At 42.5% G+C, this 60048-nt stretch overlaps 2 protein-coding genes across 4 annotated transcripts; both read right to left on the bottom strand.

Annotated features, from left to right (window-relative positions):
• Positions 1 to 1045: 1045 nt before the first annotated feature.
• Positions 1046 to 45634, bottom strand: LOC114879002 (serine/arginine repetitive matrix protein 2). 3 transcript variants are annotated; one of them, XM_029193451.2, is made up of 13 exons: positions 45279 to 45634; positions 13427 to 13634; positions 10027 to 10533; positions 9060 to 9951; positions 7836 to 8795; positions 7157 to 7417; positions 4422 to 4606; positions 3771 to 4019; positions 3252 to 3413; positions 2506 to 2791; positions 2032 to 2272; positions 1804 to 1954; positions 1046 to 1668 (listed from the first exon to the last, which is right to left on the bottom strand). In XM_029193451.2, the coding sequence occupies exons 2-13, from the start codon at positions 13586 to 13588 to the stop codon at positions 1408 to 1410; spliced, it is 4317 nt and encodes a 1438-aa protein (XP_029049284.2). In that variant the 5' UTR covers positions 13589 to 13634; positions 45279 to 45634; the 3' UTR covers positions 1046 to 1407. The 3 variants fall into 3 exon arrangements, with proteins under 3 accessions (XP_029049284.2, XP_029049286.2, XP_029049287.2); XM_029193453.2 differs by having other exon boundaries at positions 4422 to 4588; XM_029193454.2 differs by lacking the exons at positions 13427 to 13634; positions 45279 to 45634 and adding an exon at positions 10917 to 11545.
• Positions 45635 to 47318: 1684 nt separating this feature from the next.
• On the bottom strand, positions 47319 to 49772 carry LOC114879001. The gene is made up of 6 exons (XM_029193450.2): positions 49568 to 49772; positions 49174 to 49495; positions 48430 to 49097; positions 47932 to 48152; positions 47710 to 47864; positions 47319 to 47640 (listed from the first exon to the last, which is right to left on the bottom strand). The coding sequence occupies exons 1-6, from the start codon at positions 49606 to 49608 to the stop codon at positions 47464 to 47466; spliced, it is 1584 nt and encodes a 527-aa protein (XP_029049283.2). The 5' UTR covers positions 49609 to 49772; the 3' UTR covers positions 47319 to 47463.
• Positions 49773 to 60048: the final 10276 nt, after the last annotated feature.

The raw sequence follows: 60048 nt of genomic DNA, 5'->3' as shown, positions 1-60048 counted from the left end.
CTGGAAGGAGAATTTCAAACTTTATAATGAATATTCCGCTCTAACCCGGTCTATTTTTTATCCCACCGTATCCTCGCAGCTTATTCGATGAAAGAGTTGATGAATATCTAGCAATTTTTTCGCAACAAAGAGATTGTAAATTCGATGCATAGAATATTCTTAATTCCATCGTCGTCGAAGGGTTTTAAAAGGGATGGTATCGGAGAATCCGCGACCGACTCGAAAGCGGTGTCCTTCTCCGTAGAGGCGGTTGATGGTCGCTTTTGTGCGCCATTAAATTCATAAGGTTTAATTAAAAACTCGTTTCGTTCTGTGTGTGCCGAGGTAGATCGCGGTATGCGAAGCCTGTGCACGATGAGAGTTCCTGTAGAGGGGGAATAAAAAAGGGGGTTGAAACGGGACGATGCGGTGTTGGTAGCTGATAGGGGTAAAAGAGGCGCGCGGTGAGGAATTACTTAAACCGTTTCGTCGTCGAGGTAGCCGGGAACGAAGCCAGATTTTTAATTTGCCGATCGAAAGGCATCGGGGAGACGCGTCGCATATTTCAAGCAGCTCGCGGTTGTTCCGCCAAAAACTACTCGGCCTGGTGGTCGCCGCTGCCGCCGCGACGATTATTGATTTATCGGGGCCGAGGGGGTGCGCGTCGTTATTGCATTAACGATAATACGCGTTCGATCACGTGCGTGGCTATTACACGGAATTTGTTGTATCGGCTACCTGGCGCGGATTCCAGTTCGCGACGTTGATAAATCGAGCCAACTATGTTTCGCGGTACGGGTATGCCTGATCCGCGTGTACTGCGAATCATTCCATCGATGTTGCTCACGCTGGATAGCGGAGAAATAGTAATAATTAACCTTCCTTTTTAATCCTCACGCAACGGGGGTAAGGTAATATTTCTCGAACAGCAGCCATTTGTCTCTCAACTTATTGAATAACTCTGGTAGTTTAATACTCAGGAGGGTGCTATTGTGAATTTACGCATGCCTAATCGGATATCAGCGCATTAACCGTGTGATTCATCGAGGAAATAATACACCGACCATACGTATTATCTCGAGCATTTATTTATACAAATAATCAATAAGATTATACATAAAACAGTGATGGGAAATAATTATTTATAAAAGACACGCGTTGAAAAGTGGATCGATAGAGAGCGTAATTCCACGCGATCGGATTTAGCACTTTGAGCATTGGCACGCACTCGAATACCTACGATTCGTCCTAAATTTTTATCAGATCTGTACAATTACGATTATCCTGCGCTTTCTGCTCGCTTTCGCGTATTGCTTGAAGATCTTACACGTTCCTGTCAGGTTGGTCGAACATCGAATAAGTGTATTTTGTCCACGAAACGTTCGCCGGTTCGTTTGGCATCGGTTGGTTCACGGAAAAAAGGGTCGATTAGCGAGTTTTGGCCAGCCTGGTTCGTTGCTCGTCCAACAGCAATGACGCTTGGCCCATAATTTTCGCGCTGGTTCGAACCAAGAATAGCAATTGGTATTCGTCCGTGACGGTCAGGGGTGTTCTCGTCCTCACTAGAGCATGAAGAACGTTCGCTCTCTCCAGATCGAGCCATCTTTGTAGGGTGACCTCCCTCTCTCGTGGTCCACCTAGGGTCACGTCCGCTGGTCCCCACAGAGAAAATTCCAGGACTGATTTCACCTACAACCACAGCGTATACTTTATCCTTTACTTTATTTGATTTCTCCTCTCTATTTATCGATGGACGTCGATTCCTTTTTACATTCGATCGAAGATGTAATTTCTTGGAGTAACTGAAAAGCATTTCACTGTTACCTGAGACAACGTGACCGCCTTTTCCCTCATGAGCAGCTCCTGAATCAAGGGTAACCTGTTCGTCAAGTTCAATTGTCGAAGCGCGACGAGGGCGCACTGGCACAATGAGACCCTATCCTCTTCTCGTTCCTCGTTCGTCTCCACGTTCAATCTGTCAAAGGTTATCGAGCAGTAAGCAAACCAATTCCGAGCTTGGCGTCGAGAGAGCGACGTCGCGCGTATACCGACCCCTGAAGAAGGTAGAGCCTGTAATAGGCATCCTTGTCCTCCCTGCAGAGTACCACGTTGTTCAGACTGCTCGCGGACTCCTCGATTCCTCTCGCTTGAAGGCTCTTCAACGCGGTGACGAATTGGAGAAGCACAAACGAGGCTTCTCTGATCGTTCCCTCCTCGTGCATGTCCTTGGTCGTCGCGACGCCGAACGATTGTATCGTGCTTACTTGCAGACGGGGTAGAACAGAAATGGTCACTGAAATAATTAGAAAATAGTGTACAAAGTGTAGGATGATGTGGGACAGGGATTGGCATCAGGAATGTCTTTCAACGAAAATATCTTAATAAATTCTGTAACGAAAAATTAAGAAACCTGAAGACAGACGTTTTAATTGGTTAATAAATCTACCGTTAAGTAGCCATCAAAAGGTGATGAAAAATTCCAATATCCAATCTAAGATATTAGAGAAATAAAACGATGGTAGGTACCTTCGGGCTGCTTGTTCCCAGCCAGTCCCGCTTTCTCGGTAATTTCCTTCGGCACGCTGTCTATAAACTCGATTATAGGTGCCAAATAAAATTCTTTCCGTGACACGTGTGTGGCCAGATCGAAGGCGACGCAGAGAGTGACGTTCATCTCGTTCCACGTCGCCGAGTAAAATATTCTTCTGCCGACGGTAATCGACGTATTGGCGTCGATGTTGAAGTGGCTTATACGGGGATTCGTATTTTTCAGTGCTCGCAGCCCGGTTGGCACTTGAGGCGTTTGGTTCAGCTGCAACAGATCGCGAACGATGGCTGTATTTTTCATGCATACACTATCGTCGCGATATTTTTAACGAACAACCTTGAATCCTGAATAGAACTGTGAGATATTTGCAATAACCCTACGTGTTTTATGCAAAATTCTTGAAGGCTTTTCGGTTGAATCGTTCGGCAAGAACGTCTCTTGAATATGTATAACTTTGAGAAATTTACGGTAGGTAATTCTACGGGTTCTACTGTAAAATTCTTCGAGACCTCTGTTTGAGTCGTCGGCTAAGAAATTAACGTCCAAAGAAATTTTCCTATCTGGTGGATAATCAAAACGACCGAAGCCAACTCTGTTGAATGGAACTTTAAGAAATTATGCGATAATTCAACGCGCGTTTCATGCGAAATTCACCCGGGAGATTTTCACTGAAATTAACCTGTAAAAAGGAAATGTCAGTATGCGAGGAAAATCTGAATGATACCTGCTCGAGAAATTGCGCGAGAGCCTCGTGATTCGCGACGACCACGGCGCCGTAATTATCCTCGAGGCTCCGATGAACTATACTGCGACCTCTGCGTTGCCTCAATCGGCTTATCCTTAATTCGTCGTCCTTATTCTTCCAGTCCTGATCCTCCTCGGGGCCCTGCATTTTAAGGATTCTATTAGAAATTCCGCGGGTTCGCGCGACCGATAAAACTATCTCGAAGTAAAATTGTTTCCGAGGTTCTTTATTATATACGAAGAGTCTAGCCGAGCCATGAATTTTCCAGTGGGTAATAAAGTTCCGTAAATACCACTGGAAAAGTCTCGCTGCGATAATAAAATTGTCGTTTTCCTTCGTGTCTGTGGAAACGAGTCGCGCTTTTTAAGAAATTTTCAGGCATCTCCATTCGGAGATCGATAAAGTTGAACAAACTTTGAGAATTGTTTCTACGAAATGAATCGTACGTATTCATCTAATGTATCCTGTTTTTGCGATAAAAGAGCAAAGAGATAATACCTCGTCGCCAGTGTAAAAACCGTACGGTGCATACAACTCGCTCTCGGTCTCGCTACCGCAATACGGAAGCGAAGTCGACCTGACGAACGTCTGATGATGGAATTTGAATTCCGCAGTGGGTTCCATCGCGTTGCTGTCGGATTTCCTCTTGCAGGTGAGATGAGATCCGCCCCCGTGTCGGAGCTCGAGATTCGAATCGCACTCTGGCGAACTAGAAAGGCACTCGTAAACATGACTGTCGTTAGACGTCTGGAAAAAATCCGGGGAAAATCAGATGTTAAATTAGTGATTTTCGTTAAGTAGGTTCAACGAAAGATGTTCAAGAATTTGATTTTCTGTAAACGCATATGTAGGTTTATAGACTTTCTTCATGGTCCGCGCTCCTAAGGTTGAACAGTTTTTCTTTAATTTTCCGTACCATCGATTTCTCCATCGACCATTTAATTAACCGATGCTAGGGTGAGATAAAGGAGAAATTTATTCCGAATAATCTTCAAACTCGGGGAACTTCTTCTCCCATAAAAGGGTAGTCGTTTTTGATCAAGTCTGTCTGTAGCGAAGGAGGTTAAACTCTTGAACACCTTCCAATTCGTTCCGATTGGCCATACGGTCGTAAAGATCGCGTTAAAGGGCCATCGATAGTAGCATTACCAGAGAATCGGAGGTGGGTGGTGCAGAAACCGCGACTGGCTCGTAATCTTGATTAAGGGCCGGACTGGATGAGCCGTGTTTCTTGAGGATCGGCTGCGAGGTAGCTTGGTCCCTCATACTGGCGGTTCTTTGCGGTTTCGAGGGTGCCAACGAGCTGCGCACCTCACCTGTAACATCCTCCGCTGCTGCAGGCACGTCCGCCATCGTCAAGCGCCACGGGTTAGTACCACAAGACACAAGGCATGTCACAAAACAGGCTAGCTACCGTACTAGCGTGCTAGGAGGACGTCACTCGTTGCGATAATACTCTAGAGACGCGTTAACACGCGTATACGTACACGTGGGTACGCGGAGCGGCCAGGGAAAAAGCAAAAAAGAAAAAAAAACACGTGGTCGCGTCGTCGTTTTCAGATCACTATTTTACCCCTTCGCGATTTCAATCGAACTCGAACCGCGGAAGCACGATTTCCCGCTGAATCGATGATTCATCGATCGTTCCTCTGAATTGGCTATTGTGGTTTCTAACCCGGATATGCTCATTGAATTACAGTTAATTTTTTTATATAAAATACTTATAAAATTCTTATAATATACGAGCATATCAGGGTTAAATTAAAGAACGAGAGGATACGGTTATAGTTTAAACGCACTCTATTCAACCCTTTAATTAATTTGTAATAGTCGAGGCGTTAATGAGTATTCAACATTCAGAACGATATAAACGATACGTTTACATCGTTATGCTTATCCTCGGGTTCTGATTTGTATGTTTGCAACGGAAGGATTATAGCTGGTATCTTAATTCTCCGGGAAAGTAATTGCACGGCTAAAGGGTTCGATAGAGTTCTATAAATTCTGTACGGAACACTGCGAATTAAGTGGTTGTTCAGAGTCTCGGAGTAATCGCGGGGAATCCTGGGATTGGCAGGCATTCGTTATCAAGGTTCGACTAAAAGGGAGCACGATGCTAATATGCAATCAATACATGCGGCGTTAGTTGCACCCAGGATGGTTAAAGGAGGAGGCCTTGCGCAACAATGGTACCGACGCGTATGCTATTTACAACGGAGCAGAAAATCAGAAGAGCACCTCTCTATCCTCTAGCTATCGATTCTCGAACAAAACCAGATTCGATTTGTCGAACAGAATTAGGGGAAAGCATCGAATCAGTTGGTTGATTTATAGATCGCGAATGGGATGAATTGATCGAATGTCTAAAAGCAGACGGAAGAGGAGAAAAGAAAGATTAGGTCATTCCAAAAATTTCTTTCTATAAAAATATAATCTAACAAAAATCTAATGAAAAACTAACAAGACTTCAACTAAATGCATCGATTTAAAAAACGGCACGAACTCTTGGAAAGACCTGATATAAAGGAATAAAAGAAACGATGGGTGATGAAAGAACTGTGCACGAGTTTCGAGTAGTCTTTGAAGGCAAAGTCTGATCGGTGCATGCGGTTAACGATGAAGCAGACCCAAATCGAACCGCGCAAACGTGAAACGGTCTCGATAACAATAAATCAAAGGAATCGATCGAGTTTCTTTTCTCGCTTCGTCGTTTCACATCGTCGAGGCCTCCGTTCGTTCGTCATGAAAGGAATAATAGAATGCGTTAGATCGTCTGGTAAAACGCGACGGGTGCAACGAACAAAGAAATGAAATGAAAAAAATAAAAAATAAAATTAAAAAAAATAGAAAGAAGCGTGTATACGTAATTCGTAATCGAGAGTGACCAAGAAAACAAGGCTTTCTGGTGTTTTTCAGGCAACAAACGTTTATTTCAGACACAGAAATTCCAGGTTACAGAGAATCTTTTGTAGTTCATTTTCTTTCGTTCCGTGTACACAACAGGGTGTATCGATTCATACAACAGTTGAGCGTCGCATTTGTTGTTTCTTTCGTTCAGTCAGCCATTCTCAAACTTTTGATCACGCTCTCGTTCGTTGGAGAAAAATTTCTGTATCGAAAATAGCGAATTGCGCGCGTGGAAACAATGGGTGCGAGCGTTTACGCCACGTCGAGACGCGTTTTCATTTGCGACGCGATTTCTTCATCGAGAATCCCGACTCTTTTTCGTTACGCGTCGCGTTTTCTCTCGTCGTTTCAACGCTGACGGATATTACAAAGTAACATGATAATAAGATACATATGTATATGTATATCACAGAGAATCGTGAATCTTCGAAACGTATAATATATATATAATATATCTCTGTATAAAGGCAGTTAGTCGACAGAGTACACGAGTAAAATATAGTCTTTCCAAATGGATTAGTCGTATAAAATATAAAAACGCGTATGGCATATAGCAAAAGTCGTAAGATCTTATCTCAAGAACATTCATAAATCCGATATTGTTTCGCGTGTTTGGCGAATGAATCTCTTCTGTACAGTACCATCTTCCTCTTCTTTATCGTTCGATAACAATGAGAGATAAAAATGAAAAAAAAAAAAAAAAAAGAAAATAACGCCAGTTTCACGACGACCGTACGTCGACCCGGCGAAACGAGTAAACGAAGAAAAAAAATTCGAGAAAACGGGGAAAGAAGGTTGGGGATGAGAGTTAACCACCGTTATCCAACGTTACAGGATCTACCGAACGGACGTGTTCTCGCGATAAGTAAATTCGTAAGGAAGCAGCTGGCGCGAGGATTCGTGTGAGTATGGCTGTTACAACATCGAGACTTGCCGTGGTTTCAATAATTAGTTACATTGTATGGGCCTGAACTTACCCAGATTCGCGTAAATCGAGTCTGAGGTGGTCGAGGCGGTAGGCTGCCAAGATGACGGGGACGAGGACGATGAGGATGACGATGACGATGACGACGATGAGGAGGACGATGATTTCGACGGTTTGTTGTCGCTTCTTGCCGGTAATTGTTTGCTCTCAACGCGTGGCGGTGGCGGTCTGACCGGTTTACTTGCTGCATCCAGTCTCGACCAATCCTCCAGGGACTGGTTCCTTGGCGGCGGTGGTGGTTTTCCGGGTCTCGCTGTAACCAAGTCGAATATCGTAGCCAGGTTACGACGCTTGTAATTTTAACGCTGTATTTAGAGAACCTCGCTGGTTCGTGCTCGGATATTAATCGTTGCTTTTAAAGGAACTGTGTGCGTGCTCCTGATACAGTGACCCAATGGTAGCTGCATTACCGTATGCATTGTTAAATCGATAAAAGGGATCGCGTTTAATTAGTCCGAGATAACGGGAAGGTTCGCGTTGAATAATTATTTGAACAAAGCGAATCGTGCCATTTGTCGTTTTATAATTCCGCGCGTAACTAACCCTGCGAAAAGTCTGATCCCGAACGGAAATACACGTTTATCAGAGAGAAGGGTTTTATCACCTTACGGCACAATCGCTGATAAATCTGTAGCAGTTTGAACGATCGAGTATCAAAGAGAGAAGCTCACCGGTAGCATGAGATCCGGTGGACATCGGTGGCGATCGAGTTGCTCTTGCCGCGTCGTTTCTAGGACCACAGGAATCCGGTTGATCCTCGCTTATCCTGCTGATCCTATCGTTCCCCACCACTTCGACGGCAGCGCCGTCCAGCTCGAGCGGATGAATGATCTCCAAGCGTGGTTTCGGCTGCGGGGTCGATGGTATCTCGTCGATCCTCGAATTGGACGCGTGTCCGTTGATCATGTCCACGTCCTTTCTCGAGCCCATCCTGAGGAACCGCTTCAAAGAGAAACGCGATCTGCCCCTCTTTTTCTCTTCCCTAGCTTCCTGTCCACTAGTCAGACTGTCCTGCGACAAGGATATCGTTCTCCTCGAGGCAGGATCGGACGTTTGCGAATTGGTAGGGTCTGGCAGATCCGAGACTGCTTTTCGGAACTTCGGACTGCAGGAGGACGCTCTTTCCCTCTTTTCTTTCTCCCTGACAACCGGCGAGTCCGACTTAAAGTTCGCCCCGGGATTCCTGGCGAACAACGTCGAGCTCGGGGTCAATTCCTCCGCCAAATCAGCCGCCGGTGGCTTGGGTGCCATTCTCCTTTTGTTCGGCGACCGTATCGACTCCGCTGCCAAACACTGCGCGTCCAGAACTTCTTCTTCTACATCTAGATTCTCGTTATCTCCGCCATCCGCGGCTTGTTTCCTGGCCACGCTCAAAGGCGCCATCTTAGTATTGACTCCCGGGGAGACTTTCGACACTGCGGTTTCCGTGGGCGCCGATTTCGTCGGGGGTTCGATCGCTTGACAGACGGTCTTTGAATTATCCTGAATCCGCGAGATTCGATTCGTCTCCGCGTCTTTCGTCGTCATCTCGGTGAAAGCTCCTGGACTCGAAGGTTGTTCCTGGAGCTTGTCTTTGGTGGTTATCGATCGACAGGAAGTAGGGTGCTCCTGAGACGGGACGCTGCTTGCACCTGGAAATCAGTAGGAAACGTTGGCAACTGGACGGTGTTACGCGGCGACGATTACTTGGCTCGTTTCGACTAATCACAGGCTCGATTTAATACGCCCTGCTGATCTCCTTATAAGTCTCTAATTGAGATACAGATAGCGCTGAATTGGCTTTGTTACTCGATTGCAGGGTTAATGACACCTACCGACGCTTCTATCGTAATTAACTTTGACACTGGTCGCAGCTACTAATCTGATATCCAGAGATTGAAATATAAACGCCTTACCTATACTTTGAGCGGGCCTGTTCACCGCGTTTTGAACGGAAGGTGGAGGCAGCACGTAGCTCTTCTTCGTCGGGCCATTTCCGTCAGGAATCGCGGCTGGACTCTTGGTTAAGAAATTGATAGGCTTTTGAGGAACTACGGGTTTCACTTTCGTTTCGACGTGAACCGCACCGTGAAGGAAAGATGGTCGCGGTTCCGTGGCGACGACTGGTTTGCTCGTGTCACCCTGAAGAGGAGGCCTAGATTCGATGGGTAACGGACTCCTCGGAAGCGCCGGCGGTTCCGTCACTTCTTCCTCGTCCGCCTTTCCATCCGGCTCGCCAGCCAATTCTCTACTTTCCTCGAAAGTGAATTTCTTCTCTGTCGGAGCCGCCTCGCTCTCCACTTTACGGCTCTCGGACGTTTCGACGATTTTTCCAGCGTCTTTTCTTTGAATCATGGATCTATCGCTCTCGGCGGATTCCTCGGTGTCGTTCTTTGACAAAGGAGTCAGGGTCAGTTCGATACCCTTCTCTAAAACGTCGCCTCTTTTCCCGAGTCTGCTGGAAAAATCGTACTCCATCGTGGTGCCATTTTGAACCGATTGCGGGGCAACTTTCGGCTTCTCGTTGTCCGTCTTCTTGATCGCTGGACTGCGAGCGATGTTCGCCGCCTTCTTCTCCGATTTACCCATCTCCAGAGTCTTTTCCGCGCTGGCCTCGTTAACCTCGAACGTTTTATCCTTCGCGTTCAACTCCATCGTCGACTCGTTTCGCTGCATGACGGAGATTAAGTTGTTGGACGCGATCAGAGGCATGTCCACGATCTTCTCCATTCCCGTGGGATACTTCTGCTCCTTCTTCTCATCCTTCTTCGCCTCCCCGTCAATCTTCTTCACGCCTTTCGACGTCGTCTGCGAGAAAATATTATCAGAGTTTAGATTCGCTGCAACGACTTACTTAACGTTTTAACGGTAAACCTGACTAACCTCCGATTTATCAGCATTCTCGCCGTTCTTGCACTTAGATGGGGACGGGACGAGCCCGTTGACGAATCCATTAACCTTTTTGTCACTGGGTCTTTTGGCAGTGGGCAAAGATTCGTCGCCACCGAACGGCGTGACCGAAACCAACAATGTGGTCTTCTTGCCCTCCGAATCCTTCTGTATCCTTCCGAGCATCAAGGACGCGAAGGATCTCGTGGCCGACGATTTGCTCGTCTCGTTCGTGGAGACGATCTCCGTCAGATTGGCAGTGATCGTGTTGAAGTTCGTGTTGGCACGCGTCAGGTTACCCAAAGCTCGTTCCTCCTCGCTATCTGGCAGAGGATCGTCGTCGCCGTTGAACGACTCGGCCAGGTCCTGCTCGTCCTCCTCCTCGGCGTCCGAGAAGAAGTCATCGCCTCCGTAGCCGATTATCTCTGTCAGATATTCCGTGAAAGCGACGTTCTTCTTCTTCTGACCCTTCTGACAGATCGTCCTGCCGCGCAGGATACTCTGAAGAAAAAAAAAAAACATGGAAACCACGGAAATTAAATGCTGGCTCGTCTCTGTCGCTTCTCTTTTTCGCGAGAGGGAAATTGAAAATAGTCCTTAATAACAGTGATTATCGTGTCGTCGTTTGAAAGATAGAACTTTCACGTTTACGATCGTAATTGAAGAGTAAGGAAATTATTTCTGGAATACGTTCGAAAGGTGACAAGCAGCACGATCGCGTTTCGCGTCGAAAAATGCCAACTTGCACGTTCGTGCTTCTCTTACACTACCAGTGATAAAGTTCGAGCTTACTGAGACGATAGACGACACTTTTCCAGACCTTTCGAGACAGGTACGTCGCGATCGAGCTGCGTGGCACTTTGAAACGATTAAGGGCGTATTACCGGGACGTTGGCGGTGGCGGGCATGAATTAAACTTTTAACACCACCCCGTACGGATATCTCGCAACTTCCACAGTTACTTTCGATCCTCTCCCGACACCTTGGCAGTAATTAAATATTATTGTTGGACAGCGTCGGGAACGGGATCAATGTAGCCAACGACGAGGACAGGATCACGTCGACTTAACCGAAGTTATAATCCTTTGGTAATCCGTTTGATAATTCGTCCAGGACCAAGAAGAAATTTTATTCAAGATCTGGCTAGAGGTTATTGCCGTTCAACCCCGTCCTGGCGAGCACCGTCTTATCAGCGTTCGCCAGGAAATGAAAGTTTGGCCCGCAAGTTAAATCGTCGTCGCAAGAAACACTTATTTTTTTCCCTCGCAGCGGGTATAACTTTCGGACGGTCAGCTGGCTGGTTAATGAAAGGCCGAATGAATAATTCAGCGAGTATCGATTCGTGATTTTCTATCGGAATCGTTTCGAGATGCCGTGGCTTCCGGCGCGAGCTACTCGATTATACGCACTCGAGCTCCGACGAGCAACTATCGAGCAACGAATATACTCGCCGCATATTCGTCGACGTCGTTCGAATTTCATAACAGGAATCAGCGAATGGACACGACAGCGGGAGGGGACAATTGAAACTACGCCGCGAATTCTTTCTGATGCGACGACTCGACGAAAGCGTAATAAGACCTTCCGCATAGCAGTCTCAACTTTTTAACCTGAAACTTCGAAATTAACTCTGACGTCCCCTCGGCTCGACAGTTTTATCCTTTTCACCCGTGTCACGTTTCTTACGGGGCTGTTATACGAAGGTCAAAGGAGTTTAGAGTTTACAGGGTCAAAGCAGAATGTATATTTCACTCTAGACGTCTCATTTCTCGATTTTCTTCTCGTTTTTCCTCGTCCAGTTTTCCGTACCAGTTTTTCCGAGGAAAGCATATAGCTTCCTTTCGCCGGATGCTACTGACATACCCGGGCATCCTCGCTTCGACGCAGTCTCGCGAGCAAGAAACACCTGAGTCTTCCAGTGTGCTCTTTGTTTTCCATTTGGCTGCTCTCGAGGCGAAAAAGTCGCGAGATTAGCGCGCGGGAGAAAGTGATTCGACTCGATCGCTCATCGAGCACATCTGCCGGAGCTTTCTCGCGCACGGTTCTTCTCGATTATTTTCTGTTTTCTCCGCGATATAAGGCGCGGGGTGGTTTTAAAAATATTTCACGCGTGGGCTAAACGTCGGTTGTTGTTCCCTTTCGAGTGGATGCGCCCACGTGCAACGTTGAACCCCTCGTGGAAGAACGCCTACCCTCTCGAGCCTCGGTTGTCGCCTGTGTAGCCGTGTTAGACGATTAACCGTTCACCCTTGTCAACTCGTGACGCGGACGCATGTATCATGTAAATTTAGAATTCTCCGGCAACCAGGACGTCTCGCTGCGATTCGAGCCGAGCCTCTTGAATGGGATATTAACTTTGACACGGCGAAGTCCGAGTTACGGGCTCCGAGAACGGATTCTTCTCTTAACAATGGATTTTCTCTCGGAGAAAGATGAGGGGACACCGACGTTCATTGTGAAAGATTTATCGTGATATAATGTAAAATTGTACGGGCCAACTTGCTACTCTTAAATTCATTTCCTTTCTACCTTCTGCAGGTTTATCGGTAAAAGTTCGTAAAAATCATTACGCTCGAATAGATTTTCATTGAAATTTGTACACCTCTTAATTCTGTTTATCCAGTTTTTATGGTTCATTTGAGAAGAGGTTTACACTGGCCTGTAAGAGGCAAGATTGTAACTTATTCGGACGTTTATTACAAGAAAGCGAGAAATTTCAAGGTGTAGAATGCGGTGTAACACGTGTATCACGATTCACGTGGTTCCACGTAAATTCTTTCTTCAGAGCATTCTGAACGAACCGGATCCCTGGCTTCGCTCGAACGACCCAGTTTTACAGTTTCGATGCAACGGTCATAATGCAGTTCGATGCAAAGGTAGAATTTTCTAATAATTTCCAGGAAATAGTTAACTCGTTCTCACTTTGCCTCTTCTTTGCATCGTTTGCGCGATAACGGACGCCGGGGTAGTTAAGATTATATTAATTTCGTCGTTGCCCCTGCTTCTTTCGACCGTAACTGGCTCCGAAATGCTAATTCGACGAGTTTCGTCTCTCGATCTTTTTCCTGAACTCGTCTAGAGCAACAACATTTCGTGTACCGCGATTACTGCCCGTTCGAATCTGGTTTTTCCACGTTTCTGAAGATCATTACCAATTAGCGGTACCATTGCACGAATTCAAATAACTTGATCCCAATTTGTTTCACTTACACCTCTACCGAGTTGAATGTAATATTTCTTAATCGGAAAATAAAATCTGTGAGCTTTAAGCCGACGAATTTAACAAACCGTTTAAATCTGTCTAAAAGGAAAGTTATTTGAGGACTTATCGATAGATTAGGTATCAGTGAACAAAGTTCGATTTGAGATTGCTTAAAAATGGTCATCACGGTACCTGTATCTTCAGATTATCGGTCTTGGCGTGGTTCAAGGCCCTACCAATGTTGAGCCTAAACGTGTCATCTGGCAGCGTGTGTTCCTCTCTCGGCTTGAAGCAGTTCGAACATAGTTCCTTCTTCCATGCGTTCTGAACGAAACGGTTGCATTGCGTGGACATCGTTGCTTCACTGCAGCGACAGCGAAAGTCCCGTTACATCATCACCCTGAAAGGAAAGAGGTGAAATAGTAATGGTCCAATTCTTGAACCGTTTTGTGAACGGAATTTCGTGCCGGCATCTCGAGAGAAACCGCTCCTCCTACACGTTCTTCCACTGTTCTCCTCTGGAGAGGCATTACTCCAGATAAACAGTCTGCATTCGACCAAAACTATCGAAACTACGAATTCTAAACTACGGTTTCTAACAGTCGAAGACACCTGCTGAACTTGCTCCATTCGGTTTAATTATCTAATCACAGGGAAGCAAAGTATTACAGTTTGCAATGGATTCATTAGAATTGTGGTTACGCCAGACGTGTCCCCGTGGTACGCGTTAGTTCGGTATTTTACTATTTAATCGCCGCTTTCTTGGCGAATTAAATTGAACGCAACGCTCGTACTTTGGCTCATTGAGTATCTAGAATGAAAGTTTACGATTCTATAGGATTCTACACCTAATTACATTGCGCGAAGTAGAATGTAATTGATTAATTTTAGACGGGGTGAAGAAATAATTAAGCATCTCTGAGGGCGAGTGGTGGATTCACGGCTTTCTTTGAAGTTTAATATAAAAAAATTGCCCTGAAGTCGTTTAATAAAAGGATGTTTCATTGTGGACGCCGTTCCGTGCAACAAAGTTTGATCACAACGAGTCGAATAAATTATCCATGAGCGGGAATGGGTTTAATCTTGAATATTCTACGAGCTTCTTATTACACGATCCACCGATGCTTCATTTTATAGAAGAAGCTTCGACTCGTTAATTGCTTCATCGCGAGTTTCATTTTTTTCATTCTTTCTTTCTTTAACAGATAAGATTGAAATCCGACGTTTCGATGTAGGATCGGTCGGTTCGTTTAAAATATCAGCAGGCGGTTTCAAATGTCAGCGATTCCGTAACGAACGGCGGGCAAACGATAGGGTCTGTAGAATCCGAGAAATAAATCTTAGGAAGTTCGTTAATTCTGGCTCTGCTTTATCGAACATTTGGAACGTTTTCATTAGTGGACAGTGGAACGCGAAGTTCCCGTGGAAGTTAGTTTACCGTTCTATCCGTTCCAGAAGAAAGATCATGCCCGGTTAGTTTTCGAAAATTTCCTTCGGCACGGTGGTGAAATTTCTTTTATCGAAACCTCGAAGGGAGTACGCTTGAAATTCACGAGATTCTCGCCTGCAACCGGCAACTTTTTCCATACTTTCGACTCGAAACTTTTCAGTTCGAGGAATTTCTTTCCGCGCGAGATACCACCGGGGAAATAAGAAGCCATCTCACAGGTGACCCCTATATAATGTCTTTATCCGAATGAATACCAACTATTTTCGTCGTTAGAAGATTCATCAATTTTCAAATTATAATTAGTAATATTTATGACTGTCGTCAAATGATATTGCATATGACAAGGTTAATCCGTGCAATAGTACTCTTTCCTGTCGACACCGACCACCGTGATCGCAATCAGGACAATTGACCAGAACTGGCCGCTCGACTGAATAATTGGCCTGCTTCCGGTCTCGCTTTTATCCCCGGTATCCTATCGGTTAACCTTCGACATTGGTCAGCGATACTTCTGACTTGCACTGGTCATCCACGAAGACCTTAGCTTCAGAGTCCCTTGAACTTTTGAAAATGAAAATGAAAATGAACGCCAACGGTGGCGGGACACGGAATATTACCCAGTCGTAGAAATTTATGTCGAATGACAGGATTTATTCGTTCGTTAAACGAAAGTCCAGGACCATGCGTTTTCTGGTTACGACGACAGCAGGTACTCTGTTGGCTGCTGGTGTGCGGTAAACATTGATTAAATTTCCTTCGTTTGCTCCTTTTTTCTCCTGCCTTGGAATGATTCACTCGACTGATTAATCGCTTCATTTCCTCGCTCGGTATCGCGCTAACGTTGCGTTGGAATAAAGAGATACGAGGTCCTATGTATTCCATTTTCAACGAAGAAATCTCCAGCACCCGTTTCACCTTTTTTACCATCGATAGTTCAAAGCGATGTACGATCAAACGAAACAGAATTATTTCTCCTTTGTACCTTTTTTCGTTTTCACAAATTTGCTTAATACGGTTATCGGTATTGCTACGAGTCGACCAATTTGTCTTAGCCACGGACGAGCGCGTAAACTAAACAGCGAAACGGTTTAATTCAGCGGCAAGAATCGAAACGTCAGCAACACGCTTGCTCTCGTTTCACTGCCAAATCACTGCAGCATCAATCAATCTGACCTCTTGCGAACAGTTCCGGCAGCAAGGCCAACTTGCCTTTTCCGATGCCTGTTCTAATAGGTCCGCCGCGGCAGGGACGACTTCAAAGTCGGAAAAAGAGAGAAATCAAGGTCGACTTCTATGACTCCGTCGGTTACGTCACAGGTTCCGTGGAAACACGCGTTAGATCGGACGTGTTCTCGGACGAGGAATTCATCGGACAGGCGAGAAACTGGTTCACCTGGTTACTCGGATCCCGAAGGATGAAGGATGTACACGCGATCCGGAGAACGCGTTCTCCTAGCCAGAAGATTCGTCAAGGACAAAGAACCGTAGTGACACCACGATGCCGCATTAGCATGCACGTGTGCTGCAAGCACGGTGACCAGGAATAAAGTACCGTTTCCAATCCCGATGATCCGTTACATCCCCTGCGTTCCATCCGCCTGCTGGAATCCCGTCCACCAAGATTTCGCGTCGAAGCGTCTTCATTAAAGGTAGATTTATATCCGTTCAACACCGACACGACGAGTATTTCATTGTCGATGTTGTGTGAAAAGAACATTTAACTTTGTTTAATTGCGACCCATCGCCGGTAACTAATCAAAGTACAAGAAACTAACACGCGTACGTTCGTTCGGTGAACGAAGTTTCGTAGTTGCGGTCACGTTTTTCTTCGAAAAGCCGTCAATCCCCGATTTCGACGCTTTTAATGGTGTAAGAAATATGGTGGCGGTAAACGGTGCTCGAACTGTTGGCGATAATTTATCCGTGGAGGCAAAAGCTCGGTTCACGTTCGGGAAGTCGTAACAGCCTCGCTTAATCAGTCTCAAAGAAATTTTTGCCCCATTTATCCCGACGTCGAGTGGGACCCCCGGGCTCGTCCCGAAACTCCGAAGAAAAATCGAACGTGACCAAGACAGGTTACCACGGAGTTCCTTTCTCGCCACCCGAGAATATTATTCCCGGCGAACGATCAGCTAGGACGGTTCTGTAACCACCGTCGACCTGTCAATTGCAAGGAATTAATGACGCGTGTACGAACGTGCGACCACCAAGCTCAAGATCACGTTCAAGATCCAGCAGTATCCTGGACGACGTGTTCGATCGTGGCCGATCGTCATCTTTTTCCTCGGTTCGCGAAACGACCCTTTCTTCGAATGATCTTTCAGCTACCGCGAGTCGTTTTTATCGGAAAGATTGCGCTTCAGAGAGGGGAGATTCGATAAGCCAGTGTTGGAGTTCATTAGCCTTGTTAAGACGTCAATGGTTGATTAAAGATCTAATTATACTCGATAGACTCTCTGAACTTTGGGAGTTTGCCAAATCGATGAAACAGAGACTTGAAAATTTTTCCTCTCTCTTCCATTACGCTCACCTGTAGATACACCAAGGATTCGTCCGGAGAGTCGGCGACGCACGGTACCGATACGATTCCCTAAAGGACTTTCTTCTAAATTTCTCGAAAATAGGAATTCATGGGAGAATGACGAGTGAGAGAAAGTGTAAAATAGCGATCGAGCCGAGTAGATACCGGAATTGAAAAGAAACTTTTTTGAGAAGGGGTAACGAGGCTCCTCCGACGTGGCTCGTAAACAGGTTCGTGAATCGATCTCTTGGGTCTCTATCCTCTCCGCTCGTATTGTCGGGTCGACGACCCGGTCGAGCCAAAATCATTTCAAATTCTTGGCGCGCTACTTGCGCCTCGATGAAACACGGTCTCGTTCATTGCCACGGAGCCAAGTATAGAACGAGAAAGAGAGAAGAGGTGGCTGAAATTTGCAAACAAAACCTGTATCGTCATCCTTTCGTTTATCTATTATGCATGAAGAAGAGGGAGGTTTTTTTTTCTCGTCGAGGAGAGCCGCGATAGTCTTTTTTTTCTTCTTAAACAGATTCTTCGGCGCGTCTGAAAGAAATCGGCTCTCGGTTACCAATCGAATCGATACGCTGGCTCGGATGAAAATTTTTCAAATCTCCGCCGTAGAAGAAGAAACAGGGAGCGTAAGGATTGAGATTTGCATACAAGACGTCGTTTATCATCGTCCCCAAAACATAGGTTTATTTATTATGCATGAAAAGAGGCCAGTTTTTTTCTGCTAAACACTCCTCTCTAGGGGTCCTATTTTCGTTTGGTTATAAATCAACGGATAAAACGCGGAGGCGCCACTGCGATTCAACTTTTTAAAGATTACAGGAAAAGAAATCGTCGACTAATCGGAGTTTTATTACCGTTTCACGCGTCTCTTTTACTCGTTAGGCAAATTACCTTATCCGCCCTCCTTCGAAATAACGAACGTCCACGTTTCCGCTTCGAAATCTTCCCTTTCCGAGCATTCAGATCCACCTAACTTACGATTACCTCTTCCTCGAATCTTCCGAATAGAACTCACGACCCGAACGAGGATTCTTTTCAAAGAAGCTGACTGAAAGTATACTTGAATACTAAAAGGTGGATTTACAAATTGTAAGGAGGCATAATTAACAGCGATCAAAAGGGATTGCAACGCAGCAAGTGACGATGAAAATAAATGGAAACGTAAATACCCGTCTCGATCGTCCATGCACGTGGACAGACAGATACAGCTATCTGTGTACTTTGTAAAAGTTGCGTTTCCGTACTTTGACCGAGTATGATTTACGGTGCAGCCTGTGTTTGATGTTGAGGGACGCGCGCACCCTCCGCTTCTCTTTTCTTCGTTGCAGGCACAAAGTCGGACAGGCAGACCTTGTCGAGGCATTCCACAAAGGTGACGCAGCCCAAAGCAGCCAAGGAAACGAACTCGATCGACGTGCCATATTGTCGGGAGTTCGCTTCACTCTCACTATGCTTTGCTTTTGAATCAAGTTCGAATTTCCCGCTGAAAATTTTACTAATCACTTGTTTTGCAATTGATTGCACAATCGCAACTGAAATGGAATCATTCCTAATTTAATAGACTGAGAAATTTTGAATCATTCTATCGATCGGTTCTCAAAACTTTTAGCATGAATCATAGTAATTGTAGCGCTTCTGAAATTCTGCCATTTTTTTCCCTTGATCGAGCGGAACGAATTAATACAAACTTCCACGGAACATGAATATTTATCGAGCATCGAGATAAACCTGATTTACGCGAAGCCTCGTGGAACGTTGGAAAAATTTCGCGCGTTCGATCGGTCGAATAACGAACGGCGTTTCAGGAATAATCGCTCGGAAGCTACCGAGAAGAATTTTTATTTATCCCGTATTTATCCCACAAATTCGAGAACTCTTTTTCACCCTGTTATTCGCTCGATCTGCACGACTCGGTCGTTAAAATTTGTCAAACGAACTAAGGGTTGAATATCAATGTTCGTGGGAGTTGAAGCTCTACCTCTTTCTCTTCTCACGACAATGAGGGAACCCATGGCGGCTGACGGAGACAAAACAAATTATTCGCGCTATGAACTTGACTCCCCATGTCAGCTCCCTACCTCTCTCGTAATAGCTGAACAAAACGAACGGAGGGGCGTTCTGTAGGGTGCGAAAACAGTGTGTGCCTGGTCGAGCCTCGTGCAAGTAGGTCGTTCTTAGAAATTCGCCTTGGAGAACACGATTAAGCGTTCATAGTGTTGCCGTCCAAGTGTTAATTGGAAGGTGTTAATACGTACTCGAGGCTTTGAGCCATTTTGCAAGCTTGACAAGGTTGGTCGAAATTGCTTACCTAGTTTCATCGAGCTACGTCCGCGAATCACTGTCTAATGTTCCACATAAAGAAACTCCATACAACGCTTTGGTTACCCGAAATGATGATTCATTAATTATCAAACGTGGCGAGAAAGAAAGGAAAATCGTCCAAGTCTCCTTGAACGAAAGTCAATTCGAGCGAGTCACCGAAATTCAACGAAGCATCGTGCGAATAGCTTCTTTTTGTCCACGGCAATTATCGTTAGTCTGCCGGTCAATTGCGAGCATTAAAGTTGCCGGCGGGCTAACGTCGCGTCGTCTGGGAATTTGGTGAGGAGAAGCAACAGGAAACGGTGTGGAAGAGGAAGAGCTCCTGCCGGAGAACCGAGGGAGGCTGGCTCCGATGCAGCAGACTGATTCGAGGAACGAGATAGCGCGATTCCGTCGCGAACGGAAACCCCTGCTTATTAGCCATTTTCGTTTCGCAGCTAGATCGGTCGGTGATCTTGCTCGGGGACAGATTTATCGCGCTACTCTGGCGACGCTCCCGCGGGAACGAGCTGCGACAAAGATTTATTCCCGTCCTGTAAAAGAATTACCCTCTCGAGCGTTTCGACTCGTTCGCTTCCATCGAACGGCTAGGTCAAGGATACTCGCTCGCGATACGCTTTTGTCATCCCGTGAATGAAACCGCGGAACAGCGAAACGGTCGATCGATCGTTGAATTACCCGCCCGACCGTTTCGTCGTTGCATTTCAATTCCACGGCGAATAGAAAGGAAATAATTGTATCGCGATAGAACAAAAGCTCGCAGCCGGTTTTTCGATATTTTTCTGCTGAAAATTAGCGAGTTTCTATGTTGGGGAACTCGCCGCGCCACTGGAGGGGGATTGTATGCAAATGGTGAAATTATATGGACGATTAATTGCTTTTCATCCGTTCGAATTTCCCTCGATGAAATTAAAATACATACCGCGGGAAGTTTCGCTATCGAACGGATTGATTGCGCGCTATTAATTACCGTTACGTGCCGCGGAAGATTCGATTGGAAAAATGTGAAAAAATGAATGGACGCGCGGTACAAAAATCGGGAATTATCTTTCATCGTAGCCAATTAATCAACGAGTATTTTTTTTTTTATCGAAAGGGTCGGATAGTGTTTGCCGTTCGACATTTTCAACAATTCTTCTCATTTTACGATTATTGTATTCGAAGCGGTACGAGTGGTGCGATTGGGAGAAAAATCAATGGCAGGGCGCTTGAACGGATCGAATGGAGATTCGATGAAACGACGGGATGTTGTTTCGCTCGGAAACGGAGGAACTGGGGACGGATTCGAGGATCGAAAGTGGCCTTCGTTGGTTTTCAGACATTCAAGGGGGATCATGGCGACAGAAACGAGCGTGTCCTGCGATCGTTCTGCAGCTGGCTTGTTTCAAGGAAAACGCTGTCCCGGTGCAGCATCGAGATACACGATTCTTGAGGCAGATAAGTAGTCGTTCGCGCGCGTAACAGGATTCACCGCTTGAAATTTACTGCTTCGTGTCCTGGCTCCTTCCATTTCGTTACTTACTTTCTGTTTGTTCGTCTTTATTCGTGTCCTTTCCATTTAATATGCCACGGATGCTATTTTGCGATATACTTTTAACCGATGAAGTCGCGAGAGAAAACACCCAGAAGTCACTTCTTTCTATCCACGTAATTGCCAGTGTGATGGATGCCTAACAGTAGTCCACGCATTAGAAACCGTTGTCAAACCGTTTACTGTTTTTCGTCGCCGCTAATTTCGGTCACGTACACGGTTCGAGTGAACCGTTCAACGTGAAATATCTCCAAGAACAAGATACACTTATCGTCGCGAGCTTCCATCTGTAGTCGTGTCACCTTTCTCTTCTGCATCGATTATCCCGATCGATTCCTTTCGAAACGAAATCGAGCACCTTGTTCCGTGCGACAAAGTACCGGTCGTTCAAGATTATTTCATTAAACGGAGCAGTTGGACGGAGGCAAGGTTAACTCGTTTCCCGTGCAGATCTTATTTCCAACTAATTCAAACTTCCTAAGAGCGGATACAAGCTCTCGCGGAATCGAGGCAGAATTTCCTGCTATGTAAATGAATTCTTGGAAATGTCAATCAATCGTGCATCGAAGGTCGCGTTCCATGCATACCATCGTCGATGAACCTGCGTCCTGTTCGAACCTACCGCGAAGGAACATCGGTCCTCGATTTAACTCGCGTTTCGTGGATCTTTCTTTCTCGTCGCGCGTTCTAGCTCCGGCATTATTAACGAGAGAAACGGTGTATAAAGCGTATTTCATAAGGTTGAAACAAACCGAGACAGCCATAGTCGATTTGTAGCCGTACGTGCGTCAGCGTCGCGAGCGGACACGCTCGTTTGTGTTCGTGTTATGCCTTTACCGGTCCTAAACGAGGTCGACCAGCTCCAACCGTAACCACACCTCCTTTTACTAGAGCCAAGACTCACCGAGACCGTGTGTTTTATCCCTGGATGTCGGACGCGAGATTCGATGGCGGATACTTACAAACTACCCAAGTGTTACACTCATTTATTAATGAAACTTTGCCAGCTTGTAGAGCTCGTCGAGCTGAACATGCCTATACCCCCTTTTGGGGGCAGACGGCTAATTGTTTAAAAGATATTAACAATTACAGTTAGTTACTCCTTACATTCTGAAGTATGACAAACTCGCACATACAACTCGCAATCTAGAGATCCACGGTTCAAATTCTTGGTTCCCAATATTTTTTTTTTTTTTTTTTTAAATGATAATTTGTCTCTTTTTGAATAACTATTATATAAAAATTGTCATAAAAAAAAAAAATTGTTAGGAACCAAGGATTTGAACCGAGGACCTTCAGATTGCGAGTCATGGATCCCCTCCGTGGTTAAACACATGACTTGCAATGTAAAGGTCCTCGGTTCAAATCCTTGGTTCCCATTTTTTTTTTTTTTTTTTTTTTTTTTAATGATAATTTGTCTCTTTTCGAATAATTAAAATTCTATATAATTCTAAACTAAAATTCTATATTCTATTTTGAATAACTTAAATTCTATAAAAATTGCAGCGTATATAATTAATTATTAATAAATGCAATGATTATAGCACAGCTGTAATAGTTATTCAAAAAGAAACAAATTATAATTTAAAAAAAAAAATTTGGGAACCATGGATTTCAACCGTGGACCTTTAAATTGCGAGTCGAGCGTTTTACCACAGAGTTAACCGTTCGTATGTGTGAGTCTTTCATACTTCTCAATGTAAGTAGTAACTAATTTTAATTATTAATATCTTTCAAACAATTAGCCGTCTGCCCACAAAACGGGGTATAGGCGTGTGCAGCTCGACGAGCTCTACAAGCTGGCAAAGTTTCATTAATAAGTGAGTGTAACACTTGGGTAGTTCTCCGTATTAGATCGTCCGACAAAAGCATCCCGGGAGCACTGGAATGTCAGCTGGAAGTTAAACGAAAAGGGTGCGATGGAGCGAACACGCTCGACACTGCCATCGTCTTCTGATTTTACATAACGCGTCCAAGTGTGGCTAAATTCCCGATGAAATACCGCGTTCGCCTTCTTATTTTAACACGTTCTCGTGGCTGGTCCTGAGAAAGGATGGATATTTAGCGAGCACAGCTCCGATCTTTGAAATATTATTCGCTTCGTCGAGTCTGAAGAGACAAAGCGTTAATACAGCGTTCTCGAAGAGGATGAACGTCCGCGAGGAGAATATAACAGAAGCTTTCGTTTCTTCGAAATTCAGCGAGATGAGGTCATCCCGGAGAAAGCGTTCAATTGTGAAGGAACGCGGGCTGAGTAATTCTATGGTGCCCCGTATCCTCGAAACGCTTTGTCTAGACGGTTGTATTAATATCTCCTGTTCGGGGCACGTTATTCGGTCGCTTTCTATCAACATTCTATAGCGGTTTGGTAATTGTTAGGAACGAATTAGGCCATCGTGAAACTCGTACGATTATTTTATAGTCATTTGATAATCGGGGCGAGGATGAATTGAATTATCGAGGGGAGAGGATAAATTCTTGTAACACGCTTCGTCCGGGGTCGAGATACTTTATTTAACAGGTTATAGTTACGATCGGGATAGCCAGTTCTCTGCTCGCTCCACGTAGCTCACAGGCACGTACCTGTTCTACGGGTAATTCATATCGGATGCCCATAAGTTATATCAAGCATGAAGAAACCTTTTGTACCTTGTGCTATGGATCAGATTACAAGCTGTTTAAATCTAATTTCTATTCTACCGTGCGCCTGCTTAAAGGATCGTTATTCTTTTCGTGACGTTTTAAGGATCGTACGCATAAACGACCGAACTCGGGTGTAAATTGTTGATTCAACATTGACTATTTATTAGGAGCGAAAAGTACAACGGTTAAAGTTTCAAGAATATCGAAATGCATCGTGAAAGGAACGCTTTATATTCAACCGCGCGATCGACGGTATCGAAACGAAAACGGTTCCGCGCGCTCCGTAGATCCGTGATACGACTACGCTCGATTGCCCGTGCCTGCCTCGCCGAGCCGAACAGGGAAGAGTTACATAATTTCACGGCGAGGTTGTGACCGTTCCCTCTGGCCGTGTCTCGTAATCGAACGACAATAAAAATCGCCTCGGTTGCTCAAGTTTTCACCGTAAGAGAGTCAGCGAGCGTTAAGCTTCGCCAGGAACGAGACTTGAAAACAATATATCGTATTGTTTCAACGCTTTATGTAACGGAAGAAACGATGGATTTTCACCTGGTCGATGCGCTTTCGCGGCTTGTTAATCGTCAAATTGCAACATTTTCGCGGGAATTTACGGTGACGATGACGATGTTCCGATCGTAAAACCGTACCCGCTTAGGGATGTTCCGGTGATAAAGCGTAAAACTTTAAGACGCGTTACACGCGTTCGCCACCCTCTACCGTACGTCATAAATACAGCTTCTTAGGGGGCGCACGCTTCTTTCCGTGAAACAGAGACCGAATGGATATACGGAGGATTACGAGAATACGGAATAGAAAGAGCCGAGGCGACTGAAGCATAGAGCTATAAATACTTGGCCAAGTCATGAGAGTACAGAAATGGGGGAGACTGTTAGACAACGAATTTGGAGTACAGGTACTAGGTATGGTAAAATCTTGGCCCGACAGGATATACGATTTTCAGGCAAACTGGTAGATAGTTTGCTTAAACTGTTCTCGTTAATTACGTGGATGTTTCAATTGTAATTTTAGCAATTATCTTTCAACTTCCACTGTGATTTCTGATGTATTTACACCGATTCTAAAGCGTGGTAATATTTTGATAGAAGCACGTCCTCTGTTTCGTTTGATCGTTTCTGTTGATTCAAATTCTTATCAGAAATTAATAATTAGATTTGCATAGAAATTTATTCGTCAGTCACACGCAAATGACGGTGGTAATGAAAGCGTGAAATCGATCGATCCTACCGAAACGCCAACGGCAACGAATGAAATATGCAAGATTTACGGGGAAACTTTTCGGGGAAGTCGTGTTTTCATGGAACTACGCGATGGTCCTGAAATTCCCCATTTCTTATTACGAATTTTTCTTGTTAGCTCGCCGAGCGTTTCTTCAACTGCGGCCAGAATTAATGCGATAACTTGGCTTAAGGAGGGGGGAAGTTTTTCAAGAATGAAAACTGCACTGGCCGGGAACTCGTTCCCTCGTTCAAATAAACTTGAAGGCAACAGTACATTATTTCTACCCGGGGCCGTTTGCATCGCGCGTATATTTCTTCGTGGCACACGACCAGTCTGTTGCTCGAGCGAAACTCGAAACGCGGACAACGGAGCAGGAAAAATAATCCGTGATCGAGCCTGTTCCGTACGGTTATAAATATCGATCTGCATCGATACCGCATCATTGTTCGACTTTGGTAAAGAAGGTTCTCTCAGAAAAAGAAACAGGTAGAGTATCTTGCTTTGATGTGAAATTATAGGGTTATCCAAATTGAGTGTCATATCTTCAAATTAAAATAAAATGCAAAGTATTTGATTTTTATATGGTTACTGTTGATGAAATTAAATTCCACTTGTGTGAAAATATAATGAAAAATTGGGTGAAACGCATCAGGCTCGTGAAAAAAGCCGAGGAGGACATTTAAATAATATTGTCTTTGATAATTAATCTCATACAGTAGACTTTGTGTTAAAATAAAGAAACCATAAAAAAAACACATACTTTGCGTTTTATTTCAATTTGAAGATGTGACATTCAATTTGGATAACCCTATAGAATTTAACTGAACACGTTGAACAAACGCGAAGAGGCCTTTTAGTTTTTCCTTCGGTTGGATTACAATTGGTTGTTACACAGCATTTTTAACGCGATGCGCATCTTTCACTTTGAAAGCTAGAATGCGCGAAGCCAACACACGTAGTAGGCGATATGCGTGCCACGGACTTTCCCTCGTAACCCTGCGATCTTACGTGTCTGTCTGGTCTCGTTCCACGCGTTGGCCATCATTATAAGGCAATCAACGCCAGAAAACTGAACGTATTAACGCTTTTACTTGGCAAAAACGCGACGGGAAGCGGCAACATTATGCGGAACGAAGCGAGATCCGAGCTACGATAAAAAGGGAAACGATACTCGGTCCGGTAGATCCGCGTGCAATTAACCAATGTCATCCGTTTCTCTGATTAATCCCAATTAGGTATCGTTTCTATCTAGATTATCTCGCCCGCGAATTCGTTGGATTTAGAAAGCGGATTTATTTTCACGGTGAAGCTTTTCAACCGTCAGCCGGAGTAACGCGAACCGTTTCGAATGAAAAGACTTTCGTGGCGGCGAGTGGTAAAAATGTGAAACGCCAGCACCGTTTCCAGCCGCCTTTTTATTCCCTGGCACGAGTCGCGTCTTGAAAAACGCAGCCTGCCACCTTTAAACGCGTTTACCCTCTGTGCGAAACTCTCCGACGAATCGCGACTCTGCAAAGAGAAATTCTTCGCGTTAATCGTTCCTGTTAACGCGTTGAATCTACCCGACACAGTTTTGTACACCTAACCCGCCGCAGCTTGTTACCTTTCTCAATTTTATGCGGATAAACTTTGCAATTTGACCAGCGACCTGCGTTGAAATTATCAACGGAATCACGGGAATTTGAAAAGATCGCGGTTAACTTGAATACAGGTGAGAATCACGCGACCGCGAAAGAAGAGGCTAACGCGCGCGGAGACAATAGGGTTTCGCGTCTCGCGGGTTCACAATAGATTTTTATTCCCTTTCCCATGACGAGGGTCTCGCGTCTAGGTTCACTCGCAGAAACATCAAGCGAAGGAAACGTTTCTGAAAGGTCGCGTGTATCCTGTCTACGTGTCGAGAGTTCTTTTAAACCGACCACGTTTAAAGTGGGACTCGAGCAATCTCTTCTCCCTTCGTTTCGTTTCATCTTTTTACTGCAATCAAAATATTCGGATTGTCGTATTCGGGCCGCACTCTTTTTCTCAGTTCCACACCAGACGAGTCGCATCTTTTCTTCTCTTGACGAGAAATAAAAGGACGTATGTTGGTTTCATCGGTTTTTTGACAAGTTCCACCTAAAGCAGCACAGTTAGCGAAATCTTGGCGGTCTGCAACTTTGTCCGCGTTTCGAAGGTTGGATCTGTTGCATACAATTAATTATTCCCTGACTCCGTTCGTGTAATCGCCCCTTTTCTTTATCTTTGGCGCCAGTAGCGACTCGAATCATCGTTTTCTACTCCACAGGCAGTGTAGGGTAATGTTTCTGGTCTCACGAGCCACCAGATATCTCACAGATGTCCCACAAATGTGGGATTTAAAAAAGAAAGGTTTTGTCTTGTATGTTGCAAGTGGGTACTCGTCTACCGTCGATGACGAAGGAACTATTTTAGCTACCAGTGAAAGAAATTCTTCTATCCTCCAGGCAAATAATCAACCTTGATCGTTCGATTTCCAATGATGACTCAAATGTAAATAATCTTGGGAATGAAATTTTGACGAAAATAAATAACTTGTCGATGACATTAGAAACCGCATCGCATGATATTTCCTCGTTATTGTTCAAGAAAGCTGAACGAAAGATTGTTTTCCATAAGAGAACTCGTCATCGTTTGCAGCCTGAGGCGCAGGAATAGCGAAAGCCTTCTTAAAATCTGCTTTCGCGGAAACATGGCCGATTTCTAATTGACCGAAGACGATCCATCGTTGCGTTGTCCTCGATATCCCGTCCGCCAGGCAAAAGAACGCCTCGTAGATCGCTGTCGCGCGGACCGGAAAGAGGTCTCGATTGCGGAAACGTTCGTTGAAAAAACTGGACCCTGTTACTGTGTCAGCCACTTTTGGAAACCTTCCTGTCAGCCCGCTTTCTGACGTTTTTATGCGAATTTCTATTCTGATCTTCTTCCATACACAAAAGACAAAAGTGTAACTCGAAAACTTACTCCGCGACTTGGATGAAACTCATTGAATTTATTGAATGAAAAACTTCATGTTTCATTAAAGGCGTGTGAAAACCTTTGAATTCTAAACGAAATCCATCTCGGTGGAAGGAAAAAGGAATCAAAGGCCGGTAGGTAGAAAAAAAAACTAGGTCCAAGCTGTGTGTCAGGGTTTCTAGGATCGTGGAAACTCTCTCTCGATGGGTCGGCGACCAGGCTACGCTCTTGTTCCGGTGTCGATCCCTCCCGTGGCAATGAGCACAAGGTCTCTGGACCCGGTTCCCTCTTTCTTTTTTTTCCCGCTTTTTCTCTGGAGTATCGGCGCGTCGTCGTCCCCAGGCTGAAACACCTCGACCCGTTCTGGGACGACCTAACGAGGCGCGATACAATTAATGCGAAGCCCTACTTCGCGACCGATGCACCCGTTGCCGCAGTTTTTCCTTTCCTTCGCACGTTTAATTACCCGCTAGAAGAAACGACCGCCTAATGAGGTCGTTCTCGATTCTACTCCGCGCCATGGCGGCCAAGTAATTCCGATATCCGCGAAATAACCCGCCAACTTTTTCCTTGCCAGACGGTTAATTAGCCCGCGGAACTTGGAGCGACCGGAGCTATCGTCGTCCCGGAAGATCGACGTTCGATCATTCCTGCCGGTCGATCGGTATTCCTTCCGCCTTCCCGGACGAACCGAACGGGACAAAGAATCCGTGGAATTTCTTCCAGTCACTTTCGTATTCCTGCGCGCGAATATTGGCGAGATTTATGCGATTCTAGAGGTCGAAGAGCGTGAGAAGGAATTCCCGGTCGGGAGAAAGTGTCTAATAAGCGGAAACTGGTTACGCGAAAAGGACCAATGCTCGGCTTTGTATGTTTTCAATGATTGATTTTAAGATGGCAAAAGATGTCATCCAGCCGTCGATGACGAAAGCGAACGAAAGGTTAGAGTATCCCTGACCAACGTTAACGGCGCGGCGCCCCGTCCCGATTCTTTCCACGCTCGAAACGTCCGTGTAACCTTTCCCGCGCGAACTTTCAAGGCGATTCCGATCGTGCATTGCACAAAGGCTGGATCGTTGGCGATATTCAAGAGGCAGCGAGCGGGGTAAAAACCGATCTGTGGCGAATAAATTATTCCGCGTCAGCTGCAAACGATTTCGTTCCGAGGCGATCGCTCTAAATTTAGAGATACGACTCTTGCGTTTCGCTCGGACGTAAACTTCGCGCTCCAAGGAATATCGTTTCTCGGATATTCGAGCGTATTTTTCAATACTGATGAAAAAACACGAAAAGATAGCCGCGATCCATAGATGGTACGCGGTGCGTTTCGCACGCGTGCCGTGTCACTGGCTCGCGCGTACACGCTCGTGCGAGTCGCCAAAGAGGTCAATGCCTCTCTCGTTCTTGTTCATTCGCGCACAACTGCGTCCTGCCTGTTTGCCTTTCCTCTCTGCACCGTCAAGCTTCCTCTGCATGGTACTCCGTTAGCCGACCGGAAACGGGACGAATTTCCTTCGATCGCATTTATGCTGTTATCCGAATCGAACGAGCCTCGCAATCGTTATTAGCGCTTGTGACGTTCGAGCGAACCGATATACCGTAAAAGTGAGCCTGTACTTGTGCGTGTATGTGCGTCGGTACGCGGATACGATATATAGGGTGATCGTTTCAAACCGCGACCTGGGTTAATGCGAATCGAGATCTTGAAAGTCGAGTGGTAACAGTTCCGTCTGCTCTATAGAATATTGTTCTACCGCGTAATCTGTGCTAGTAATTACACTCTGGATTCGATTAAACACTGCTCTCTATTCCACGGTACAGATTGGGAACGAGTTTTCAGTTGGACACGGGGCGGGGAGTCATCGATGATTGAATTCATCAAGTTTCTCAACGATAGGATAATATTTGTCATTATTTTATTGCATTGAGAGTTAAATGTACATTTTGCGAAAGAAACTCTTTTGTCAGTTTGATGATCATCGAACGCTTAGAAATTCAGCTGAAAAGCTCGATCGCGGTATTCGTGAGAATAAGAGAAACTTTGAACGATACATTTCGCAATAACCTTTGCCACGTTGTACTTTCTCGTTTTCCTTTGCACACGCCTGCGTTTCGTCGAGAAAATCCGATACCCCGTATCGAATCGATGAGACCACGAGATTTCCAGGAGATTCAAAATCGTTTGAGGAACCTTTGATGCTCGCGTCGTTTGATTTTCCTTCGATGCTCGTCGGTTTTCCTTTAATTTCACCGGGCTTTTCATACGATTGCTTTGTACACCGTGACGCACGGTTTGTCCGCCCGTGTGGACGCTCCGGACGAGAGGATTCCTCGCTCGGGGACCACGTACGGGGCAAAGTTCCGCTACGTGCCAGCACGTTTGCCATCGGTCGACGAAGAAACGCATAACTCCGGCAAGAGCGTACATAAACCACGCGAAACGCTCCATTCGTTTCGATAAAACGCTGCTGGCTGAAAGCTTGCCACTGTCCGCTTCAACGATCGGCGAATACTCTTCTCGTACGGTCGTCGTACGGGATTTTAACGCAAGGATCGCTAGATTGCTCCGCCGTTCGCTGTCGCGAAGCTGACGGATTCGAAGAGTGTGAAATTTTACGATCAATCTGATACGAAGAGGAAAGGACGATTGCATGAACCTTTTCGATGCATTGCGCGAAAATGGAATAGAAAATTGAAAATCTCAGAAATTTTCTTATCTGCATTGAACAAGTGTTATAAATTAGAATTTACGTCGAAATCATTCCAATCCATCACTTTGATGGATGTTACGCTACAAATCGTGAGTACATTTTTCTAACGATCCCGTTACTGCCTACGGATTGAATACTATTAATACCGCGAACTCTTGATCTTTGAATTCTTCTCTTTTCTTCTTCGACTCGTCGCGAACACTAATGCCATTGTATGTTTCTCCTATCTGGCCGATGAAATAGAGCAAAAGTGTAGCTAGATCGGGTGTCGAAAATATTCGAAATATACATTAATGAACTCCTTGATTATACAATCGGTTTGGTGTAAAGTGGTGTATCACCTAAAGGGATAGAACGCCGCGGCTCAAAGCCGCCTACCATCCTCCTACTTATCTACTCTCGCGGAATCCGGTAAAGTTTCATGCCCGACGAAATAAATATTAATGCCGCGACCGCTTCGTTGCTAGATTTGCCAATAGAAGTTAACGAACACGAAGCGGAGTACCGTTGCCGGCCGGTTGGCCGGCAATCTGTGCCGAAGACTGCACGCTCTCCTAACTTCCGTTTCGTCGTTGGCGAACTTTCCTCGGAAACCGACGTTTCTGTTTGTTCTCGCCTATCTCGATTGCTCCTTCCAATTACCCCCTCAATTAACCCTTTCGCGGCAAGTTTTTGCCAGAAAATTTTATTAACCCCTTTCGATCGTCCGTGTAATCAAACAGGTGATCTCTACCTGCTCGCGTTCCGAGTGTTCTCTAAAAAGAAGAGAGAAGAGGGAGAGCAGGTGAAAGCAGTTTTTCAAAGTAGACCTCGATAAGCCTTTTCACTCTATTCCACGAGAGATAAGGTGATCGGTACTCGAGCAAATAATCCATTTCGTGAGAGGATCCTCCATCGACCGTGTAAAAGCTAGACCTTGCCTCGATTACAAAAGAGAATCCGGGATTTTCACCTCACCCCGCGGACCTGCCTTTTTTCCCAGTAATTAACGCGTGGTCGAATTACTGCCAGTGATTAGCCTCGCTTCTTTACTATCGCGAAGCTAACGACAATATTGACGCCGGAACCTAGTTTCGATTCGCCTGGTTTCACCTTCCTTGCAAAACTTTGAAAGCGCACCTCGTAAATGCACCGCGTTGCATCCTAAAAAGACTATTGCATCGAATACACTGAAACGTTGATATTTCCCCGGTGAAAACGGTCGATCCAGGACAAGCTAGTCCCAGAACATCGATCGAGTCGAAGACTTTCGCATTCCTCTGTATTTTCTTTTGCCCCGATCCCCTCCTCCTCGTTTCCGCCCTCCGCTTCGCATAGTTTTTTCCCCCGCGCTTTCCACACCGCTCTACACTGTCGCTGCCACTTGCCAGCCCACGATGCGCACGCTAATTCGCACCGATGCACACCACCCACTTTCGTGGCATCGACTCGCGTGGAAAGTGCGTGCGACTCGCGGGAGAATCTCGCGGATTCCTGCTCGCGTTTGCACGCTCCTTTCACGCGATCGCTCGTTATCGAGCTCACCGATCGTCGACACTTTCTAAGCGGTACGTTTTGTTCAAGGTTAACGCGTGAACGTCGCACCCGTTTGCACGTAAAATCCGAGATAGAAACTCTTTTCATCATTTTCTTGAGAGCCGTGATGGATATCGCCGTCGGAAAGATCGAAAGTCGGTAGATCTTACGTGAACATGATTAATAACTGGAAATTTATCACGTTCCACTCCTGGTTACAAAACAACTATAAATATTTTAATTTATCACAGTCTTAAGTTTCATTTAAACCATTTCGAGATTTAATTTCGTATGCTCTGTTTCCACGATCTTCGTTAAAGATCCAGGAGCCAGTTACTGTCTCGCATTCTCGGTAGAAAAGCGAAATTCCAAGCTGGAAACAGAAGCAACAAAAGAGAGGAGAGATGCGAATTCATCTACAAGTTTGCTTGGAATTTTTCCGCGTGACAGAGGAAAAGGGTTAACGACGTGGCGCAATAGGGGTCGTAAATGCCAGGGTGGCTTTCTCTGGCGCGTCAAAGCGTTGCAGCTACGAACTCCTGTAACGAGAGGTCCCCGTCGACATTGGATCCGGCGACCACGAGAGATCTTCCTTTGGAACGACGCATCCGTGACGAGGAACTTGAAACGAATTAACATTTAACTCCTCGCCGATCCTAAGAAATACCACGCCGCTCGTGCTTTTCCTCCCTGTGAACGCGCCTAACTTGGTTAACCCTTTGTTACGCTCGGCGAGACAACGTTGCGTTCGAGGATGGAAACTCGGATTCGATTGTCTGCGTCAAAGTTCCGACGTAAACCGCGACAAAGTTCCTGCGGGTCTCGCGTTTGTTGTCGAATCTTCGGAGCAAGGATCGCAATTAACTCTTCCCCGAGAAAACGTCTTCGTACGTTTCAGTGTACATCCTCGTGAAACGTGGATCACCGAAGATTGCCGTGCAATCTCGACGTTGATAATGCTCGATACGTCGAAGAAGAAGAGGAACGAGCTCGAACTCGATCAATGGACATCCATCGTTCGAACTTTGCACGATGGAAAGCCGCGTCACGATGTTTGCTTCCGTCACGTCGGCCACTCTGATTAGCGACGCGAGACAATGGCCGGAGCAGCAGAATGTCGACCGATCGACGTGACCTTTGAACCGGTGACATTTTGAACCCTAAGAACCAGAAGAGCAGTACCGCGACAGACCGTCGTGACGTACAATCGGAGAAATTGAATCGAAGTACAGGTCCAACAACGATCGATCTACCTTCCTCTATCGATCATATGGTACAATCTTTCCATGGTACTAAATCAACAATTATCGAGTTGTATATTAGGTACACGGTATCGTCCAGATGATAAAGGTTAAATATGCTATGAATTAGGATACAGAAACAGCGTGTACGTGAAAATGGAGCGAGAGATAAGGGCACGTGGGAGTAAACGTCTTCGGAGAATAATCTAGTGAATATGAATGGACTCGAGTGGGCGATTGTAATGGAGTTCGATAAGTTTAGACGTGAACGAGGAGTATCTAGGCCTGAATAAAAGACATCGAACGACAGTGTTTCTTAAAAAAAAAAAAATCGTAATTTCACTCTTATTTTCACGACAATGATTAAAGTTCCTCAAAGAATGGGAAGAAGAGGCGCGAGAGCCTCTGGATCTCACGATTTCCCCGAGCGAGCTGATACAAAGTTATCGCAGTCAGCGAAGCTTGTTCGTTGATTCACGTCCGGGAGTTATTTCGAGCGGAAGTGCATCGAGCTTAGTGCGTTAAGCCTCTTCGTCTCTCGTGTCGGCGGCAGACTTCCGAAAGAAGATGCACCTCTAAATTTAGATTTATTTCACGCGTGCTAGCAGCCGTCTGGAATCGGCTGGCACAAACTCGCGCTGCGGTTTAAACAAAACAACGGTAGGAAGCTTTCGAAGCTTAATGGAGGAGACGCGTACGCGTCGAAGGACGCGATCGGCACGCGACGCCATCGTAAATTTAGCCGAGCGGATTTTCGTCCCGTGGAAATGATGTGGCACGCGTTATCGTCTCGTCGGGGCTATTTACGCTCCTCTCTTTCCAACGCGTAAATATAGAGGGTGTAAGATTGAAAGGGCCGAAGGAACGCTATTCTAAAATAGCGTTCGACGGAGAAGTCTTCCAGGTTTTGAAAAGAAAACAAGAAATCTTTGAACGATAGCGGAGTTAAAAGTAGAAAATAGAAAGCTTCGCTTAATCGTGTCGTAAATTGTGAACGAAGGAAGAGAACGTTGCTCAATATATGAAAATGCAGAGACGGTTTTCAATAGACAAACATTGTAATAGGTTCTCAGCGATGTTCCAGTTCCGTTCAATTGATTCTCGTTGCAACACTTAACGATACACTGAACGGGCTTTAATTACACGGGTGAAAATCATTTTCTCAGCGTACCGACATCGCACGCCCTCGATGTTCCTTCGACTATTAAATTCCGAAGGAAATAAAAGCCGGCCACGCAGCGTATAACGCGTTCGAAATCATCGACAGGTCGCGCGATGAGTAACTCGATTTTTTTTCTTCGAACCGCGTGATTATGCAACGAATTAATATGTCACGCACGTAAGAATCATCGCTTACACACCGATTCGTCTTTGTCTTCGCGTAATGCCGATGACAAATTTGTCCGTCGACGTGTTTTTCGATACTTTGCACGATTATTAGAATAAACGACTTCCCGTCTCCTTGAAACGGATCGAGTCATACATTCCCGTTTCGAAGCAGGAGAGATGCGTTGACCGGTTTACGAAAGATCCGATGTTTCACGGTCCGTTGGGTCTCGCAGACCCAAAGAAGATCGACGATCTTCGTAGATTTCGTCACGCGAAAAATCGATACGATCTCCTGTCGAGGGTCGTCGGGCTAGGCTGACCCGGCAAACGTGATGAGCCAATCCGGCTGGGAAGCTCGCGAAATACCAGGAAGAGTCCTCGATTCGATATGGCGCCAATTACGCCCGGCTTTCACAATTGATCCGGGAAACCGTGAAAGCCGGACTCCGCGATGCTTTCCATTCTCTGATGAATTCATTTAATAAACGACTAATTGAGACGAACGAGGCCAAAGGCACCCGTTCTTACGCGGTTCCGTAATATCACTTTAATGCATCGTCCGTAGAGAAGGAATGATTAATATTCGTGTGAATGGCATAAATAAATAAGAATATAATACTAATGATATTAATCGAGTATGACGCGAATCCTCGTCGCACGCATGTTGCTAAAACCAGAGTCGACGCAGGTACGCAATGTGCTAATAAATCCGTCGCTGTACCGGGATACCAATCGACGTGTTCCGACTGTTTATGCTCCGTTTCGCCTAATTGCGCCTGCGAAACCGGAATACCGTTACCGTTCGCCGTGTACAAGTGCTACAACGTATAGGGAAAGAAAGAACGAAGGATACGGTTTTGTTGCACGCGAAGGACATCCAGTACAGCCGAGCGATTTTCCGCTCTTTGTTCGCGTCGTCAACGTTTTATGCGATTCTTTTGTTGAACCACGTCGAGGAAATAATATTGGAACGCTTACGGAGATCTTAGCGGTTCACGAACGTATTAACCCTCTGACAGGGTATTGCGTTTGAAATTTTACCGATCATCCCTCGATCAATCGGTGTTTCAGTAATTTGAAAAGATCCGAATTCGAATGACAATCTATTTTTCCTATAAATTTGATCAGGAGTGTTTAAACGCTTCAACGACAGGATTGGTAAAGTTTAGCTAAACGATTCGTAAGTTCGATTGCTTTAGAACGCGTCTAGCCTTCGATTCACCGTTAACCCTCGCAAATCAAGTGCATCGTGACGACGATTGCCGCGAAACACCGTATCACGGTGCCGTTATCGCGAGAGTTAGAGGAACGATTCACGAAGAAAAACGGTACGGCGAAGCGTCTTCGGGATAGTCGTAAAGTTTTACGATGCTTCGACGTCGACGGTCCGCGAGATCGCTCGAAATAGCTCGCGCCCAGATCGCATCGTCGGGAATGAACGTACACCAGACGGATGCTTCCTTCCCTGTGATCCGTTCTTCCGACCGGATGTCGCGTCGTACCGGCCCATTCATTCGCATTGTACGAATGAACCGTTCCCTCGCGAGCCTGCGTGCGCCAGCCTGTGACTCCGTGATGCATTCTGCATGCGTATGCACTTGCGATCCGCTCGCAAACGCATCACCATCGCTGGCGATGTTCGCGACCCCAATTGACCTTTCGTTGCATAACGACACATGATATAGCTTTCCTTCGTTATTGTATCGAAATTTCACCAATTTAAAATTAAGAGGGTGTTTGAGTTTAATTTCTCTTTCAAATGGAGAACCGCGTGAGAGTGCGTGGAAGAAAAAATAAACCCCACCACGTACGATGTGTTGATCTTCCCGGTGTTAAATATAATTTAACACGATCGTTCTCCTTTTTTATGGCTCACTTACATTTTCTCTTTTATCTTACTCCTCCGAGCGTTTTATCGCCCTTTCTCGCTGACATTCCGAACTTTATTTCTTAATCATTCGACTGAATTAAATTTGTTTTTTCTAGTATAATTTTTATTTAATTACACGGTGTATGTTGAACAGTTTCGCGTGGTCTAACATGTTGGCTCGCTTCTATAAATATTAAGGATCATTGGACTACGAGGTGCAATTGGAGGAATAAGAAAAGCAAAAGAGGAAGGGGCAAACACGCGACATCAAGGAAACACGAGGGAGAAATTCAAAGACGGCTTCGTGCTACTTCCGGCCGGGGGTTAGTGCTCACAAGGGAGTTTCAAGTGGTGTTGCAGCACGGCTGAGTTTTTACGGTTCGCGGAGAGCAATGATGGCTTAATAATACGTTGACAAAATAAGAGAGAAAAAAGCGGAGGGTCGCTTCGCGTCGTTGCAAAGTGTGAAATTTATCCATTGAAGGGATAAAAATGCCGTTGTAGGTTTAACGCGTCGTTCGATCGAGTTTTATCGTTGGCAGAATTTTATTTTCCTTGAACAATCAGAGGAAAATTCTTTTCCAACTTTCATTTCAGTTATGCGGTCTATCAAGATTTTCATTCTCAGATAAGTGATAAATTATTTATCAACCGAAGGGTGAAGTAAAATATTCAAAAATCGTGGAATTCCTGATAAAGGGAACACCTTATTGCTCTTGTAGATCAACATTTAAATATTTCGATGAATCACGACCTGGTGTTGCTACTTTCTCGAAGATAGATACATCAGACGGCGGAAGAGATTTACGGTCACAGATCAGAACAATCGGTCGAAGAAGTTTGCCCGGAAAACGGAAGATCCTGTGCAGCTCGACGGAGAAACGTTCCTCGGTTGTCGTCGCTAACAAAGCGTTCACACCTTTTCCCTTGAAAACGGATTGTCACGTTCCTCTAATTCTCTGCCCGACCCCGGAATATTATTTAATCTGCAGAATCTATTACAGCAAAATTAAGAGGCGAGAAGTGCCGAGAGGTAGCAGGAAACGTGGCTCGGTTCAGCGACGAGTCGCGACCGGAAGTCGACAACGACTCTTCCGATGCACCTCTTGTTATTCTTGTCTCTTAATTATTCATCATCGTGAGGCGAATCGGCAAATGTTTGACGATCTACTACATATATCAACACTTTGACGACCTTTCGTCTTTCGTTGTCATTTTTTGGTGCATTTTTGAAGTATGATATCATCGGTGTTTATAGCTGTTATTATACTGTTGGAATCGGTAAAATTTCCGTTATTTCGCTTTCATATTAGGACCAAGTAATCCGTTATCGAATATTTTCTTTGTATACTCGTCGAACCGTAAATGGCTATCGCCTACACTCTCCGTTTCTCTATGGAAAGGAAGAGTAGGCGAGGAATCGTCGACAAATCGGACTCGAGCTGCCGTGATACAACCTGGAACGAGTTGTTGAATTTTCGAGCGATCATAGGAGTAGTAGGAGGAACGCATTCGGAGAAAGTTCAGAACACTCGTCTAGCCTTTTACACGTTCGCTTCGACCGAGGTGAGATCGCGTTACGAGGACATTACTTACTCTTAAAACCGCCAAGTTACGCGTTGGACTAGTCGTTTTGCGACGTTACCTACTTAAGCAGATGATAAAGAGGATGGTGATGCGAGTTTACGATCGCTCCTCGATGGATCACCGATACAATGCCGTCTATCGGTGCTCGATTTTCTGATCAAATTTCCACGATATTAAGCTCCACTTCGTCGATGATACTTGTACGATCGTTGATTCGATTACTCGAATGTGTCGTTCATTCGAAATTAACGTAAAATATTTTATTATAAATACCAATTGAAGATTAAACTTTTCATTCGACCGATGTCGAATCGTGATTAACGATTAAAGTAGGCATTTAATCATCAATTCTCCTAATCGTGAAATTAATATTTAAGTACGCAACAACGTATCTAATTCCTGTAGCGATAATACGATGACTAACTTCATAAAAATATCGTGGTCAGAGGTACGAGTCGTTTCCGGTGATTACATCTATACATCTATACATATAAATAAAATTGAAGTGTCTATCTATGATTTCGAAATAATGGTTTTTTTTAGTTCATATAATAGGTTTTCGCACTTTTCGTTTTTGCAAAATTTTTCTGTCTGTTTAAACGAGCTAATCTTCGAAACGACTGAATCGATTTTTATGAGATTTTCATTGGCAGATTCAGAATTTATAGAGTAATAATTTAGACTTCTTTTTATTCTGGAAACATTCAGAGTAAATTTAGAAAAACTGTAAAAATCGCTAGTATCAGAATAAAAGTAGCCGGTGCCCCGGTGTCGGTTTAGAAATTCTTTTTCCTGTTTCTAGCGAGATTAATCGAAAGGATATCCTTCTAAAGGCTAACGCGAATGCACATGTAGCTTATCTACAGTCGCGGTGTTAACTTCGTCATTATGCCAGCTTTCGTCGCGGTTTTGATGCATTCCCCTCGTTAAGAACAAATTCACCGAACTTCGTCGCGCCATTCAATTCGTTGAACTTTCCACCATCGACTTTCTCACCTGGTTAGAAACCGCTGAAACGCGTGCCACGCTAGAATTTAGTTTCTCGCACGGATGCTGTTTCGAGAAATTATCGGTTCGCTTTAACGCGACTCATGCATAAGGAACAGGAGTTTGCATCTCATTGCTGCGTGAATCTGCTCCTCCGTCGAATTGAAATATAAATTCTAATTTCACCTTCCGAAACGTTTGATTTTCATATTTTCCCTCGAGAAAAATAAAAAAATGCATGCACTTTCCTGTATGGAAAAATCTGCACAAGAAAGGTGCACAAGTCGAAACGCAACGTTGATGTATGTAAAGTTCTTGGAAAGCTTATAAAAGGACAACCGCGCGGAAACGACAGGGTATGTTTTCCCGGAAGTTGACGCGGAACCGCGGAAGGCAACTGAAAGGAAAGCGTGGCTATACCGAGCCGATCGAACGAGCGAAATTAAAGGAGCGTTTGTGAAGCACGCGCGTAACGAATCCCACATATTTCCGCGCCTTAATTTAATTGTATCGCGCTGCGCTTTTCCGTGTTTTACCCGAGCTATAATTACGACGACCGTTCTCAGGGTCCTGCAACTGGAACAGGAAATGCATTTAATGCTGAACCGGCACGAATTTAAGCGAATAAACTGCGCTGACATTTCAGGAAAGATTCGTCGACAACTCGGTTAACCAAATGTTTATATCTTCCTTGTGCAATTTCGAGGAAAGAATTTATATTTCAACCGTCTGTCTAATATTTGATCATAACTGTCGTTTACTCTTAGCAAGATTGAAAAACCTTGACTCGCTCGATGGGATAGCTAGACAAGGATCAAAAGTGAAGTCTTTCATCAGATTGATTCGACCGATTCAGCTATCCGTACCACCGATACACTAGCTAAGCTTTAATATTCGAAAATGGTCGCCGCGAACTGACCTAGCCGTCGTTCGTATCGAGCTCTGATGAAATTTTCCTCGGTTTCTCCTCTTCCGATTCTTCTCTTCGGCGAAACGCGCGTCCCTTATGAAAAAATTAAGCAATGTACATTTACACTCGAATAATTCAATTTTAATCATTTTATAATTACACTGTAATATCCTCTTTTCCTCAGAATCTCGTGAAAAACACGACTCAATCAAAACGATTTACTCTTTTTCAGATGGAGGCGCCACGGTGACCCTGATTTTTTCCACAGGAGATTTGGAGCAACCAGGGAATGTATTTCTTTGATTAAACTGGTTTTTGCGTTAAGAAAAGGTCGCCTGGCAAAAAGTGTCGAAGGTAAAAAGGGAAGTTTCGATGTTCTTTGCTCCTCTTCGAGCAAGGTGGTAAGAAATAGCCGTTTTATTCGCATAAGATTTTTCATGGTTGTTTCAACCGAATGACTGGGTTCCTTAAAGTTGACGGGTTCGTTTCAGAAAACGTTAGCGAAGGTTGATCCGTAATTGGATTCATCCCTCGAATCGATTAATTAAGTTTCGCCGACTCCACGCGCCGATATCGGACGAGACTTCTAACCTTTGATAATTGAACAGGGGGAAAGTTGCCATCCCCGACTGCATGAACTATGCACGGAGCGTTTGCCGGATCGTTGCACTCTGAACGGTGAGTAAGTACGTAAATAATACACTTTGCTTCGTACTACACGTGTTATGTTCGCTTCCATTTACGAGCCATCTACGGAATCGTGACTCTTCACGGTACCATTCGTTCCATTTCGTTTTATTTCATTTTTTCTTTCGTTAGAAATATTGAAAGCAATATTAATTATAACACGGATCGTTAAAATGAAAATAATTTTCCGCTAAACGTTACCGTAGCGTCCTCTACGCGCCGATAACTGTATATCCTCGATGAGAAAATAAGAAAATTTATTCATGCAAATTCCGAATGAAATTGCCCGATTAAACGAAGCTCGCAATATCAGTCATCGGTGATTCTCGTTGCAAACAACGGCTTAAAGATTGCGAAAGTTAAGCCTCGTTCATACAGACGGCAGTGATAGCAGCAACTGCTCGCTATCTGGATTATTATGGCTCGTTTGCAGCCGTGCAAACATTGTTACTACCAATAATGTTCGTATTACGTCGGGTTGTTCATACCGAATTGCCGGTCTCTGCCAGTCCGGCTTTGCTCTGTTATCGATTACGTCGAATCCACAGTTACGCAAACAGTGTTCGCTAATTATTCGATAACATTATGTCGGGTCCTCGTAGACGGATACACAGCTCTCGTCCAGTGTTCGCGACGGTAAACGTTGTCGATATTACGTCCGGTTCACAGCTACGTAAACATTGTTCACCGTCGACGACGAGTACGCTTCTTCGTTTGCAAATCAGACGTCAAACGCGTGTTATTTACACCGTGGTTGAAAAGAAAAATGACTCGGCGTTTCGAAAGAAGGAGGATGCTTTCTGCGCCGCGATTTTCCAGGTGCGCTCGTTCCTCGTGGTCGTTCAAGGTGAGCCTTTTATTAATCACCAGCATCGAGGATCGTACAAAGGAGACCTCTGGTTCGACGTTGGTCGAGGCATCGTATTTCGTGCACAGAAATTCAAGATTTTCTTGACACTGTGCGGCCACGTAACAGGAGATTTCACATCCTGCTTTCGTCGACTCCTCGTCCACGTTCCGCGACTCGATATTCTAGATCGGAGCGGAGAGAATAAAAATACGTAGAATTCCTTTCAGTTGAGTCCGTTAATTCCTTCGGAATCTTAATTAACCGTGTCACAGTGAACGGTTCGTTTCCGTGTAAAATCATCGACAACCGATCGTTTGCTAATCGTTTCCGGTGCAGTCATTTCAACTAGCTCCTCCCATTTTCTTCAGTTACCATCGAGTCACTCTACAAACGATCCTACATGATTTTTGTGGAAATTTTCCAAAAGTATTAAAGTGCAATTTTCCTCGCGCAAATTGATTGCGCTTGGTGCAACGAATGATAATACAATAAAATAAAACAAAAGGATGGGGAAGTTTAGAGATAAACCGTGTACGATGAAAAATACACGGTATCATGGTGTTATTGTTAAAAAAAAAGTGTAGATAGCGTGAACGATTGACGATGAAAAAAGCGATCGTCGCGTGAAAAGGATTGTACGAAAATTTATCGAACTTCTCGTTACGACAGCTCCCTAATTGGAGATGTAACATGGATATCGAACCGGAAACTGGAACTAAACCGTGTGTCGTGATTGTCGAGCGAAAGAATAACCGATCGTTGAACTTTTTCACGGATTCGTGCTCGCTCGTTGTCGCGCGACACGCGTACGAATAGGCGTTAGCAAGCCGCGTGTAAAGTACAGATTAAGCAAAGCCTGTTGCGCTGCAATTTAGGCCCCCCCTCTGGCAATTGGTCACGCGCGAATTATTGCGTTATCGTCTCGCAATGTCCTCGGAGTTGCACCAACCTCGTTCCTCCCGGTGTTTTTATTTAAACAAGCCGCGACAAAATTTGATTTCATGGACAAATAAATTAGAAACGTTCCGCGGTGTATCAGACGCATTATTCGGTTGCTTGAACAGAACAATTCGTCGCTCGAATGCGTTTGATGTCAAACGAAACGGCAATAGAAATTGGACGTTAACAAATTCATCAAACAACAATTGAAAGCAATTAACGAACAGTTCGATTTTGTTTTGACAACTGACGAAACGGGCAAAACGGTATTCCGTTACCGTTAGAATTCGATTATATCCTCTGCTCGATTTCGCAAGCGTACTTTCGCGCGGTGCATTTTTCTCCTTCGAATCGTGCCTGTTCCCCCGCATCGCGAACACCTGGCGTGCATTACCTGCATCTTGATCAACGCCTCGCGAAATCGATACCTCGGACGAATATCAAAGACAGAATCAAATTGTATGTTTTACACGCACGAATCGTGATTCGATGTTATCAGGGATTGTTTGATTATGATAGAAAATGCTTCCTGCTTTCGAAGACAGTTAATTATCTGGGGTCTCGTGCAAATAAGCCTAATTAAGACGACTCTTCGATGAGAGAATTGAAATTGAACAAAGATTTCCGTAAAGACACTTCCTGTGTTTTCATGTCTTTCTTCCTATACAGGATGAATTGTTTCAAATGAATTAACAATTCGTGAGATATTTCTAACGAATAAATCAATCCGTTGGGAAAAAAGAATCAAAGTGACATAACCCAGACCTTCGTATCTCCCAAACGACTCCACCCACAAGAGTCGTTATCATTACGTAATAGTCTCCTCCATACAGTGTACTGTTCATTTCAAAAATATTCTACTAATTGCCACAGTTCTTGAAATAATTAAGATAATAATGAATATTGAGTCACTTCGTATTTTCTACGATTCTCCAAATCAATTTAGAGCAAGCTTAGTCATCAACAGTGTAGTAATATCCTCGCTGACTAATTTTACGTAACGTGTCGATTACTTCATTAAATAACGACGACTGTATTCAGAAAATTAAAAGAACTACAGACCGCTTCTGTGCCAGCTTAGAGCTCGAAAACACATGTGTGCTCATGTAAATCTCCACTTCTCGTGCTTCTTCTATAAAGAAAAAGGTATGAAATAGAAAATTAAATTGAAATTAGGGCTCTCTCCGTGGTCCGCCGTCCGAGGGCGGACAAGATACAGATCTTGATTTCCGCCTTTCGATATCTCCTCGACGCCACGTAACGCGCCTGCTTTCAATGATTCGATCAAATTAAATTCGTGGTACCGGTCACCGATGACCCCCGCGTTCACCGTGTTAACGAGGATCGATGGATCGAACATGCGTCGCGTCACGACGCGGCTCGTTCAGCTAAATATAGCATCGATCCATCGAGTCACACCGACGATCACGAGTTTTCTCGCGAGTTGCAGCGACACGCCTCGACATCCCGCGTTTATCTCGTTGCTGCAACGTGGCCGTACGAGCGGAGAAGAATGTCCCGGGCTCTTTTAACCGATAACGCGAGTCTCGAACGGTGTTTCCTTTGTCCCGTTAATTGCATCGATTCCGTCGTAACAGCCGCGGAAAGCGATGCTATCTGAATGTACACAAAGGAGCGTACTCTGACAGCCACTTTGGTGCTGCGTGTCGCGATTATCGTCGACGCGGATCCTCCACGAGCGTGGAGAGTCGTCGAAACGTTATCTCGTGTTTGCGCTGGATCGCGAACGACATTTCTATGGACTCGTTAGCGAAAAACGGAAGAGGAAATGACACGTGACGAGAGGTTGGAGACGATGTAACCAGCGCGCCGGAGGTATCCTTGGGATTAATCGCCGCGAACTCTGGTTCTTTGCTCGAGTGAAAACTTCGAAGCGTAATCGAGGAAAACAAACAAATCGTTGCGCTCGAATCGACCACGCGGTTCTTCCCTATCACAGGGAAATTCGTCGTTGTTTTTATCCAGTAGTTCGGCTTGCGGTTTCCCGCGTCAAACCGCGTTCACTCGCGAGCCTATCGAAACGGAAAAAGTCAACTCTCCCGTTTCGGACTGATGTCACGTTGCTGTTAGTCCACCGGCTTACCGAGAGCGGATTCGCTTATGTCGGTCGACTGCGGAATTTTACGAGCCTCCACTATCGATTCGTCGATCGTCGATCGTTGACGCCTAACGGGACATCAAAATCATTCAACTCGTCCGTCTTGTATCTCTTTCTCTTCAGAAAAATTCTTCAAATCTTGTTTAAAAACACTTCTATCCTATTGAGATTCACAATGCTACCTATGCACTTTGGTTTACGATGCAGGATATAAATGCACATTAATGGTAGATCTACCGGAAGGCTCTGTCCGTTTTATGACTTAGATACGATAGGAGTAGCTTCTAAACAATGACCACTGCATTATGTGTTTAATAGGAAGCTTCGACTGTATGAAATAGCAGTTTCGCGTTTACGATAGTCGACAGGATTCATGTATGTCATTGTGTTCTTGCCAGTTTAGAAATAATGCAGTGGTTGCAAAACGGAATTGTCTGTTGAAGACGAGAATATCAGGAGGCGATGGTTTGAATGGTTCAAAAGCGTAGCTGAAAGTCGATGTTTCCGCAGAATTTAACACGAAGGGCTTCAAATGCCGCTTCCAAAAAAGGACATCTTCCTAAATTCCCAGAATGCAAACGGTTGAAATCTCTGAAGAACTCGCTTACCTGTTCCGATCCTCTCTAAACAGTACCGTCGAAAGTTTCGGCAGACCCGGTATAATCCGGAGTGGCACACTGAGAAACACGGAACGGTAACCGCGAAAGCTGGATTTCGAAAGGAGCAGCAGGTAGTCGGAAAAACTGGGCCGAACAACAAAGATGCCGATTAGCGCGCACTCGTCGGGAAGAGCAACAGCGTGTCGGGGCGTGTGTATATACGCTTTTTTAAGAAAGTGAAGAAAAATTCACACCGATCGTGCGTCGCGGCCGGTGCCGAGCCGACTGACTGACTGACTGACTGACTCCGCCAGTCACCAGCGTACAGTCACCGCACTTGCATCAACACACACCGGCTGCCATCCACTTCCCCCGCAGCCTCTCGTTTCCAGCTCCATTCCATTCCAGTCGCCCCAGTCGGCCTCTCCTGCATCCCGACTGGGGCCTACCCGCTCGCTTGCATCTTCTCTCGGCCCGCACTCCAGCTGCGTGCCTTCCTCGGCTCGCTACGATCCTCTACGACCTGCTCCTTTGCTCTGCGGTCCCCTCGACTTCTGGAATTCCATAGAAATTCCGAGACACTTGACTTTCGGCTTCTTAGCCTGCAGTCACCGGAGCACATATAATGAGGACGGTTAGCTCTACGTGTACAGCCACGTGTAAATTAGGCTTCTGTTAGTTAGGGAAATTTCAAGGAAACGGGGTACCATCGCTTCAGCTTCGAAGTTAGACTCTTCTGAGTTTTCTTAGAGTTGGTGATTCCTCATTTTATATTATCCTTTAATTATAGAGAAATTTCTGTTTACTGTGTCTTGAAAATTAGAGAAATTCGCCGCCGAAATTTTATAGTTCGCTTATCACCGTTGGCACGCTATCGTCTCGTTGGGATGTAATTAAAGATTCAAAGTTGATAACGGTAATGGGCTGGCTCTCAGGGAATTAAATTCTTTTGATATCTTCGAGGAATCGTGGCTTTGGAAAAAGGAAATATCGTGGATGCTATTGTGAACATGTTTATCAACTTGCTACGTGTGTCACAAGATACGAATCAAGATAAGCTTCCTCTTGTAGCTATGTACCAATCTAAATATTTAATAGATCATTCGTCAAGGTTGCAAGTAATGAATCAAGCAGTGTTTGTTAACACGCGCCGGCGAAATTGACTGCATCACGCGTGGGTTATTCGATATAAAGCGTGATTTGCAAACAGGGTCAAGCAGAACGCGTTTGCGATACACGGTGCACGCAAGAAACTGAATACCAAAGATTCCTGGAATCACTGGGACCGGGCGATAAAGCGTTTACACCAGAATCGATTAGCATCTTTCATTAAAATTAATGGAGAATCGATACTAATCCTCCTACGATCGCGTGCATGTTCCGCGCGCACTGGTGCTGCGCTAATTAACCCGAGTATCTGCGTCTGACCGAGATACATCGGTGCATTGAATTTGATTTTAGAGCCAGCCAAGCGTCGTGCCACTGTTCGAGATACCCTGCTATCCGTCAATCAATATTTTACCGACGATCACTGCACCTATAGACACACCTGGTGTCTAAGCCCTGACACAAACCCACCTGGCCGATATCCGTTTCGCAACGAAACGCATAGATGCACCGCTAATCGCGTGGGATATGCAGCGATAAATGGGTGGGAACGATTTGAAATTTCTCAGACGAGGCTGCGTGCGTCGACTCGATGAATCGAATATCTTTTTAAAGAACGGGAACGTGTCCTAGTTGTTCATGATCTAAAATTACCGCCTAAGATCAAACTGTTTTATCGTACGAATGCGCGTTGAACGGTCGATACATTTATTCAGTAACATGGTTTCTGTCTCAACTACTCAGATAAGTGTGATAAAAAATGTATTTATTATTTGGAAATTTTGCACACTTTTTAAAATGCAACGTTTTAAAAATATTTTTTGAAAGTTTCAAGTTAATCCGAGTGAAATTAATTAAATTATGAAGTTTGAAAGTACGCTTCTCAAAGCGCGCTTCGCAATGCAGAAATGCAGTTTGTTGCAAATTAATTTTTCAAAAATCTACCCCGGTAACGTTATTTTATTAACATCCAGTAACATATATAAAACATTAAAAAAAACTATACAGAGTACTAATTATAAGTATTTGAAAATTGATAATAACTGCAAAACGAATGCGAATAAATGCATTTTTTTATCTCTTCCGGTCAGCTGTACATGCCGAGAGGAGATAAAGCTTTCAAGAGGGTGTTAACGCTTTCCGAGGGCAAGTAATCTTCCGGAAGCACTTTCGATACATCGATAATGGCTTCCGGAGTGCCGCTCAATTGTTTGAATGCGTTTCGCGCTTGCACCAATTCCGTCAAAACGTTTTTAAAAAGCATCTGAAAATAAGTATGCTAATAAGTATTTCGTACGTTGTTCCACTATTTTTAATGCAGTGATTTGCTTGCCTCAGTTCCTCCGTAATTTGCAATACCAATACATCCTACCAGTCCTCTTCCATGAATATAATATCCTAATTTTCGTCTTCTTAATCCGAAACAATAAACTACGTTTTGCTTTCTGCACGTATCGAGCAATTTATCAACTTGATCATCCAATCCGCCTAAAATAATATAACAAATAGATTCATCTTTCTATATTTTTTTTTTAAATTATTAACATGCAGTTACCCTCAAGATCAGTTTTCTCAATATCAGGAGCAATAATCACAAATTTAATCTTGTTTAATTCAATCTGTTTGCAAACCTCCCTTAAACCAGCATAATAGCGACGTTTGTACTTAGACTTGTTCGGGTTTTTCTCGTGAAATCTCTTTTGAAGTCTGACGATTTCCCCTAAAAATTGTTCAAGACTTTCGTTTAAGCTTTTTGTCAGCATATTTGTACAATATCTGTAAGATGAACGGATTTGCAAGATCAATGTGCTGACCATAATTTATCGCTTAAGTTAATCGTAGCTAAGGAAGTTATAAGGGAGAGGACAGGGGAGGGGAAATATAACTTAACAAACATTTTAGTCGTATAATACATAATGTTTATTATGTATATGAACAAAGAACTATTCGAGCGTACAAATTCACGTTATACAATGGTATGAAATAAGACTTAAATATCATATCAAGTACAGAGTAGTTGGTTATTTATATACATACGGGTTGAAATACTTACTCTCTAAAACTGCGCGAATGTGTTACGATATTTGTGTCTTCCGTTTTTGCGCTACTACTTTCTTCTTTAATTTCTTCTTTAATGTCGTCTTTTAATTCGAGGGAAAGAGTTTTCGGGACAATCTCATTTTCGATTATATTACTATCTAGCGGAGGGAGATCATTTCTGTTGTTATTTTCAACTAATCTATTTGGCAAGAGCCTGTTCTGAATGTGAAGATTGTTTATCTGATCGATTATATCTGGACTATAATACATGTAGCTTTCAAACACATCCTCTGTATTTGGGTCTCTATAATCTTTATCGTACAGTGTCATGGTACACATTCTTCTCACATAATTTGGATCTGTCTGTGGGTCTGTTGTGATTCTTAAAGCATTGAAGTTGATTGTATCTACGTCTTTGCATACGGCTTCCATCTTGGCGCGTTCGAAATCCTCTCGTTTTCGTATATTGATCTGAGCTTTGATATCACGATTCAGTAAAATGATCTTCTTCAACTTTGATGGCTTTTTATCCTTTGAGATACATATTCTAACTTTTCTAAAATCAGAATCCTTGTTTCGGTCTGATAGACCCGGTGCTATTATACCAAGATTTCCCTTGTACAAGTTAATTTTTAATCTGGGAAGGTCTTTGTTAGATATTCTATTCGTGCACCTAGTATTCTGTAAGAAAAGTTACAAAGTTAATAATTTAGTCAATTCCTTCAGTGATATTTAATTTGAGTCCAGCAATACTCACCTCTAAAGCTTCTTGAAGATTAATGCAGATCTTATCTGTTCTTTTATAACGTTTCAGAGACTTTGACTGCTTTGACTCTGCGTTATCTTCCATAGGTACTATAATTTTTATATCAGGATTTGGCAAACAATATTTCCTTGACACAACTGAATTTCTACCCTTAGCACTTGTCTCGCCAAGTTCAGGATACTCTACATCGTCCAAATTTATAATTTTATCATTCTCTTTAAGAACTAAGTCCTTCTTACGTGTTGGATGTTTGACCTGATTCTTTTGATCAAGTTCTGGCCACTGATTATCGGAAGTACCATTTTCGCTTATACTGAAAAGCAATATAAGGATGGAAACGAGATACTGGTTGACTATATCGTGTAATGACTACGATGATACTTACTGGAATGACCATGTCATATTATCAATATGTGATCTCCGCATTACTCCGTATTCAATATATAGTCACAAGATGTTTCACCGTGTGTTCATCAAGTGTTAAGAGTTCAATGACGTTGGTATATATATCAGAAATACTGTCATAATTATTACAAGTACCCTTCACTGTCAACTACGCAGAATGTGCGTCAGTTACTGGGGTATATAAACAAAACTATAGAGTATATCACAACGTACCAACAAACACGGTGACAGATAAAAGATCCGAGATTCCCAATGTTTAAGTTCATAAATTCAAGGTAAAAATGTGCATGCGACAAAAATAAGTTCTTAATTAATTTTATTTTGCTTTTGAATTCCATTATACAAGCTTTAAAGTTATTAATTTCGAGTATTTGCAAGTTTCTGAACATTTAGTTAGATAAAATGTTAGGTTACCAGCACTGGTGACCCATATCTGAAATGGAGGAGTCCAGTACTTGTTGGAAAGCTGTAGGAGGTTCTGGGATGTTCGGGAACTGAAGTTTAATCAATTTTGAAAGAGAATTTCTCTTAATAAAGATGCAATAAGTATTTAATATATTATATATATGTACATATATAGTCGATGTGTGTCGACGACGATATCGTACCGCGAATTCTCAATGAGATTGGAACAGTAGAATCTTAATTATTTCCCTTTATATCAATAATTTCTTGAATATTATTACATTTTTTCCAAAATTTATTGATGTAAATTGCGATAATTGATTTCCTCGTTTTTGACTATTGCGACGATATTAGTACGAATTAAAATAATATATTCTTCATTTTTCCTGCTTTTATGACGATAATTTATTAAATACCATTAATATCTTTTGTTTTTTTCTATCTTCTTTCCTATATTTCGGTGCTTTAAATAGAAAAAAATAATCTTAACCTTATTTCAATATGGCGTTGATAATTTTTAACGAATTCTTCCATTCTTTTAGTGTTAAAGTTTCAAAGCAATTCGAAGTTTCTACCAATGTCTGTGATTGGTCATTCCATTATGGCGTCCACCCTTTTTGACCAATCAGATTCATCGTTGAAGGGTGAGGAGCGTGAAGTGTGGCGCAATGCATCAGTCCTCTTCGAAGCTTCGTCCGTCTTTCACGTGTCTGCAACAGGTAAGATTAAATTATCTTCAAATATTAAATTAAATTGCCGATCTGATGTTAAAAGTACAAAAAACAGAAAAGAATATCGAAGAGAAGTCTAGATTCTTGATCTTTGACATTAATTCGGCATTTTCTTCAAAAATACAAGAGTTGAAAATTTGTGCTCTTGCCGCGATTTCATAATGAGGTTGGAGCAGCAGAATCTGAATTACTTTTCCTTTTATATCGTTAATTTCGTAACCAATATTGAACTTTTTAATACTGTTTCACACAATTTACTGTTTGATATTTAATAACGTTCTCTCTTGAGCATCGTAATATTATGAGATCTGTTCGTCTACCGGCTTCGGTTCGGCTGGGGACGAACATTATCGAATAATACCGAACGGTGCTGATCGGTCTTCGGCAGGAAGGACGGTCTCGCCATTTCTCTCGCGAACGTCAAAGTGATAAGACGTGTTGAGAGCATCCTTCCGCATAAATAGTAGGTGCGCATTCTACCTATTAAAATATTTTGCATAAATTATAGTTCGATCGTTTATTAGTAATAATTTTATTATTGTTGATTAAATTTTATTTACATAAATTGGTATTTCTTATTTGTTACAGATATTTGATGAACATTGAAAGGACGCCATGATACCTAATATGGGTTTGAAATAGAATTTCGTAAGAATTTATTGTTTTAATTTATTCTAATCAATTATTAATATTTATTATTATTTGTTTTTTTATTGAGTCGTTGTTAATTGCTAGCATTTTGATAATTACTTGCTACCAAAGTCAAGAAAGAAAAGATTAGAGACATATTTTTTCTTTAACCAATTCATAGAAAAAGAATAATTACTTTTTCATTTTATTGAATAATTTCGTCCAGTATTTTAATACATTTGTTTTAAACTAGAACAAAATTGAAATAATTCGTATTCTACTGCAAATGATTACTTCTCTTCTGCAATTATTAATTATTTTAAACAATCTATTTTTGTTAAATCGTAATAATTATATTATAATATCCAGTTTTCGATGCAAGTTTAAATTAAAATAGAATCACGTTTTTAAATCATATGCTGTTTAAACATGATTAATTATTGGATTTTGCTTATTGAAAAGAATTAGATAATTTATAAATCATGCCGTAATAGAATTTCCAACAATTAGTATCCTTACAATCTTAACAACAAAAATCCTTTGCTTTAATGCAGTAGTCTATTATCTTTATTACAAAATGATTTTCTATCGATGTAATATTCATTGAAATAATTATCAACAATTATTTAAAACATTTCATTTCAATCTAGGATCAATATTCAGCTTTAACAATATTTGTGCTCGTCGAATATATTTCACGAACATAGATATTTTCATTTACAAGCCATTAATAACAGTATTTCCACTACGAAAGCTCAATAAGAAGAATGTTGTTTTGTATATTTCCACCCAGCCCATCCCTGCTCACTAAGTTTTTCTTTCAGGAATTGTTGTGGCCGCGAGCAATGCGGTCGGTAGAGTCAGTGTTTGTACGAACATACTTCCAATGTTTTGATTTTTGCAAGGGCGAACTGGCCCTGAATAGAGTTGCGTTTGTATGATTAGGAATCACGCGAAAGTAGAGTCAGTGTTTGCTGCGTATTATAAAATATTTTCTAGAGCATCGCGGCTCTAATTTTTCGTTTTCCATCGCGAAAGTAGAGTCTCTATAATTGTTCGCCGGAAATTATTCACGGTCGCGTTTCTAGTACTTTATATTTTAATTTTTATTTTTAATTTTTTTTTTTTTATTGCTCGATATATTCGGTATTAGAGTCACGGCACCACTGAAGAGGAGTTTTGGGCGTTGCTCCATAAGGAAAGAGTGTAAGTATCTTATTACTTTATTTAATTAATTTTAATTCAAGTAGAATAATTTACAATTTCAACACTTGATAGTTGAGAGTTATTTTTCATTGTTAATATTTGATAAAATCCAAATTTATATACAATTTTATTACAATAAGAATTGATAATTTTCAAAATTAACCGTAATTCTTTTTTGTTTTGTTACAGATGAATTTTTTGATTTTGCCGAGTTCCTGGATATCCTGATGATGGCTTTCTTCACGACTTCCGTCTTGGTACGTCACTTAATTGCTTTTTATTAAAATAGAATGATTTACAATTTCAAAACTTGATAATTGAGAGTTTTTTTTTAAATTGCTAATACTTTATAAAATCGAAACTTATATACATATAATTTTATTAGAATAAAAACTGATAATTTGCAAAATTAACCGTAATTCTTCTTTTTTTGTTACAGATGAATCTTCTCCTACAAGGCAGCCTCCTACCTGGTGTTGTCCATCCTTCTACTTGACTGTCGGAAGAAGAGTAAATCTGCGAACGGTGAGTCGCATGTTTTATGGTTCCTCCGGTGCCCATTCATGTCGTAGGACGAATGGTCCGAATCGACACGGGTTACCGGTTGTATACGTGGTTAGCGAGCACAGTGACCATGGGTATGCCTATATTCATGTGTAGTAACATTTTTATTGTGTTTTATTTCATTTAGTTCAGGCTAGGTCTTCTTGCACTTCGCGTTTAAATATTATTTCTATTCCACATATTCCAATCGATATTTATGAAATATTTGAATGCTTCTAAATATTCATGATACAATTTTATAATAAAACGTGGAATATGAAATATTTTCAAATTAAGTAAATACAGAAACAATTTTATTTAGTTTTTCTTTAAAGGAGAAGTCAGATACCATCTGATTTAGTTATCATAAAGATTCAAATTGATATGATATTGGTTTTATAATATGTATACTAGATATACATATTAATTATGCTTTTACATTAATTTAATTACATTTTATATATTGTAAATTCAAATATAATTTGAGAATTTTTTCCGAGTAGTAAAGTTCAATTCCTTCTATAGCGAAGTTTAACTTATTTACACGTTCATCAAAAAATGAACAATTTATGTGCAAGAAGACAATTCGTGACGGGTAGATTTCCAAGCCAGAGTGATCTATTTCAACACATTTTGCGTATTTTTGAAAATTCACTCTGAGGAGGGAGTCGCTCGAGGATGTTTTATTAATTTTCAGAATAAATTCTTGTTTCATTGCAAAGAATTCTTAATTAGAGACATTAAATTCTTTTTTATTAAAATTTTGCATTTCTTAAATTAGTTTTGCGAGAGTAAATATGACGATGCACTGACTAGTATTCGGTGGGAATCCTTTTGGTTTTTAAACTCAATCCTTTTTATTATTTAATTAATCAAATTAGTTACAAGGATTCCGCGGCATAAGACCGTGAACACCATCTCTGGGAGATATACCCATGCATTACTAGGCCTTTGCAGGCGCAGTTTTAGAATACGGAACATATGAAAATATGTTACCATATTCTAAACTGTAGTCCTTTTGTCTATACTATGGGCGTCCGTCAATCTGACACCGTTGGATGCAACGTGTTGGACGGGCGGGTAGCGCTCTTAGCGAAGGGGTGCACTCTGTCCTGGCGTTACGACGTCCAGGCGGGGTGGGTGGTATGTAGCGTCTGGCGTAAGACTAGGGGGCGTGAGACCCTTCGTTGCCAGCTGATATTAGCAGTGCACCATGTTTTGCGTCATAGTTGCTCTATCTTACTTTTCAGTATTTGTTCTTAAAGCTTTATACAATATTTACAAAGTCGAGTCACTTTTATTAAATTAAAATAGTGAAATATTAGCCCGTTAGGTGTTTATGTACTAATTATGTTTGTAGATCAGGATTTTCAGATTTAACCCCTTCCGTGTTTATTGCCAAAGCCCATTCACGTGCCCAGGTGCTACTTGGATGGGTAGAGGCAATGGGCACGATGACCTAGTTCATAAGAATAATAATTAATAAGCGGCTGGCATTGTGTTAGTATATCGTGCACGACGTAATTTCCACATATGGTGTGTGTGTTTTTAGGCTGTGGGATTGCATCGGTTTAATAACTTTTTCATTTAACTTTTAATTTGAAATAATATTTTATTCAATAAGATGTACAATGAACGTACAAACCAAATAGTATTATTACCATTACTATTACTATATTGCCATTACTATTACCATGATTATTACCATTATTATGAAATATTCTATATCAAAGTAGTTAATTAAATTTTGTAATTATCATTATACGCAATGATTGCTAGCCTTGCCAGACGATTTCAGTGAAAAATGGTACGTACCGTAGAGTGTGATGTGAGATGAAACTCGGGTGTCGGAGGCGTCCCGGGACGTTCTCTCTAGTGTAGGTCTTGCGCCCGGGTGGAGTGTATGGGGGTCGTAGAATGAATTTTTGTGAGAATGTGATTTTGCCTTTTTTAAATATAGCGGTAGGTAGGTAGGTAGTATACCTTCTGGTGTGTGTGATAGATTGTAACTAGGTAGGGCCGGGACAGGTTGTCACAGTCCCTTGGTCGGGTAGGCGCGATTTCGCGTGATCAACCTGTACCTGGAATATATTTGAAGAATTAACGATCCAATCGATACGAACGGAGTATGTCGTTCGCCTTCGATTCTATCTGTACAATTTTTCAAATTTTTGGCGACTTCATAAGTCGTCATACGCGATCGCGATGGCACGAAACGCACAAGTTCTGCTCGAGCACGGCACGTGAGCACGAACAACGACTTGTATAAAGTCCTTTTTCGTCCACGTGTCAATTAGAGTTTCGCGATTATTCTTTTTTGTTGATTGTTTTTTTTTTTTTGTTTTGCGAATTTGCAAGTCTCGAGCTTTAGATATAAGTTTCAGGTGGGTGGACCGCCCGAAGAAAGAAAAGGCTATATACCGAAGCGCCCCGACAAACTGTCTTTCAAGAGGGGAACTACTAATGATTTTGCATCCTTTTGCAAGAAAGGATGGAAAATCATTATCGTTACTACTTTGTCACTGTGCTTGCTTGTAGTTGTAGTTTTGTAATTGCAGGAGAAGAGGGGGCCCGTGACCCCCATGATTTTGGGCAAATCGCGTTTTCAATTTAGTGTTGCGAATATCGATCACGGTTCAATTTAGTGTTGCGTATGCATGATTATCGCGATTTTCATTTAGTGTTGCGAACTTTAAATATCGCGTTTCTTTCTTGGATTGCTTTAAAATAGAATTTAACTTTTCAATGTTGATTGCTTTAAGATTTTTGAGAGTTTTGCTTTTTAATGTTGATTGCTTTAGTGTTGCGAGTAAAAAATTCACGGTATGAGAATCCCCCTTTTTTGCATTTTAATTGCATGTCTATTAATTAAAGATATTTATTAAAGATAGCGTCGCGAATGATATTAGCGCGATTGTTTCCCAGTGTTGCGACTTATAAATACGCGATTGGTTTGCATTAGTTTATAGAGTTCCCTGTTAATTAGTGTTGCGGTAATGAATGTTCGCGTTTTGCATTAGAGTTGCGATATATGATGAAATGCCCAAAAATGATCCAGTGGAGTTGCCATGGTCCATAAGGCAGCTATGGACCAGCTGCCGTGATACAGCCTTGGATTGGCTGTACCCCTTTTTTAGATTAGTGTTGCGTCTTACAAAATTCGGTAGATTTGAGTAGTGTTGCGTTACACTTCGCGTTTTCTCTTTTTTTCTTTTTTTCAGCTTAGCGTTGCGCATAATGGAGCAGCCTTCACGCGAATGCTTTTGAACATATTATATAATTAATGAAATTAGTGTTGCGAGTAAAAAATTCACGCTTTAAGAATCCCCCTTTTCTGCATTTTAATTGCATGTATGTTAAAAATAGTGTTGCGAATGACATTAGCGTGATTGTGTCCCAGTGTTGCGACTTATAAATACGCGATTGCTTTGCATTAATTTATAGAGTTCCCTGCTAATTAGTGTTGCGGTAATGAATATTCGCGTTTTGCATTAGAAATGCCCAAGAACGATCCAATGGAGTTACCATGGTCCATAAGGCAACTATGGACCAGCTGCCGTGGTACAGTCTTGGATTGGCTGTACCCCTTTTTTAGATTAGTGTTGCGACTTACAAAATTCGGTAGATTTGAGTAGTGTTGCGTTACAGTTCGCGTTTTTTCTTTTTTTCTTTTTTTCAGCTTAGTGTTGCGCATAATGGAGCAGCCTTCACGCGTACGCTTTTGTACATATTATATAATTAATGAAATTAGTGTTGCGAATGAATTCGCGATTGTTATTAAATTTTTTACTTTTTTGCATTTATTAAATTAGTGGAAGTAACTATGACTCACATTCGGTGGGAATCCTTTTAAGGATTCCGCGGCCTGAGACCGTGAACACCATCTCTGGGAGATATACCCATGCATTACTAGGCCTTTGCAGGCGCAGCTTTAGAATACGGAACATATGAAAATATGTTACCATATTCTAAACTGCAGTCCTTTTGTCTATACTATGGGCGTCCGTCAATCTGACACCGTTGGATGCAACGTGTTGGACGGGCGGGTAGCGCTCTTAGCGAAGGGGTGCACTCCGTCCTGGCGTTACGACGTCCAGGCGGGGTGGGTGGTATGTAGCGTCTGGCGTAAGACTAGGGGGCGTGAGACCCTTCGTTGCCAGCCGATGTTTTGTCATAGTTCAGAATGTTTGCAATTTTGAAATTAGTGTTGCGTGTGATTTCGGTTTGTTTTATAGGGTTTGCTTAGGGATTGCTCTTATGGGCAGTCAAACTGTTCTTTTCAGGTTCCCCTGTACCCTCCCTCCCACTGCCACACCCCCATTCTTTTTTTTTCCATTTTTTAATTTTGAAAATTTTGAGCATTCGGTTATTGGAAATACTGTTAAATAATATATGAATTTAATGTTTTCAGAATATTATTAGATACGATAAAGTTTTAAAGAGAATTTTATTCAAAGTTTTATTTAAAATGGAAATTCATTTTATTTTTTGATGATTGGTGATAATTTATTTCAAGGAATATTTGTTCATTCGAGATAGCTTATTAAATTTTTATTTTACTTTATTTAAACAAAAGTAGTGGATAATTGTTGTTCGAGTTGTTCAGTTTTAATTTTTGATCGCGATGTTTCGTTTCAAGCTTACGGAGAAGCTAATTAAATTACTTTTATAAATTTTCAAATTCTTTTCCTGAAAAGCAAAGTCCACTCGCGATTTTCTTTTCAGTTTTTCCATGTACAATTAATTTGCATTGAAAGGTGTATTAAATAACATATTGCAATAAAGTCAAGTAGAGTCGTTGTATGTATATTGCAGTAAAAGACAGTTGTTTCAATCAAAATATTGTGTACTATTTATCGCGATATGAACGAATATTAAATACAGTAAAATGAAGTAATTAATGTTCTTAACTCAAACCACTAAACTTAAATATATATTTTTCTAAATCTTTTTCTCCTTATTTTGGTACTGAAGTTTGCTTTTAATTCATGTCTCTTTTTAAATTGATTTCGAGTTATTAACAACCACTCTGACTTTTGTAAAATTTTATTGTTACTGATGCATCTTCTTTCCAGCTATTAATTTTTTTGTCTTTATCTGAATTCAATTAATCAGTTTCTGTTACAGAGAAATATCTTTATAGGAAGTATGAAGTTAAGGTATTTAGTTAACTAACGTGATGTTAAAATGATTTAAAATTGTGCTTAATCCTTTTTAGTTTGTTTCGGGAAATACTTTGGTAAGAATCATCGAACCAACAAATTTATTACAGGTATTTGTTTTTATCCCTTTAAATTTTTATGTAGGCAGGTTGTAAGTCTATGGTTATGACAATATAAATTTTATATATTTATTTTTTAAAATTATGTTTAATTCTTTTTAGTTTATTTCAGGAAGTACTGTGGTAAGGACAACCCAATCAACAAATTGGTTAGGTAGAACAATTATATCTTAAGGACCCTAAAGTTAAATAATTGAATAAGTATATAATTAAGTTTAAACAGTATAATATTTAATTAGGATATTTTAGATTTAAGCGAATTTTTGTCATTATACGAGCGCTCGTATTCTTAGTATTTAGATGTAAGACAAACATGCAATTGCATATTACTAATTACAGATCTGTAATCAAAATGAAAAAATTGTAAGCTAGGATTAAGAAAGAAAAATATAAGTAGACAAGTAGTGATAATGCTCCTTTTAATGTTCGTTTGCACAACAGTCGAAACGTTTTGCAAATGTGCATCAAGAGGATGATATTATTGAATAAAAATAAAAATTTGCATAAATGGAGGGTGGATGGGATGAGGTAGGGCGGGTCTCCACCCGCAGCAACCTCCCCGTGGTGAGACCTGGGCAATCGTTATTATTTGATGGATTATTAATAATTGCATCATTATTTCAATGGTGCCCTTATTAATTGTGCAGCAAATAATACGAGCGAATTGGCTGCGAAATTTATGTTTTTTTTCTATTTAATCGCTGTTATATTTTTTTCAGGAACTGTGCCTTTGAGATTCTGAAGTGTACCACATTGCAAATACAATTTTACGGAAGGAAACTTAATAATAATGAATGTATGGTCAGTATTCTTTAATTATGTACTTATATAATGCCGTAGAATATGACACTGTAGTACCAAAAACTATGTCGTGTTTGGTGTCATTTTAATCAGGAGGTTTTCACAAACAGTTTAGTAAAAATTTCATAAAAAATGAACCAAAACTACAAAAGTTTTAATCTTTTTTGACGCGGTATACATGTCGCTATAACTCAGGTGGCGCTTAAATCAGTTTCTAACGTGGGCTGTTTTATCGACGTTTGCATCGCCAGATTTTGGTCCACCATTCTACCGCTAGATGGTAGATGTCGTACTGTTTTCAAAACCTTGATAAAAAACAAACACATGGCTTGCATAATACTTTTAGCTTATTAAATTAATTACTTTACAATATCACGAAGTTTTTTTTTACTTCTGAGGAAATTAAGTATTCATAGGTCTTCATTGATGAAGAACATACAAAAAAAAAGTCATGTAACTGAAGGTGCAGTTTTATAGTAAAAAGTGAAAACAGATGATTAATCTATCATCCATGATTAAACTTAATATCTGCAATAGTTTTATACATCATTAATTATGAAATAGAGTATAAATAAAAAGAATTAAATTACGTTTTCTCATAAGTTGCAACTGATCGATTTACATACGTACAGCTTTCCTCTTCATCAACAGTTGCAAACGTAGAGTTGCATTATTAATCCTATAATTCATTTGTCAGTTATTATGAACAGGCATAAAATTAAATGTTTATTTCTACAAAATGAAAAATTGTCATCTGGTGCTAGAAAGAAAAGCAAGTCATAACAGCCTTCCCAATATTTAACAATTAATTACACGCCGGCATTATTATAATTTTTCTTATATCATGTTCACTGTGATAGGGGG

Source organism: Osmia bicornis, chromosome 9, assembly GCF_907164935.1.
Source record: "Osmia bicornis bicornis chromosome 9, iOsmBic2.1, whole genome shotgun sequence".
Classification (NCBI taxonomy): domain Eukaryota; kingdom Metazoa; phylum Arthropoda; class Insecta; order Hymenoptera; family Megachilidae; genus Osmia; species Osmia bicornis.
Note: the sequence above shows the minus strand (reverse complement) of the source record. Positions and strands in the feature narration are given on the sequence as shown.

Excerpts from the sequence above, each read along its gene's own strand:
- LOC114879002 (XM_029193451.2), bottom strand. The coding sequence starts at position 13,588 with ATGTCCACGCAATGCAACCGTTTCGTTCAGAACGCATGGAAGAAGGAA. Across the intron at positions 2,792-3,251 it reads TCGCGCAATTTCTCGAGCAG|CTGAACCAAACGCCTCAAGT; the intron begins GTATCATTCAGA and ends GATCTGTTGCAG. Across the intron at positions 1,669-1,803 it reads AGGCGGTCACGTTGTCTCAG|GTGAAATCAGTCCTGGAATT; the intron begins GTAACAGTGAAA and ends CTGTGGTTGTAG.
- LOC114879001 (XM_029193450.2), bottom strand. The coding sequence starts at position 49,608 with ATGCGGAGATCACATATTGATAATATGACATGGTCATTCCA. Across the intron at positions 48,153-48,429 it reads CATTCGCGCAGTTTTAGAGA|ATATTGTACAAATATGCTGA; the intron begins GTAAGTATTTCA and ends TTCATCTTACAG. Across the intron at positions 47,641-47,709 it reads CAAATTACGGAGGAACTGAG|ATGCTTTTTAAAAACGTTTT; the intron begins GCAAGCAAATCA and ends ACTTATTTTCAG.